Raw genomic sequence first — 59078 nt, 5'->3', positions numbered from 1 at the left:
GAGAAGAGGTTTTAGTTTTAACTCTGGAATTGTGATTGAATTTAAAGATGACCCAGTCAACAGTGCGATTATTTGAAAAAAAAATACACAAAAGGAAATGCAAGTAAGTAGTAAACTTCATGTCTTTTCAAATGCTCTATTCATGCTCAAAGGGAAGGGAAAATAAGGAATTCAGTAGGGAGCTAAACTAAGTTGACATCAACATCCGGAGAATGTCCATTGCTCCACTCGCCCTCCAGGCTGACTCTTCTCAGCTGTTTGTGTAAGTATGCTTGATAAATTTAAAACTACTTTTATGCATGGAACAATGTCCAGACATTGTTCTTCTTTTAAAAACAATCAAGTTTGAAGCATTTGCATTTTAAATGTGCCCAGGCTAAATCTGAACATTTTGTATGGTGGTTCTCTTTTGTTTGTAAGTTTGGTGTATGCTTTTGTGCCATTAACACTAACCACAGAATTTGCTGGGATATGGAAGTCAGTCACCACTACGGAGTCACATGGCTTAACACTGGGGACTTGGGTCAGTCTGAGGACACGTTTGTGTGCATGCTTTTATTATTTTAAAGCCACAGATTGCTTGTTTTGAGGGTTATTTTATTGGATATGACACACATTATACAAAAACAGTAGTCAGTCTGTATATAAGCGGTCCAGAAAACATTCATTGAATGTCAGAATGAGAATGAATGGGCAGACTACAGAATGACTCCTGCACATTATCAATCCAAGGGAGTCATATAATGAAGAAAGGTTATGGTTTATTCTAGGGGTGGGTGACTTGTGATTGTTCACATGTTGTCAGACTGCAATGCCATCAATCCTAGCCAGCGTTGCTAGTAAAAAGGAATGATGGGAGCTGTAGTCCAAGCTAAACCCTACTTTAGACATTGCTGTTTTATTACTCCATCTTACTTTTTCAGAGATCTTGGAGCTGGACTCATTCCTGTCAAGTTCCATCTCAACTGTAAGCTGTTTTATTCAGTGTTATTACTTAGGAGAACATAATGGGTCATGTGTGTGTGTGTGTGTGTGTTAGATCTGGGTGATGATGACACACTGAATCAGCACCATGATGTCACAAGGGTGGCTATTGCCTTTTGAAAATGCCACTGCATCATTCACTGGAATAAAAGCCACATTTTTCATCTTTTCTGATGCTAGTAGAGTGTGAGCTGCACTTTATCCTTGTTATAGTCAAATCATATCAGGAAATGGAATCTATTCCAAATAAAATTCAATGAAGGTAAATGAATAAAAGACTTTAACGTGTGTTTGGGCACAGCAGTACAAATGTGGGACAAATGTGGGTTAAGGCACAGCAGTATTAAGTGTCTGTGTATGGCTCTTGGGCAGTAATGCTTAGGATCATCTGAGATCTGTTGCTATAGCATCTCACACTGGTGCTACAATGCTTTCAGAAACATTCTCGATTTATTAGCAAAGGTCAGTAACACGTGGCCTTACAGACATGTTTGGATTGCAACTCCCACTTGTCTTGTCCAGCATAGCCAATGGTGAGATATAATGGGATTAGCAATCCAACAACATCTAGAGCAGAGATGAAAGGCATAGAACTCTCCTGATTTTCTTGGCCTGCAAGTCCCAGTATTCCTTGGCATTACCTATGCCACATAGGAATGCTGGGACTTGCAATCAAACATATGGAGAGTCACATGGTTCCTTCTCCTCACCTAGAGGATCACAGATTCCCTACTCCTGCTGTAAAGTCATAGTAGCACCAACTGGCCAGCATCCTGTTAGTTGCATATGGAAGCATAGGATAAGCATAAGCATTGGAGGGAGTGACCAGGCAGGCCCAGCTCCATCAGGGCTAGCCTGAAGGAAGAGACTCCTCCCTCCATAACTGCCATCCTCTGGCCTGCGAGGTAGTGAACAGGCAGGCCCAGTTCCATCAGGGCTAGCCTGAAGGAAGAGGCTCCTCCCTCCATAACTGCCCATCCTCTGGCCTGTGATGGAGTGAACAGGCAGGCCCAGCTCCATCAGGGCTAGCCTGAAGGAAGAGACTCCTCCCTCCATAACTGTCATAGGAGTGTACAAGCAGGCCCAGCTCCATCAGGGCTAGCCTGAAGAAGAAGAGCCCTCCCTCCGGTCCATCTGCCTTGGTCCAGGCCTCAGAGAGAGGGAAGAACCACTGGACCTCATCCCCTTTCCCTTCTCCTTTTGTGTCGTGTCTTTTAGATTGTAAGCCTGAGGGCAGGGAACTGTCTGATTAAAAATAATAATTGTAAGCCGCTCTGATAGCCATTAGGGCTGAAGGGCGGGGTATAAATGCCATAATAAATAAATAAATAAATAGGTTTCACTACACACACAGAGTTGCTTTTGAAAGATCAGCACCTGTTATATACAGCTGATGATGGCATAAGCAGTGTTGCACATGTGGGACTGTTGTGTATGCATTAAAGTACACAGAGTAGCATATGACTATGTGTTGCCATTGTACATTGCAACTGCTATGTGCATTGACCACTGTCAACCATGCTCATTGACCGCTGATTCACACACATTGCCCTACATTGGTATGTGGTGTAGAGGTTATGTAAAATAACTCTGATGTAGAATCTTGGCTACATCTGCTTTAAGATCTAGTCCCTAAAAGACCCTATGGACTTTTAATTGCGACTGTCTGATAAATCTGGTATATGTGCATTTTGGAGTGACTTGGCTGCAGAAGGAAAGAAGCTGGCAGTCTCTTGTATGTGCCTACCTGGCCCTCCCCATGGCATCAGTGGAGACTGATGCAGTTAAGTCAAGGTGTGCAGAAATCCTGGCAGTTCATAGAAATGAGTTGGAAGTGATCATATGGGTCATCTAGTTCAATCTCCTGTCAAGCAGGAATACACAACTAAAGCACACTTGTGAGATGGCCATCCAACCTCTGTTTAAAGACTTCCAAGGAAGGAGAGTCGACCACTCTTTAAAGCAGTCTGTTCCCATCAAACAGTTCTTACAGAACAAAATTTCTACCTAATGTTTGGGTGGGAACTCTTTTATTGTAATCAGAACCCATTGGTTCTGATATTAGTCTTTGCAGCAGCAGAAAACAAGCTCGCTCCATCAGAAGCGACATGGCATCCCTTCAGATATTTGAAGATGACTATCATGTCACCTCTCCTCTTCTCCAAGATAAACAGAGCCAACTTCCTCAGCCATTCTTCATAAGATTTGGTTTCCAGGCCTTTCATAATCTTGGTTACTCTTATCTGGCCATGTTCCACCTCATCCATATCCTTGAACTGGAGTGCCAGTTCCACTATTCCAGGTGTGGTCTGACTGAAGCAGAACAGAATGGCAAAACTGCTTTACTTGATCTGGACACTATGTTCCTATTGACACAGCCTAGGCAGTGCCCTTTCTGGTTGCTCTGTAGGAGGGCTGGACAGAAGGAAGATCATCATAATCTGCACAATATACCCTGTCTGGACACAACGTAGGCACAACCTATCTATGAGAACATTGGCTTTATAGCAGTGATTCCCAAACTTTGGTCCTCCAGGTATTTTGGACTTCAACTCCCGGAAGCTCCAGCCGGCTTGGTCAATGGTCAGGAATTCTGGAAGCTGAAGTCCAAAACATCTGGAGAAGGAAAGTTTGGGAACCATTGCATTAGAACCTCTCTAGCAGTAGGCAGAGAGAGGCAACCATCTTAGGTTGTAAATGCTTGAGGGTAAAGTAGCAGTCTCTAGCTGTTCCTTCTGAGCCCCTGGGCCTTTCCTTTCTCTTGGTGGTTGTAGCTATGTGGGCTACATCTCCTAAACTGACCAGTTGCCATCTAGTGTGATGAAGGACCCTATTCTATTCCAAGATCCAGTCCAGTCTGCTTCTTTGCATACAATCGAGTAGTAGTATCTTGCCTTTTATCTCAGGCATAGGTTGACCATATTTACTCAAGATAAAAACAGGACATTGAGATGGCAAAACTGGGACTGGGTTATGGAATATTCTGTATTCAGGAAAAAGTAAGATGGTAAGAAAAATTTTATCACATGAACATATTGAGCTAACAATTATTCCTCAGTGATAGAACGCATACAAAAGCATAGGTAGACATATTTCACCACCATTAATATTTCTTTGATGATGTAATCCTGTACAGTAAATTTCAGTCTTTCAACACTTTATCATAAAATATCTCACACTTCATGACACAGTTTTGTTTTGTTTTTTACAAACACCATTTCAAACAGTGCATTTTTCTTGAAGATACGACAAAATTGACATTTATATTAAAAAGACAGGACAGTTTGGAAATATGGGGGGGGGGAGGGGGCAGTACTGTCCTGTTTAAAACAGCCTACTCAGGAAGCAAAGTCTTATGGACTGGCCCCAACAAATTGTTCCACACAGTTGCAAAACAAGGGTTGGGGTGACTTTAAAGCGGTGGAGGAACAGACAGGAGGAAAGGTGGAAAAAGGAGCAGATCCAGCCCCTGCTGCTAGTGACTGTCCTGGCTGAGGAATCCTAGGTAATACAGAATACTTTTTCCCCTCAGAAGACCACAGATTGGAAGAGTCCTTAAGGTTTTCCCTGATAGGTGGCTACTGCAGAAGCCACTAGTTGTGCTGTCCAGAGAGATCCTAAGAATTGCCATTCTCAGGAGTTCTCTTCCAAGTTCTGCCTGAGACATTTGTCAGTCTTGGAGTGAGATATCACTTTCTCTTTCTGGTTATGGTCTTCCCTCTCTTCCTCCCCACTGCTTCTGCCCTTTCCTCCCCTTTACTGCACACCTCTTCTCTGCCAGAACAGCCATTCATTCTTTCAGCTGGCCTTTCACCTTTCCCAAGAGGGGATCATCAAAAGCTAATCCTGCTTTTTCTTCTCTAGCCCAGTGGAAAAGGTTACATGGAGAGTGTTCCCTTTTCCGTCAGCGCTTTGTCTGCATGGCAGCAAAGGCCTGACTGATGTTGAGTCACCCACCCTTGAGTGACCACAACTATTGCCAAATTTTGCCAGGAAACAAACACTCTGAACTTGTCAGTTGCCAGGAGTTCTGCCCTCTTCCTCCCCCCCCCACCCCCCGAATGCATAGCATACAGCAACTAGAAAACAAATAAAGATCTTCCTTTCTGAGAGGCAGAATGCGAGGTAGTTACTTTTTTGGACGACAAGTCCCCAAGTCCCTCACCCAGTTATCATGCTGGCTGAAGGATTCTGGGCAGAATGACGTGACATTCTCCTTCTCCAAGGCATGTTGTACATTTCAGCCTTCTGTCCAGAAGGAATTCCAAAATGTCCTTCATTTTGACCATGACTAAGAAGCATGAATTTATATTTAAATTAATGTTTCAAGCTGTTATTTTGTAGTGTCCTCCATTGTGTGGTGCCTTGTCCTCCTTTGTGGTTGTTAGGACATCTGGTCATCATGATTCTGGGAGATGTAGTTTTAAAAAATTCAGAAGAACAGGGGATCCTTCCTGATACCACAGCTGCTGTTAAAGCTACTATGGACCACTGATGCTTTCTAACACCAAGCAGGGGTCAGGATAGGAGTCCCCTGGCTGTCCAGGGAGGCCTGATGGGAAGATGACAGTTCTACATTTCCACATGCTAAACTCATCCCCAGAGTGCTGAAAGCTTTTTCTAAAGGAGGCTAGGGAAGGCAAAATTGGATGTAGATAAAAACATGCCTGTTTGGTAGGTATGATAGCCAGAGTGGTATAGTGGTTTGAATGCTGGACTAGGACTTTGAGAAAACAAGGTTTGAATCCCTGCTCGGACAAGGAAACCCACTGGATGATGTTGGGCAAGTCACTCTCTCTCAGCCCCTGAGGAAGGCAATGGCAAACCTTTTCTGAATAAATATGGTTGCTATAAGCTAGACCTGACTTGCACATAACAAACAACTACAGTATGGCAGGTCACTGCAAGGTTTCAAGTCAGTTTCTCATGTTCAAGAGCTGGCAAGAGCTGTTTAACAGCAGAAGGAAATTCTCAAGTCAGTTTCTTATGTTCAAGAGCTGGCAAGTGCTGTTTAAGAACAGAAGGATGTTAAAAGTTTTTTTGTGAACACAGTGAGTGCCACGATGCAACTGAAAGAAATGACGAATGGACACACAGCTCTTCTCTCTCTCTCTCTCTCTCTGTTTGCTCCCCCCTAATCTTTATGCAGATTATATTTGTATAATGGGCAGAAGGCCATGGGTAAAATATAGACATAAGGTGGGGAAATATTACCTTTGCTTCGGATTTTGCAGATTATATGAACCTTCACAGAAACACATAAGATTAATGATTGATTGATTTAGGTGCAGGAGATACTATTCTATGGAGAAGTTGTAAAGAATAAATGTTTTCTTCTCAGTTTATTCAGCCGGTATAGGTGGTTTCAAACAATGGTCCTCTCCTGACTTTTTTTTTTTTTTTTGCATATGTATCCAGTATGGGGAAAATAAAATTTACTTATATTGCAAGCAAAAAGTTGCATTCTTGTAGCATAGCATGCGTTCCAGTGCTCTGAAATAGTAACCTAAAGACACTGTTATTGACAAGTAGCACAGGTCCTCCTTGCCTCTGTTTATATTTTAACTTAGAATCACCACCCCTACTTGGTGGACGGATACCAGATGTTTTAGGTCCAAAACACATGGCAGAAATAATCCAGTTTGAAACCACTTTAACTGCCCTAACTCAGTGCTAGGAATCCTGGGAACTGTAGCATATTGTGGCACCAAAGCTCTCTGACAGAGGTGGCTAATGTCTCACAAAACTACAATTCCCAGAACTCCCTAGCACGGAGCCAGGGCCATTAAAGCAGTTTCAACTGCTTATTAGGGTGGGAATAGGGATGGTTTTCTTCTTGGTTTTATTGTAACTTTGGTGAGGTACAGTTGCCCCTTTGGGGCGGCCTGCACCCGCCCCTTTCCCCGGAGGATTGGGACCAGGGCAGCCATACCAGCAGCCCAGACGCCCCAATTCAGCACTTCTCCAGGCCACAGAGAAGTGGCAAAATGCCGCTTCCCTGTAGCCTGGAAAAGGGGTGTCCTTGGTTTTGGGGTGTCCGTAGCCTGGAAAGGGGATGTCCTTGTGGCTTCATGCCCCTGGACACCCTGGGAGCCAGAGCCATGGGAGAAAGGGGCCGTTTGGCTCCTTTCTTTCTGGTGTTGTCCCCGCAGCCATTTGGTGGTTGCAGGAACGAGGCACACACCAGAAGGAGCTCTGTTTTGGAGCTCCTTCTCGCACCATGCCACCCGCTCTTTGGACACAGCGCTGTGTGACGTCATCATGGCAGCCCACATTCATGGGAGTCCGTGTCCCTAACCCAAGTGAATGGGGAGGGACGAGTGTATAACAAAGGTTATTACATTAACAGTAGTCATTAACAAATAGTAGTCAGGGTAGGGTTGCCATAGTTGGTGAACTGAAAACGGGACAAATGTAGGACAAGGTTTAAAAATGTAGGACCTTTTTTTTTTAATTTCCTAGACAGGAAATTAAAAAAAGGTCCACATTTTAAACCTTGTCCCCTCCTCCTTCCCGGCCTGGGAGGAAGCCTCGGCCGGCTCCCAGGCCGGGAAGGAGGGCGAGGGCCGCCCGCATCGCGGCGTTGCCGCGGTGGCAACGGCCCCCCTCCCTTCCTGGCCTGGGAGGAAGCCTCGGCCGGCTCCCAGCGGGAAGGAGGGCGAGGGCCGCCCCTCATCGCGGCCATCGCCGCGGTGGGAAGCGGCCTCCTCCTCCCTCTCCCTGGCCTTGCTGGGGCCCAGGAGGGAGCGTCTCCGCGGCTGGAGCTCCAACCGCGGAGAGCCCTCCCAGGCCTCAGCAAGGCCTTGGAGCCGCCGCGGCGGCTGAGGTGGCCGCGGTGGGCGGGGCCGTCCCGGTTTGGGCGCCAAACCGGACCGGGACCGGGACGGCACCGCCCAAACCGGGACTGTCCCGCCGGGGGGCGGGATATGGCAACCCTAAGTCAGGGGGTAATATACACATTCTTGCACTGATGAAATGATAAACTCAAACACTGTGCTTAAAGGTCTTTGTAGTCAAGCCACAGGTAGAAACAGTTGAACCACTTATGAATTATTTTAAGTTGGAATCTGCCTTACCATTCTTCACCTTGAGATCAAAGACAGTGTCCTGGCTGGGCAGGGTGATCAGATGTCCTCCTTTGCCAGGACATATCCTACATGTCAACTTTCTATCCAGGAGGAATTCCAAAAAGTCCTCCATTTTGAGCATGACTAAGAAACCCTATTCTCCTTTGAGAAATTTATCTTCTTGACAGTCTGTCCTTGCTGCAAATATGGGGACAGGATGGATTCTTGTACAGTTATTTTTTTCCAAGGAAGAGCAGCAGGCAAGACTTGCCCCCACAACTCAAGGCTCATACTTTTCTCAGAGGGGAAAAGGATAGCAAAAGTGTTAGGCAATGGGCTGCTAGAGGACACAATGCAAATGCTGAAAGTGTTTCTTCCTTAATTTCAGCACAATGGGCAAATGAAATTAATAATTTAAATGTAGATTCAGACAAAGATTTGTTGCTAGTAACATACAATTTTAAGCATTTGTCTTGCTTATTCTATAAGTATATTGTAAGCCAACAAGGCATTTTAACAAAGATAAATTCATCAGAAAAAATATGGTTGAGTACATAATAAAATATGTAATATAGCTAAATAAACCATAAATGAAACTGTAAATTAACCATATGAAACTGATTTATATTTACATTAGTGTTTTTAGCTTGTACTTTCTAATGTCACTACATTTTGCAGTGCCTTGTCCTCCTTTCTGATTATGGCATCTGGTCACCTTGGGCCTGGGAAACTTCTCCACGTTTTAGTAGAGCTTTTTTAGAGGAAGGAATTTTCCCTTTGAGTACTGAAATCTCACTGGTGTTAATTAAAAGAAGTAAAAAGAAGAAAGGGGGCAGGGAGGAGAGGCAAACAGAGTTCATTGCCACTCATAGCATAGTCAAATTGTTGTGCATTTAGGAATGGCTGCTCCCAGCCCTGCCCCTGACCAGTGTGTCATGTATTGCTCCTTGCAGCCATCCTACAAAATTCAAAATGCCCATTTCCTTTTCTCACCAGGATATATGTTCTCAAAACACTGTCTCTGAAGATAATTCAGTAAAGTAGGCAAAGAGATCTTGTGGCACCTTTGAAATTAACAGAAAGAAAGAAAGAAGTTGGTAGCAAGAGGTTAATCTCAAAAAGATCCCTTTACATACTGATTTTCTAGACTAACAAGGCTATGGCTTTGAATTCTTTGTTGTTGTTGTGTATCTTCAGGTCATTTCCAACTTATGGTGAACCTATCATGGTATTTTCTTAGCAGGTTTCTTCAGAGGAGGGTTGCCACTGCCATCATCTGAGGCTGAGACATAGTCCAATGCTCAAACCTCTACACTACACTGGCTTGAATTTTACCATCCTATAAAGGAGTTCAGGTTTAGAGGAAGCAAGAGGCCCAAGAGCACTCAATACTGAAATACCATAATAGCTCAGTGGCAGAACATGCTTTGTGCGCAAAAGCTCCAGCTATCTTCAACTAAGAAAGACTCTGGCCTGAAACTGCAGAGTCCTGCCAGTTAGCTGTGGAATAAATAAATATTATTGATCATTATCTGACTTGATGAAATGCAGCTTCCTCTATTCCATTCCATGTACTTTTCAGTTCATCTCCAGGACTCTCAACACTTCGCAGGGGGTAGTGGTGTTGTTTGCCATCCAGTTGATTTCCAGTCTTGAATGTGAGACATCCTCAGCCCAAGTGATCAATTGTCCTGCTCAGTTCTTGCAAACTCAGTCATTGCTTTCTTGATTGAATCAATCCAGCTGTAATATAGGCTCTTCCACGTTCCCACTGCTTCTCACGTTGTTGTTGTTGTTGTGTGCCTTCAAGTAGTATTTATGGCAGTCCTAAGGCAAGCCTGTGTGTATGTGTATACCTTCAAATTACCTGTTGACTTATGGCAACCCCATGAATCTCATACGGTTTTCTTAGGCAAGGAATACTGAGATGGTTTTGCCAGTTCTTTCCCCTGAAATATAGTCTACAGGGGTGTGTGTGTGTGTGTGTGCGTGCGTGCGTGCATGTGTGCAGGCAAGACTGTATGTGAGCCAGTGTGGCATAATGGTTTGAGTGTTGAACTAGGATGAGGATTCTGAAAGTCGGGGGTTCACATCTTCACTCAGCCATGGAAATTCACTGGGTAAACCTGAGCAAGTCATAGTCTCTCAGCTTAGAGGAAAGCAAGTACAACCAGGGACATAGCCAGGATTTTGGGAAGGGGGGGGTGTTCCAGACTAAGTGCCACCATTATAATGGGGCTTAGGTGCGGCGGCGCAGCAGCACACACCATTCATTTTATCTAACAGAAGGGGGGTCCGGATCCCAAGAAACCCCCCCCCCTTGGCTACATCCCTGGTACAATCCCTGCTTTGAACAAATCTTGCCTAGAAAACTCCATGACAGGAGAGCCACAAAAAAACTATTAACCCTCTAGAACTGAGCCATGGCAGTTAAAATGGCATCAAACTGCATTACTTCTGCAGTGTGGGTGGAACCTCAAACTCATGATATGCCCAGAGTACTACAGCCTCAGTGAAGTCATCTTGGCTTCTAGAAAGAGTTCAGGCCTGATAGTCCTAGAAACTGTTCACATTAAGATTATTGCATGCACAGACATTTTTATTCTATTTTATTTTTATTCCCCTTTTTTCCTACTAAAAGACCTAAGGTGGGTTACTGCAGATTTGAGGAGTAGTTCACATCAAAATCTCAGTGATTTTTCAGCAATAACATCTTTAAAAATGTTTTCAGCTAGGTGAAAATATTAATACAGTACCTGAAACTGCACTCAGTGAAACAGAGCATGAAAGCATTTAAAACTTTAAAGATGAGGGAAAGTACTATTTACAATAGTTATACAGAACAATAATGGGAACAATTTGTATTTGTTTCCCAGTGCAGGAGCCAAAATTAGACTTTAACTGGTGCAACAGCAAAAACAGGTGTGTTTACCCCTTCCCACTTGCAGCTCCCTGTATAACCCAATAACCGACACATGAGGGCAAGGAATCTCTCTGGAGATGTTTTGGGCCACTCAAAGAACTGGAGGGAGAAGGGAAAATCTCTTTGTGTTGCTATTGCAACACCAGGATCAAGGAGGATTCTGTGGTTGTAATGTGTTGTCCAGTCAGGTCCTTTTATGGCAGCTCTATGAATATGAGACATTATGAAACCACCCTTCAAGAGTTCTACTGAGATCTTGCAAACTTGTGGCTATGGCTTCCTTTAGTGCCTTCTGCATTACTGAGCATTATCATATTTTCCAATGAATTGTATCGTCGCATGAAATGTCCAGAGCATAATAAGTTCATTTTAGTGCGTTTGTCTTCTAGGGAAGGTTCAGGATTGGTTTGCTCTTGGACCATTTATTTAACTTTTTGATGGTATTTAACTTTTTGTATAAATCCTTCAGAATCATATTTCAAATTAGCTTCCCCCCCCCCCAACCTTAGGTTGTATCAAACCCAACTTCTCTCATTTTTCAAATTTCATCACCGTCATGATTCTGAAATGTTTGAAGGAACAATTTTGAAGTGATCCTGATATCTAGTGTGGGAACAACTAATTTCAAGCCCATGCAATAGGAGTAGAAAACCTGTGGTCCTCCAGCTTTTGTTCCTCTTCGGCTTCCCTCAGCCCCATCTGGAATGCCAATGATTAGGGATAATGGGAGCTGTAGTCCAATTATATATGGAGAGCTATAGTTAACTTCTACAGATATATAAGTTGCAAATAAAGTTAGGGATTCCATGAGTTTAGGATATTTAGATTATTTATTATTATTATTATTATTATTATTATTATTATTATTATTAACCTTTATTTATAAAGCGCTGTAAATTTACACAGCGCTGTACATAAATTTTTTTTTTTTTTTAGTCAGACGGTTCCCTGCCCTCAGGCTTACAATCTAAAAGACACGACACAAAAGGAGAAGGGAGTGGTGGTGGGGAATAGGATCAGGTCCAGCAGATCTTTTCCACCTCCGAGGCCTGGACCAAGGCAGATGGACTTGAGGAAGGGCTTGGCTTCTTGATGGATGATTAGAAGGAGGCTTCCTGGGTCGGAGAGGGGCTCACCTCTGGGAATGCTTCTCTAAACAATATAGTCTTTAATTCAGTTTTGAAACTGGGCAGAGAAGTGATGAGGTGTGCATGTGGGGGAAGAAGGTTCCAGGAGTAAGGGGCAGCAAGCGAGAAGGGACGAATTCGGGAGGGGGCAGTGGTAGTCCTACACTGTGACAGGAGACCCTGACTACCAGAGCGGAGGGTGCGAGTAGGAATGTAAAGAGAAAGAAGGTCAGATAAGTAAGGAGGGGCCAACCCATGGAGGGCTTTGAAAGTCAGTAACAAAAGCTTGTACCGGATGCGAAAGGGGAAGGGGAGCCAATGAAGGGAGGAGAAAAGAGGAGAAACATGGTCAAAGCGGCGAGCGGATGTGACAATACGGGCAGCTGAATACTGAACAGATATTAAAGGATGGAGGTGTGAAAGAGGAAGCCCTGTTAGAAGGAGGTTACAATAATCTAGTTGCGAAACCACTAGGGCATGGACTAGAGTCTTGGCAGTAGAGATTGAGAGGAATGGACGGATCTTGGCAATGTTGTGGAGAAAGAATCTACAGGTCTTGGCGGTGGCCTGGATCTGGGGAATAAATGACAGAGAAGAGTCAAAAATGAAGCCAAGACTGCGGGCTTGATGAACCGGTTGAATAGAAGTGTCGTCGACAGAAACAGAAAAGGAATAATGAAGGGTGGGTTTAGGTGGAAAGACGAGAAGCTCAGTCTTAGACATGTTGAGCTTCAAGCGCCGAAGCCGCATCCACTGAGAGATGGCAGTCAGACAAGAAGAAACTTGCTGTTCAAGCCCCGTCGAAAGGTCAGGGGTGGAGAGATACAGCTGAGTGTCGTGGGCATACAAATGATAAGAGAAACCAAAAGAACTGATGAGTTTACCTAGAGACAGTGTGTATAGAGAGAACAGAAGGGGACCCAAGACAGAGCCCTGGGGAACTCCAACAGATAGGGGAACAGAGGATGAAGTCTGACCACCTGTGACCACTGCAAAAGATCTATCTGACAAGTAAGATTTAAACCAGTCGAGAGCAGAGTCTGCGAACCCAAGGTCAGAAAGTAAATCAACCAGGAGACATTGATCAACAGTGTCAAAGGCTGCAGACAAATCGAGAAGAATGAGAATAGAGTAGAGGCCGTTTGCCTTGGCCCGCAAGAGATCATTTGAGATCTTGGTGAGGGCTGTCTCTGTAGAGTGCCGTGGGCGGAAGCCAGATTGGAAGGGGTCTAGGATGGAGTTGGCTTCAAGAAACTTAATACAGCGAGAATAAACGACCCGTTCTAGGACCTTAGAAAGAAAAGGAAGAAGAGAAATTGGACGATAGCTAGACAAAGAAGACGGGTCGAGAGAGGGTTTCTTCAGAATTGGGGAAACGAGAGCATGTTTGAAGTCAGAAGGGAAGGAACCCAAAGAGAGAGAGAGAGGTTAAAGATATAGAGGAGCGAGGGCAGAAGAGAAGGGGCTATAGAGATTAGGAGACGGGAGGGAATAGGATCAAGAGAACAGGTAGTAGGTTTGGAAGAATTTAGCAGCTTAGAGAGTTCATCCAGAGAAACAGGGGGAAACACAGAGAGTTTATCAGTAGAAGGTACCAGGAGGTTAGTGGTAGGGGGCAAGTCGGGAGGAACTATTTCAGATCGAATAGTAGTGACTTTTGTGATGAAGTAGTTGGCGAAGTCAGTGGGGGAAAAAGATGAGAAGACAGGGGGAGAGGAAGGTTTGAGTAGTGTATTGAAGCAGGAGAACAAACGCTGCGGACGCCTCTCATTATGTAGTTAATCAATCTGATATAGAACATTTTCACTAACTTGAATAAAATTCCAGGTCAGAAACTGAAGAGAGGAAAAGGACCTTAATAATTCTGCCTCGTTATCTATGAAATGTAATGCCCCTCGAAATTAATACATGGGGCTGTAGTTTTGTGGAGCCATAGCTGAGCTTTGTTCCTGCTAAGAATGTCCACGGTCAATCCTGTATAACTGAAGGGAACGGTACAGCTGTATGTCACATTAACAAACAAATTGCAGTGCACAGTGGCTCTAAAATATTAGTATGTTACCAGATTTGCTTGTTCTAGCTCTATTTTCATAGATCATAGAGTTGGAAGAGACCACAAGCACCATCCAACACCCTGCCATGCAGGAACTTTTAATGTTCCTTCAAGTTATTTCCAGCTTTTGGTGGCCCTGTCATGGAGTTTTCTTGGCAAAATTTTTCAGAGGGGGTTTGAGGGAATGTGACTTGCCCAATGTCACCCAGTGGGTTCGCATGGTGGAGTAGGCATTCGAACACTGGTTCCCAGAGTCCCAATCCAGCCCTCAAAGACTACACCATCTTGGCTCTCTATTAGTTGCATGTGCTTGTAAAAAAATAGCAAACCATTTTAAAAACAGAGTGTCCCTTTCTGGCTAAATTTAGATGGGGTTGGTTCGGGTTGCTGCGCGCTCCCGAACCCTAGTATCAATGGCGCCACGCCACTTTTAGCCCCTCTGTACCGGGCCTTTATGTTCAACAATAGGCCTGCCTTTGTACTTTATTACTTGATCTTTCTTAGTAGTTGTTCCAGGTCTTTGAGAGTTTCTGCTAGTGCTACGGTGTCATCTGCATATCTTAGATTGTTGATATTTTTTCCTCTTATTTTCATTCCTCCTTATTCTGTGTCCAAGCCTGCTTTTCTTACAATATGTTCTGCATACAAGTTGAACAAGTAGGGTGATAAAATGCAGCCTTGTCTGACTCCTTTGCCAATTGGGAACCATTCTGTTTCTCCATGTTCTATTCTGACAGAATATTATACTTACAGGAAATGCAAAAAAATCTTTTCAACCAATGTCTGAGAGCATGCTTGCTGTGGCAAGCAATCAAATGCAAAATAGTGCAATTTTACATTACAAAGGCAGTGAGGTTCTACAAGTCCTTTATGGACAATAAACTTATTTTGGTCCTGCCTGGTGCTTAACAGAACACTTGATTTACAATTGTATTAAAGTCTCTCTCTGTGTTTAATGGGCCTTATCCACTTCATTCAAGAAAGGATTGACGGGATTGCAGATTTCATATAAAAATCATAGACTGCAAATTTTGTTGATGTTGTTGTTATGTGCCTTCAAGTCATTTCTGACTTAGACCCTATCATGGGATTTTCTTGTTAAGATTTGTTCAGAGGAAGTTTGTCATTCCCCTGAGGCTGAGACAGTGTGGCTTGCCCAAGGTCACCCAGTGGGTTTAATAGCTGAACTGGCAATCATAATGGGGTTTAAAACTGTCAGTATAGTAGGACAATTGCATATAACTTCAACAAACGTCAGCTTTCACAGACACACAAATCCTAAAATAAACTACACCTATATATGTGCAGGCATTCAGCCACCATTGTCAGAAGAAATGAGCAGTAAAGTTTTTTTATTGGTATTTGCTGAGTACCTGTGAGAGCAGTTGTCATTACAATGGACAAATAAAAACTAGGCTGGGTAAGAATGAGTGGAAGAAGGAGAATGAAGCAAAAGCATCTAGTTAGTGTCGAAGATGAAATCTAGGGATAGGCTAAGAAATTTTGCTGCTCAGCATCATCCCTAAATTAGAGTGCATAATACCCAAGGCTGGTCATGTTATCTTGGGTACATGAAGCAGAAAATGCAACATGTACCTCTCTCTGGGAGAAAAATACAGTATACCAACAACATAACAACTAATAATTTCCTGCTCCTTCATGATATCCCAAATGAGTTGTCAAGGGCAGCTGTTTTATTCTATCTAATAGGAGGGCTGGCCCTGGAATAATCCATCAAACTGCATCCAAAGTGCTAGAAAAAACACTGTAGAAAGACCCTAACAAAAACCTCTTATAACAGATATGTCATATCATGAGATATAATACCATGAACCCTTTGTCAGATGCGTGATACAGGTTTTCCACAATTTCAGATATATGTACACTACATGTAGTAGTAGGAATAGTCTGTGAAGTTATATTGAACTGAGACCGACTGGTGTGGTGATTTGAACATTGGACTGAGTCTCTAGAAACTTAGCTTGGCAATGTAAACCCATTGGGTGACCTTGAGCAAGTAACACTCTCTCAACTCAACCTCAAAAGACAGCAATGGCAAACCAACTCTGAAGAAACTTGCTAAGAAAACTCCATGATAGGAGCCTTTGGGTCTCCACAAATTGAAATCCACACAACAATAATCTTTGGAGTGCCACAGAACTCCTGTTACTTTTGCTGTAACAGATTAACATGGCTGCCTCTTTGGAAATTATGGAAGGAATTCATTTGAAGGGTTAGCAGTGGATACCGACCAAACCAACCAAGCCCTCAAACCAGAACTAACAAAAGTGTAGTGCACTCAAAATATGGTAAAATTGGGGAGTACAAATCCAAAATTTTGCTCTTTGATAACTGATCATTGTCCTCTGTTTTGACAACCTAATGCTGACCGAAAGAAAGGAAGGAAGGAAGAAAGAAAGAAAGAAAGAAAGAAAGAAAGAATAGTTCCACGGTGAAGGATATCCTACTTCATAGTAAATCCCCTTGCAGACATAGAATGTGCTGAGGCTTGCTGGAATGTTACAGGGCTACCAAGCAGGACATACTAGATATTTTGAAGAGCAGGGGGGCAACCTTTTGCTTTATATCTCCATTAAATAACCAAGTGTTGTTACTGCTGTGTAAGTTAGGTAACAGTGTTCTTCTTATGTCAGTACTTCTGTATTAAAGTTTGAATTAATGGAGAAGGCTGTCCCATGTTGAGCTGTCGCTTTTGCAGCTGGATATTTTTCTATATATTTTATTACAGGCCCTGTAGTTTTCCAGGCTACTTGTATGAGGCAACAATTTGTGTGTCTTACACATTTATGAAGAAATCTACAAACTAGGAGGAAGAGGTTTGAATCTGAAATATGTGTGCCTGCATGGGGGGGGGGGGGGGGGGGGAGATGCAGAAAGAGGGCAGTCCCTGAACAAGGAAAAAGTAATGAAAAAGAGAAATGTAGACATTTCTGTGTTTGAACGTACAGCCTAGCTTCCTACATGTTGCAAAGTATGCATTCACAAGGTCTGGCAGGGAAAGAGTACCAGATCCAGCAACTCCGCTGTTGGGCCTCAATGCAAATTTACTGGAGAGTTGGCTCAAGTGGGGTCTTACTTCTGAAGCTGAGGTCGAAATAAACTTTTAAGAATGAAGAATGGCCTAGCGAAGCCTCCTGTAACTGAACAGTCTTTGGAGAATGTTCTGAACTCGGTTGCGGAAGACTTCGGCATGTTAAATTCATTATTTTTGGATGTTAGGTCCAAAGCACACTGCAGAAATAATCTAGTTTGAGACTGCTTTAACTGCCCTGGCTTAAGGCAAGGGAATCCTGGGAGCTGTAGTTTTGTGAGACATTTAGCCTTCTCTGTCAGAAAGCTCTGGTGCTGCAATAAACTACAGTTCCCAGGATTCCCTAGCACTGAGCCAGGACAGTTAAAGCGGTCTCAAGATAGATTATTTCTGCAGTGTGGCTTGGACTTTACTTTCCAAGTTCAGCAGTAAACCAGCCTGGGGTCACACTAGCACAAGCAATGCAAAATGGAGGACAAGACCAAATATAAAAATGGAGGACATGACCAAATGAAAGCTAAAAAACTCTCATAGAAATGTAAAGCAATGCCTCTGCGCCCTTTTCAGCTGCCCTGTGATCTCAGAGCCTGGTGCTCCCTGAATTGGAGGAGACCTTGCAGAACAGAAATCAAGTGCAAAGAGGGCTGTTGATATTTGTGCCTTCAGGTCACTTCTGCATCATGGTGACCCGGCCTAAGGCGAATCTATCATGGGGTTTTCTTGGCAAGATTTGTTCAGAGGTGGTTTGCCACTGCCTTCCCCTGAGGCTGAGAGAGTGTGACTTACCAAAGGTCTCCCAGTGGGTTTACATGGCCGAGTGGGAATCGAACCCAGATCTCCAGAGTCAGAGTCCAACACTCAAACCACGCTGGCTCTCATATATATCCAGGGATAGTACCTCTTTTTGTCTTGCTCTTGGGACTTAATTGGCCCGGCGTGTATGACTCTGGAGAGCAGGGTTCGAATCCAGCCTTGCCCATGGGAGCCCACTGGGTCACAGGCTCTCAGCCTCAGAGGATGGCAATGGCAAACCACCTCAGAACAAATCTTGCCAAGAAAACGTCATGACAGGTTTGCCTGGGAGTTGCCACAAGTTGGAAATTACTTGAAGGCACACAGCCCACCCACATAAAGGGACTTTAAAAATGTCCCTGGGGTCCCATAGTGGCCAGAAGGAGGAGGGCCCTGCCTGCATGAATTTCCCTCCAACAACACTTGAGCTGAGAACAGGAATATCATCCTGACAAAATGTAGGTTTGGGATTAGCATCGGCATAATTATTTTTCCCCTTCTGTGTTTTAAATATTGCGTATGGTTTTGTATGAAGCAGTGCGGTGTTGTGGTTTGAGTGTTGGACTAGGACTATGGAGACCCGGGTTCAAATCCTGGCTCAGCCATGAAACCCAGCAGGTGTCCTTGGGCGAGTCACACTCTCTCAGCCTCAGAGGATGGCCACCTCAACCCCCCCTCCAAAAAAACCTTGCCAAGAAAACTCCACGAAAGGGTCGCCATAAGTCAGGGACGACTTGGAGGCACACAGCAACAAATGATTTGTTTTATCCCTTTTGCCTGATGAAGAAGCCAGTGCAGCTTCGAAAGCTTGCAGCAGATATATTGTGCATTTGGGTTGGCCCCATAAAGGTATCGCCGTTTTGAGGATCTTGGAGGACCAGAGTTTGGCTGCTTGGCATGTTTTTGCCCCTAGGAAAGGCATTCCTGGCTGGAGAGGGAAATCCCCGCCAATGCTGACAGGAAGTGGAAGCCTCTGAGGTTTACTCCTGATGTGACTCCCTCTCAAGTGACTCTGCTGGGATGGGCATCCTTTATTCCACTCTGGGCAGGCGGATGGTATGATTCACACCCAGGGCTCTCCCTCCCTCCCTCCCTCAGTGTCGCAATCCCTTCTCCTCCTAACCTAACGGCTTTGAGTAGTAGTAGGTCCCACTGAGAAAGAAAGAGAGTTGTAGATCCCTTTGAGAAAGCGAGTATGTAGTACCTGAGAAAGTGAGAGAGTGTAGGAGGTCCCATTGAGAGAGAAGGTGACTAGAGAGTCCCTCTGAGAATGGAGGACATGACCAAATAAAAAAGCCACAACAACAACAACACTGGTATAGAAAGGTAAGCGTCCATGCTTCTTGGCCATGCTACAAAGTGGAGGAATGTCAGGGGACAAAGAAGAGGACACGGCCACAGACACAAAACAACTACCCAACACTGACTCAATGTCTATGAATGTAAAACCCATGCTCAGAAAGAGGGCGGGGAAGGGGAAGGGGAAGGGGAGAGGGGCGTGGCCCGGAGGGGGCGGAGTCACCCAGGGCCCCTTTGTTCGGACGGCGGGAGAGCAGCAGAGTCTGCTTCTTTGTGGTCTCCGCTGGACGGTCGCAGCAGGGTAAGCAGGCAGAGGGAGGGCTCCCTCTGGGGCGCTTTCAGGGTTGGGGGGCTGCCCTCAGGGAGGGAGACCCAAGGGGCTTTTGCACAGGGGAGGGCCACCACCATTGCCTTTAGCCTTTTTGGTTGGGTCACGTCCTCCATTTCCCCCTCCACTGTCCTCCATTTTGTGTGCCTGCCAAAGAAGCATGGCTTTGCATTTCTGTCCAGTGCCTTTAGCCTTTTCCTTGGGTCTCATCCTCCAGTTTTTTCCTTGCCTGCCTTCCATTTTGAGCAGGACTAAAAAAAAGCATGGGTTTTTAATTTGGGCATGTCCTCCATTTTTGTTCCGGGGAGGTCCTCCATGTTGAGCCTGACTAAGAAGCATGGGTTTGTATTTCTTTGAGTGCCTCTTGTTTTGCACTTGGTCATGTCCTCCATTTTTTTCTTGATTGCCCTCCATTTTGAGCCTGACTAAGAAGCATGGATTTGTGTCTCTATTGAGTGCCTTTAGCTCTTTGTTGGGTCGTGTCCCCCATTTTCCTTGAATGCCCTCCATTTTGAACATGGCAGAGAAGCATGGATTTGTATCTCAATCAGTATCTGTAGCTTTATATTTGTTCATGTCCTCCCATTTTTCCTTGATTGCCTTCCATTTTGAGCATGGCAAAGAAGCATGGGTTTGTATTTCTCTTGAGTGCCTTTAGCTTTTTATTGGGTTGTGTCCTCTCAATTTTTCTCTACTGTCCTCCATTTCAAGTACAGCACAGCAGCAGAGATCTGTACCTCTATGAGTGCCTTTAGCTTTTTATTGGGTCGTTTTCCTCCCATTTTCCTGGATGGTCCTCCATTGTGAGCAGTACTAAAAAGCATGAATCTACATCCATATGAGTGGCTTTAGTCTTTAATTTGGTCATGCCCTCTATTTTTTTCTGGAAGGTCCTCCATTTTGAACATGGCCAAAGGTGTTGGAAGGGGCCTTTGGAGGGGGGCAATTTAGGGGTCCTGGTTGTGGGGTGAGTGGGGGGGGGTCTCTTCCACAGGGTCGCCATGAGTTTGGTTTGGACCCAAGGGCAGGTAACAGAGACTTGGATTCAAGAGGATCCTCACATTATGCATTTTGGGGACCTGGCTTTCTTTGTGTGAAGCTTCACCGCATCGCCTCCTGGACCAAGCAGCAAGATTGCACCTCACTCTGCTGTTAAATGGCATCCTTGCACCTACAAAGAAAGATGTTTCATTGAGGCTGTGTCTGTACTGCAGAAATAACCCAGTTTGACACCGCTTTAACCCTTGTGGTTCAGTGCTACCAATTTCTGGGAGCTGTAGCTCATTGTGGCGCCAGAGCTCCCTGACAGAGAACGTAAGTGCCCCACAAAACTACAGTTGCCAGCATTCCTTAGCACTGAGCCAGGGCAGTTAAAGCGGTCTCAGACTGGATTATTTCCGCAATGTGTTTTGAACCTCAGAGATTCTGGGAGTTGCAGTTCCCAAAAGTTAACTTTTCCAAACTCCAGGAGGTAGATAAGGACCTGAAGAGCAAACCAATGCATGGGTTTTAGTGTGTCTGGTTGAATTGCGTTGACTGGGAAGGTCTTCTTTTACCCTTTGGCAGAATTTGACCCACTATTTGTGCCAAAAACAAAAGGTGTTTCTCATGGATTCCAGGTTTTTTGAAGGGAGATGATGCTTAGAATTCAATTATTAATATCATTATTATTTGTATCCCACTTTTCTCCCAAAATTGGGACCCAAAGCAGTTTACAGTCTAAAAACATACAATTAAAAACATGCAAAAATACAATATAAAACATACAAAAATACAATGGCTCTGAGGAAATGCTTCCAACTTTATTTCAGTTGGTCTCAAAGGTGCTGCAAGATCTCTCTGCAATTAAAATATTACTATATGCAGTCAACCCTCCACTTTTGTGGCTTTGCCTTTTGTGGATTTGATTATTTGAGGATTTGATTAATATGTTCTCTCTAGAAATCTCTAGGTCCTCCAGCACAACACTACCAGAAGCTGACAATAGAGTTGTTCTGGAAAACCTAGAAGTTCTTAGAAAAAACCACCTCTCTAGACACTTGTAGGTCCTCCAGCATGATTCTATGATCAAATTTTGTCAGATATTGACCATGGAGGACCTAGAGAGGTGTTAGGTAAAAAGAATAGTGTTTTTTTATTTGCTGTTTTTCTACATTCACAGGGTCCTTCACCCTTAACTCCAGCAGATGTGGAGGTGCCGCTGTATTAGTATAATTAGTAAAATTAAAATTAGTATAATGGAATTTAACAATTGTCTTACCAGAACTATAGAAATGAAAGATGAAAATTGGGTGGCTGTATAGACTCCCATCATCCATAGCCAATGGTGAGGGATAATGAGCATTCCAGTTCAATACCTGGATGGCTACAAGTTTTCTATCTTTAATCTAAATGATTAAGATAGCAAAAGTTTGGTTCTAGAGAGATAGAACAGAGCAAATGAGCTGAGAGATTTTGGTCAAGTTGAATGGCTGCACCTTACGGTCAAGCAGTGGATTTAAGTTGAGCCAACTCTTCTGATTCTTGGTTGAGGTTTGGGGAGAGAAGGCAGGGGGGATTCTTTTCTTCTGTGTCTTATAAAAAAGGTGGATCTACCACCTTTTTTCAGTCTACATCTCTCTCATTGTGGATCTGAATGTTTCAGAACCTGGGTGTGTCTATGGGGGATTGTAAAAGTGTGTTTAGACTTTTGGCGACTCCATAAATATCTATGATTTTCTTAGGCAAGGAATACTTAGAAATGGTTTTGCCAGTTCCTTCCTCTGAAATATAGCATATAGCACATGGTATCTTTTCTTGCGCTTCCATCCAAGTATTAAACAGGGCTGACATGCTTAGCTTCAAAGATCAGACAGGATCTGTTTCCTTTGGGGTGTGATTTTTGTCCCCCAAATAAGAATTTGGCCTTCTAAATGAATTATCCTTCAGTCTCAAATTGGTTGCACTCCTCAGAGCAAAACACTGATAATTGTTCGCACCTAGAACTCTTAACATTTGTTGTGTTCACACTTTCTTGGTAACTTTGCCTCTTTGGATGCCTAAACTGTCTTTCTAAATGCTCAACTGCTTCCTTGCAGGCTTCCCTTGTAAGATCTAGGGTGCATCTATACTGTAGAAACAATGCCATTTGACACAACTTGAACTGTCACGCCTCCTTCCTACAGAATCCTGAGATTTATAGTTTTGTGAGGCACCAACACGCTTTGGCAGAGAAGGCTAAAGACCTTGTAAAACTACAAATCCCAGGATTCCATAGGAGTGGTATCAAAGTACATTATTTCTACATTGCAGATACACCTCCTATTCTCACAAGATTGGACGTGGGGAGCTGGAGGATGTTAAAACGGCTTACTAACTAGTGGACTGAGTGTCTAAGATTGTTTTGAATTGGTAGATCCACCTTAGTTATTTACAATAAACTAGTTTAGTCTTCCCAAAACAGGTGCCCTCCAGACATGTTCTGGCAACTTTGCCCCCAGCTGACATGGCTCTGTGCAATTTTAATATTTTCCCTTTGTTTTGCTGCACTAAACACCTGTCCTGTGCCACTCCTACCACTAGTCAGAATGAGGAGGCTGCCTCAGGCAGCAAATCCTGAAAGTCATGAACTAACTTAAATTAGCCATTTAATTTGTTATGATTGTAATGCTGTTGCCAGAGAAGGCAGAGGCACTCCAAAAATATCTTGGCTGGCCGGATTCAGTGGAGAGGGTGGTAATGCCATTTTATGTTCTGCCTCGCAGTAAAAAGATTGGGTTGGTCCTTTCTGTCAACAGGGATAAAGCTGTAGTTTGAGGTGGCAGAAAAATCTTGTTTAGGGTGTCTGCAACTTTGCTATAGCTATACAGGGGACCTGCTTGGATGGGAAATTGTAGACCTTGCATAGTATTCATTCCTTTGAACCACAGAAAATTTGACTGAGTATAAAACTGCCTGAGCCCAGGTCTCCTGGAAGGTTGGGTAAGTTAAGAATGTGTCTCTGAGTAAGACAGTGTTCACAAAGTTCACTTGTTCAGCTGCAGCAAAAACCTCTGAACACTTAAACTGCGCCCTGCATCTCATTGTTACATTCTCTCAGAGGTTTTTTTTTTTTTTCTCTTTTGGGGAGCAGTGGAGTAGGTATTACTGGTGTGTGGAAATCACAGTGTCCCCTTTAAAATGGGCAGGCAGAGTTGTAAAATCTGCTTTAAAAAAGAACACCACCACCCTAGAACTGTCAAGATCCACTTGCCAGAACTTGGTATGTTAGAGATAGAGACTTAAGAATAAAGAACTTTCTGCCCACATATTTGTCCTGGAAACGAGAACTAAGTAGAGCTTCAGTCCTTCTTGCACTCCCATACTGATGCATAGTGACAAGGTGGTTTCAGTGTTGGACTACGACTCTGGAGACCAGGGTTTGAATCCCTGCTCGGCCATGAAACCCATTAGGTGACCTGGGGCAAGTCACGTGCTCTCAGCTTCTGGGGAAGGCAACTGCAAACCTCTGAACAAATCTTGCCAAGAAAACTCCATGATAGGTTCACCTTAGGGTGGCTATAAGTTGGAAATGACTTGAAGGGAAACAGCACCAACAACTGATGAAGGCTTTCTTCATTTTGTCAGTCTAATTTAGGGCAAGAGCACAGTAGAGTAATTTTGCAGCTGCTATTAAAACAGTTGAGAGTCAGAAATCCTTACCAATCTTCTGTAATTCACATTGAGTTCTCTACTGCACAGAGTAGGACTGAGTTCATGCTTACGTGTATTTTATGGTACTTGTAGCCAGTTCTACATACACTTGGCACTGATAACTGGGAAATTATGAGTATATTTTTGTTTGCTCTCTGTGGAGTATAGAGTGAAGCATAAAGAATTGAAATGGGGAACACACTCCTGTGCAGAGATATGAGACACCGAACAGGTTAGAAATTGGACAGACTGTTGTGGAGTTTAGATTGGGGGGCTGATAGAAAATAGTCTTCTGTACTAACCTTCTGGATCATGAGCAACATCTGCCTATTTAACTGTACAACTTGTCCCAATTAACCCAAGTACACAAGCATTTGAGTGTGCCTCACTGTTCCAGTAGAATTCAGATTCTTGTGCCCCAAGTTGCATTATCTCATGGTTATACAAGCCAGGAGGGATAGAGAGCCAAAGACCAGAAATGTACTTGGTCCTATATTGTGTTCTGTTCACTGACCCACAGGTCTGGCCATATTTACTTGTGGTCTTGATAAACTCACAAGTTGATGCTCTTGTTAATAGATTCTCTGATAGAGGTCTGGATTTCTGGTCATCTTCTTAGAATCATAGAATTGGAAGAAACCTCAAGGGTGATCCAGTCTAATACCGTTCTGCCATGCAGGAACTCAACAATCAAAGAACCCTGACAAATGGCCATCCAGTCTCTGTTTAAAAACCTCCAAAGAAGGAGACGCCACCACTCTCCCAGGGAGTGTGTTCCATGGCTGAACAGCTCTTAATGTCAGGAAGTTCCTCCTGATGTTTAGGCAGAATCTCTTTTCCTGTAGCTTGCATTCATTGTTTGGGGTCCTGTTCTCTGGAGCAGCAGAAATCAAGCTTGCTCCCTCCTCAGTATGACATCCCTTCAAATATTTAAACACGGCCATCATATCACCTCTTAACCTTCTCTTCTCCAGGCTAAACATACCCAGCTCCTTAAGTCTCTCCTCATAGGGCATGGTTTCCAGACCCTTCACCATTTTAGTCACCCTCCTCTGGACACATTCCAGCTTGCCAACATCCTTTTTGAATTGTGGTGCCCAGAACTGGACGCAGTATACCAGTATTCTTGTTGGTTACTGATGAACAGGTTAAGATATTCTTATATCTTGATTTGGTAGAGTGCCCAAAATGCTAAACTGCAGTTTTATAGCTACTGTCTGTGCCTTCAACTGAAAGAAATATAGGCAAAAGAGAACTTGTGGTTGACTTAAGTGCTGATTCATTTGGTATTACTCACTTTACTAACAAAATGAACCAACATTTTGGGGGAGATGTCAATAACCTGTGCTAAATGTGCTTTTGAATTTTTTCTATGTTCAGAGAAAATCTTCTGGACAACCATTTGTTTAGTGTGTTTGTTCCCACTGAACATGTTTTAGGCCCATTTTGTTTTGTTTTAAAAAAGTTTATGTGATATTGTTTCAGCAGTCATAAGCAACAGCTCAGTGATCCTAACCTCCATTTTAAAAAGACAATTACTGTACAATTTATTTAGAAGCAAGTTCCATTGTTCTCATTAGGGCTTACACTTGAGTAAGTGTGTGTAGAATTGGAGTCTGAGTAGAAGTAGAGTTGGAAGAGACCACAAGGGCCATCTAGTCCAACCCCCTGCTATGCGGAAATACTTAATAAAAGCACTCTTGACAGATGGTCATCTCGCCTCTATTTTAAAACTTCCAGAGAAGAGACTCCACCACATATTCCACTGTTGAACAGCTCTTACCATGAGGAAGTTCTTCCTCATATTTGGGTGGAATCTCTTTTTCTGTAGTTTGAATCTTGAAACAGATTAAAGAGCTGGACCTGAACTAACAAAATGCATTTCAACAGGGAGAAATGCAAGGTATTACACTTGGGTAGAAAAAAAAATGAAATGCACAGATATAGGATGGGTGACACATGGTTTGACAACAGTACATGAGAAAGGGATCTAGAAGTCTTAGTAGACCACAAGCTAAACATGAGTCAACAGTGTGGTGTGGCAGCTGAAAAAACAATATGATCGTAGGCTGCCTTAATAAGAGTGTAGTGTCTAGATCAAGGGAAGTAGTAGTGTCACTGTGTTTTGCTTTGTCTGACCTCATTTGGAATACTGTGTCCAGTTCTGGGCACCTAATTTTAAGAAGGCTATTGACAAGTTGGAACATGTCCAGTGGAGAGCACCCAAAATGGTAAAAGATTTGAAAATCATGCCCTATGAGAAACGGCTTAGGGAAAAGGTTAGGAGGTGACATGATAGCTATGTTTATATATTTGAAAGGATAATAAAATAAATAATAAATAATTTTTTTATTTCTATCCCGCTTTTTGCCAGGCAATAAAAGCGGCGTACAACAGGTTAAAATACATCCATATATACACAATACCCCCCCCCCCCCTTTTAAAACAAGATTAAACAATGTAAGATTAAAAACTACATATTAAAACCAACTAAGCTAAATAAAAATCATCACGGGCAGAGTTCACTGGATGGGAAGTCTTATTTGTGGCCGAGCATTTTATTCCGGGAAGGCCTGCCGGAAGAGATCTGTCTTAATGGCCTTTTAAAAGGTCTCTAGATTGGTAATTTGACGGATTTCGTCCGGCAGGCCATTCCATTAGTTGGGAGCGGCTGCAGAGAATGTCCTCTGGGAGGTCGCCGTCAACCTGGTCTTTAAGGTCTGTAATAGATTCCTCCCAGAGGACCTGAGTGTACGGGGCGGATTATATGGAAGCAGGCGATCCCTTAGATAGGTTGGGCCCAAGCCATGTAGGGCTTTAAAGGTGATAACCAACACCTTGTACTGTGCCCGGAAACTGATAGGCAGACAGTGGAGTGACTTTGGTATTGGTGTTATGTGGTCACTCCTTGCTGTTCCTGTGACCAACCTGGCTGCCATATTCTGTACCAACTGGAGTTTCCGGACTAGGCACAAGGGTAGCCCCATGTAGAGCACATTGCAAAAATCAAGTCTTGAGGTTACCAGCGCATATACTACAGTTCCAAGGTCACCCTGTTCCAGGAAAGGGCGCAGCTGGCGTATCAGCCGAAGCTGATAGCAGGCGCTCTTGATCGTCGCATTCACCTGATTCCTCATCTCATATTGAGGATGGAACAAGCTTGTTTGCTGCTGCTCCAGAGACTAGGACATGGAGCAATGGATTCATAGAATCATAGATTTGGAAAAGAACATAAGGACCATCCAATCCAGAGGTAGGCAACCTTTTTGACCTGGGGGCCGGGTTGCTATCCCTCAGACAATTGGGGGGCCGAAGCCAAAAAATAAATAATTATATATATATATATATATATATACCGGGACAAATGTAGGATAAATTTTTCAAATGGAGGATACCTTTTTTTAAAAATGGAGGACACGTGAAAAATTTTGCTGATTTTTTCAAAAATATTAATATAAATCCATGTTTCTGAGGCTTTTATAGACGCTTGCCCGCCGTTTGCCCGCCTCCCCCTGATAGGCCAAAGGCCCCGCGCCCTCGCATGAGAGGCCAAAGGCTCCGGCAGCAATCGGCGGCAGGACCAGGCTGGGGCCAGTTCCAAGGCCTCGACGGGCCAGATCCGGCCCGCGGGCCGTAGGTTGCCTACCCCTGATCCAATCCAACCCCCTTCTGTGCAGGAACATACAATCAAAGCACTCCTGATAGACCATGATATCACACCCAGTATTTCCCTAAGTTCACTGAAACCATCTTTCTTAAAGTATAGAATGTGTGTTTGACCTCATTTGGCTTCTCCTTTCATGTGTAACAAATTTTATGAGAACATAATCACTCTCACCTAAGGATCCTGCCACTTCCATCTCATTAACCAGTTCATCCCTGTTGGTTATGATCAGATCCAAAATAGCTGATCTTTTGCCTCTTCCACCTTCTGGACAATGAAATTGTCAGCAAAGCAAGTGAGGATTTGATTCCCCAACAGATATCACAATAGTTGAAATCTCCCATTACTACTACATCTCTCCTTTCTGAATTGTTGATAACCTGTTCCAGGAAGGTATCATCCAAGTCCTCAGTCTGGTTGAAGGGTGTATAATAAACCCCCACAGTGACATCACTGTTGTGCCTCTCCTGCTTAATTTTATGGTTGTTTCCTAGATATCAATATGATTGCAATGCTTGTTTATGTCAAGGTGGGAAATAGACATCCTTCCAAGTGTTGTTGGACTGCAGGTCATCCCCTTGCAACTTAGTGAATGGTAAGAATTGATGGAAGTATCTATCCAGCATTTGGAAAGCCACAAATTGCCCATCTTTAGTTTATTCATTTGACGACTTTACTGAAAAAGATCTTTGGAGGAAGTGTGTTTTATATGTTCCTGTGATTAAAATGTGTGAATAGTGCAAAAATAAATGCCTTCTCTCTGCTTTGAGGTAGCCTGTTGACTTATGGCAACCCCATAAATTTTGCAGGGCTTAGTCAAGGAAGGCTCAGTGATGTTTTCACCAGCTCCTTCCTCTAAAATATGCATATAGGGCTCAAATAGTTAAGAGAGGGGTGACCTATTCCCTCACATTTGTTGATGGGAATAGTAAATAAAAAAGTGTGTGTGGAGAGGGGATCCCATGTTTCATCCATAGGAACAGAGCATAAACAAAACACAAACATTTGTCTGAGGGCTGCTGCCACTGCCATGTGCTTCCACTCCATGGGTGCCTCCTTTGCTTCAGGATATTCATTGTATGCACGCACTGGAGCGTCACACCCTTCCCAGCACACCAGGATGTGGCATCCATCCAAAGACTGAGACAAGCCTCTTGAGTTAACTCCTGGAGGCAGCTGCTCTGCCCAACTTTCACTGATGTGACAGTGAAGGAATATTCTAAAGGGGGGGGGAACACTGCCAATAAGTGCCACTCCCATTTCCTTAGTTCTTTACAGGTGTCCTTGCTGCTTCCTCTAGTTCCACGTAATATTCATACGTATGTTACAGTTGTGCTATGTCTACAAGGTGGGTCAGATGGTGGACTTTCACGGAGAGGGGCCTTCACAAAGAGCCAAGCTGGATGTCACACCAGTAGTGTGTAAAGGAATCTGGTTGCCTGAAGGGGAGAGCAGAGACAGTTCACATTGGGCCTGTATCTTTTCCCAGTGCAATAAATAGATGCTCTGGGATGGGGAGTTAGATCAGGATATGGTATGTGAGTGGGATTCAATGCTCTCTCCCTGTGCCATAGCTCCAGTCTGAATTGGACCCTCTCAAACTACCTGTACACATCCCCCACACCAAAGTGTTGGGAGATGCATACATGATTCTCTGATTTTGGGTTCAAGTTACTTCTTAAGCTGGGCCTTTGGATTGTGAGGAGAGAAGTGGAAGGAGAGAATCAGAAGTCTTCAAAAACTCGTGAGACTCTTTGTAGGATATGTAAAGACTGGGCTGTGAGCCAGTGGCACCTTTTTTTGAACGTGTGGCAGTAAATGTATTTCAGAGTGGCAGATGTTTATGCATAGTCTTGTGTGTTGTTTATTTACAGGTCTCATCCTTATCTTGAACATGCACTTTAGAATTGTTGATATGTCTATGTCTTTAAAATTATAATTTTGGAAGTGGCCTTCAGTTGTTTCTCTCTGTGATGGCTATGTAGTGATCAGGTTGAGGGCCATGGAGATTACTACATAGAAAGGTCATGTTCTATGGACAAAAGTGGGGAACAACTATGATTCATTCTTGACTTAGGTATTTTATGACATTCTTTTTCATGGTTAAATATGTGAACGCTGGAGGTGGGGAGAATCTCGATAAAATGGGGTACTTTCCATTCCAACACTCATAGCTTTGGCCAATTAAGAAGAAAAATCGGGGCAACCCTACATCTTCATTATAAGGTTGAGATGAATAAAATATGGCAACCCTATCATGGGTTTTCCTTGGCAAGATTGGTTTGCCATTGCCTTCCCCTGAGTGTGACTTAGTTAAGGCCACCAAGTGGGTTTCCATGGCTGAGTGGGTATTCGAATCCTGGTCTCCAGAATCATAGTCCAATAGTCCAACCACACCACATCATGCTGGCTCACTATTGTACATGTATGCTATAGATATGGCCAATTTTCTGGGCTTCACATGTTGTGTTGTATGCAAAGTACTGATTTTTCTTTACACACACACACACACACACACACACACACACACACACCAAATGAGTCTGTTCAAACTTGTAAAGACCTGAAGTCCATATGTATAAAAATGAAAATTCAGAACTAGGATTGGATTGTTTCAAGAGGAAACTTCATAAAGTGGTGTTTTCAAGAACATATTGTTTACAAGGCAAGAGAGAGATTTCATGTCATGAATGCTTCGTAAAAATCAGAAACAGAACATTTGAATGTAATGAATTACATATAGGTAGCTCTCCCAGTTGGAGTTCTTCTTTCTCAGAAGAGAAGGAGGCTCAGAAGAGAAGGAGGTTATGCCCAGTGTATCAGCATAACGTTCCATCATGGGGTTTGAAAAGCTGGTAGTTTTTTGGCTGGGAAACTATTGAAAGACCCTTTGGATCTGAAGTCTCCTTTATCTCCTGGCAACCCTCCCAAACAACTCCAGCCTCAGAACCAATGGAAATTTCCTCCCTCCCAACCCAGTTGCAATAAACAGATGCAATCGTTGCTGTGCCAGGGACTCTTACTATAAGATTACTCTTTCTGTATACATTTACATATGTAAAGTAGTAAACAAAGTTGAGATCTAATAAGAAAATAACCAATATTTCAATTTTCCCACCCTGGATTTGCTAATCCCCTGTCCCAGAGATTGGTTCAGAAAGAAAAATGCTGTTTTTTCCATGATTTCAAAGCTTTGGGAATCATACAGTCAATTTACTGTAGTTTAACCTTCTGCCTACTTGTGTTTATTGGCTACAGGCTGCTGCTGAGCCAAGATGAGTTGGAGTTTCCTGACGCGCCTCCTTGAGGAGATCAACCAGCACTCAACTTTTGTGGGAAAGGTGTGGCTGTCTGTGCTGATTGTCTTTCGCATTGTGTTGACTGCCGTGGGTGGCGAGTCCATCTACTATGATGAACAGAGCAAGTTTGTCTGCAACACACAGCAGCCTGGCTGTGAGAATGTCTGCTATGATGCCTTTGCGCCCCTCTCGCATGTCCGTTTTTGGATCTTCCAGATCATCATGATAGCCACCCCTTCTGTGATGTATCTGGGCTTTGCGCTACACCGGCTCTCTCGCCAGCCCCCTCGGAAAAGCCGGGCCCCTGTGGTACGGCGTGGGGCTGTCCGTGACTATGAAGAGGCTGAGGACAATGGTGAGGAGGACCCTATGATCTATGAGGAGGTGGAGCCAGAGAGAGAGGTGAAAGAGCCACAGAATCAGAAACATGATGGCCGCCGGCGCATCAAGAAGGATGGGCTGATGACAGCATATGTTTTGCAGCTGCTATGCCGTTTGGTGTTTGAAGTGGGCTTCCTCCTGGGGCAGTACCTCCTGTACCGCTTCGAAGTCAACCCTTCATATGTGTGCTCCCGTAGCCCTTGCCCTCACACTGTCGACTGCTTTGTCTCCCGCCCCACTGAGAAAACCATTTTTCTCTACATCATGTATGCTGTGAGTGGGCTTTGCTTGCTGCTTAATATCTGTGAGCTATTGCACCTGGGCTTTGGAGGAATCCGGGATGCCCTTCGTGGCCTTGACAAGGATGGTGGTGTCCCTCCCAAGCCCCAGTATGCTCGGAAGGACCCCTCTGCACCCCCTAACTATAATTCCCTCAAGAAGGATCCTTCCAAGAGCCACCTCACTAAGGACAAAATGGCTTATGGTGGAGGGAATTTAGCCGGCATTGGTTCTGATCGGTATGCTGTTGCATCAGGCCTCCCAAGCCATGAGCTGGAGCGACTCCGCAAGCATCTCAGGATGGCACAGGAGCACCTGGAAATGGCTTTCCACCTTCAGCCAGAGGACACAACCAGCCCTTCACGTAGTAGCAGTCCTGAATCTAATGGGCTGGCGGCAGAGCAGAATCGCCTCAATCTGGCACATGAGAAAGAGGGTGCAGCCTGTGAGCGAACTACTGGTATGTTAGGCCAACAGTAATCTTTCCTTTGGAGCAAGATTGGGGAATCTTTGGCCCCCTAGAAGTTTTGGCATCCAGTTCCTATAATCTTTTACCCATAGGCACACTGGCTGGGGCTTCTTGGAGCTGAAGTCCAAAACACCCTTGCAGTCTAGTACTATTATTATTATTATTAATTTATTTATTTCATTTTTATGCTGTTTTTATGGGTTCCTTTTCTCCCAAAAAGGCACCCAAAATGACACAAATAAAAACATGTCAAAAACAATTTCCCCCAAAACAATTAAAATAACCCAGTTAAAACAGTACAAAATTAAGATTAAAAACATACAAAAGTTAAAACACATAATCTAAAACACCTACTCCATATAAAAGCCACCCTGTCATGATTTTAAAATGCCTGTCTAAATAAAAACATTTTTACCTAGTGGTGAAAGGCCAGCAGGGCAGGGGCCAGTCTAGCCTCCCATGGAAAGGAGTTCCCAGAGGATGGGAGCAGCTACCAAGAAGGCTCTCTTTCTCTTGTCCTCACCAAGCAAGTCTGTGATGTTGGTGGGACCGAGAGAAAGCCTTCTCCTGAAGATCTTAGGGCTCTAACAGGTTCGTATGGCAAGATACTAGTATCCTAGGATAGGGCATCCATTCCAATCTGGAAAGGCAAGAATCAGCACCCTGCCAGTTCTCTTCTTGCTGATGCTAATTGTAGTTAAGTTAAAAGAGCTGTTCATGTAGAACGGAAGCGTTGTTCTCCTTTGGGCTCAGAGATGTTGGCTCTGCTCATGAACCCTGGGAAGCTGGATTATCTCCAAGTGTCATTTGGTCAGACATGCTGCCCTTGGCAGTGTAGGAGATAATGCCAGAAAGTGGGTTGACTGGTAAAGCCAGTCAGATGGCAGTGCTAAAGAGGATGGCTGGCAGCCAGATATATAATGAGCATCTGACAGAATTTATCACCCAGAGAAGGATGGGATGATGATGTTGCTCTGACTACTATGTACACCCCTTGCATGGTGCGAAATGCTCGAGATGTCCAGAGCGCTGGTGATTGACACGAAACAAAGATGCATGGAATGCTGATGCCTACTGGGGTTGGGCAGCAGAGTGCCACATTTTGGGGGGGGGGTCTGCATATGTCTTTTCAAGGATTTTTTCATATGTTGGTCTTCAGCCCCTTTGCGCTCCCGATTCTGCCTTCTTTCTGCCCCCAATGATTGTCCCTCTTGGTTACACGTGCTGGGATGCTGGTACTAGACTCCAGTGCAGGGGGTGATCCTTGGCCCTCCAGATGTTTTGAACTTCACCTCCCAGCCAGTATGGCCAATGGAAGAGGATTGTGAGAGCTGGGTTCCAAAACAGAGGCAGTTCATCTGTTAATAGGCTAGAGGGCCTTTCTGCACTATTTAATAGTAAACCCACCTCCCACAGTTTTGCAAAACAAGAAGCCAACTTCTGGCTTCTGGTGGGGGGAGGGGTCTCCTCTTTTTTGGCAGTTTCTGTGGGTCCCACAGAAAGGACATTGCCATAGTTGCCCAGTTCTGATTGCAGTGTGTGAAGCTCACAGATTACTGGGTTGGGGGAAGAGAAAAAGAGATCTTCAAGATTGTGGTTAGTAAACCAAGATGGATTGCTTGTGTGAGGGGATGAGAGTTGATCCTGAAGGATTCAAATGAGAAATGTAATAAGTTTTTTTCTCTCTGTTGTCCAGGTCTTTGAAGATCTTGCTGGGCCTCACTAGGCAGCTGCATAAATGACAACAGGAAACGTCTGTGGAGAATTGGCGTCTGTGGAGAATTGGCAGCGTGTGAATGTGTGCTCCTAGCCTGAAGATTGGAAATGCCCTGACAGGGTGGGTGGGTGGGGATGACAATGTGCTCTGATCCTTGGTGATTGAGAGCAAGAAAAGGAGATGGATGTGAATGTCCACATCCCTTCCTTTGTGGGTGGGGGTTGTAGTGAGGCACCCTCAGAAGTCTCACTCTGTGTATGTATGTGAGTGCGTGTCTTTTTTAGGGGTCCAAAAGGGAAGCCTTATTTTTTTACTTTTATACATGTTGTAGAGGTACTATTTTGTCTTTTTTAGAGGATTGTTTTGTCTTGTTTTTCTCTAGCAGGACTGGATAGGTAACTATACGACAGCCTCCCCCACCTCCACTTTATTTCCTTTTGAAGTTTACTGTATATTGGGGAGGGAGAGGCAAGAGAAGACTAAGATATGCACAACATTCCAGGAATCTGTACACATCCATGTACAAATGGACCTCATTTTTTTTGCTTTCCTTGACACCAGAGTAATGGAAACAAATGGTGACTGGGCCAAAGATAATAATTCTACTACGTTCCAAGATGCTGCTTTTTAAGCAGTGTCTGTCTTCCTGCCCTCTGTGGGGTGCTGTGCTGGATTCCCACCTGAATTGCAATGGGACCTGACGTTTAGATCATCTCAAAGATTGACATGGAATGCATATGTATCTTGTTGAGTTTTTTTGGGGGGGTATTTTTGTATGTGTAATTTACTGGAATAGTTATGTATTTGGTCCTTTTTTATATGAAAATATATATTTGGTTAAAGTCAACAGATTTTTAAAAAATAAGAATCCTGAGATCATGAGTTCTTTTTGCATCAGAAAGGAGGAGGGACGCAGATAGAAGACTGCAGAAGTGTGTGTCATTCTAGTGCCTTGGTTGGTTGAAGATTTTGCTAAATCACAAGCATGCGGAGGGATAGGGGTGGAGCCGTTTGTCCCCCACCTCCACCCCACCCAGTAGTATAGGGAGGTGCCATAATACCATCTATTGGTGGGCAGGTAGCCTTAGCCAACCCAACAAAGACAACAGTCCAGAATCATTTGCTTTCTTGCCTAGATTTCAGTCTGTATTTGATTCCACTTATCACAGGACATGATCTTACAAGGGCACTAGTTATATTACCATGGTAATCACAAAGAATTTGGGAAGGAAACAGGGACTGGGTGTTGTTTGGAAGGGAGCATTTTAAAGGCTAGAGATGATCAGGTCAATGTAAGGTCTCTTGGAAGAGAATGGAAAGTGGGATGCTGCTTAATTTCTTCAATCAGCTGTTTTGAGCAAGAGGTCCAGGCTAAGAACCCTGCGCTTCCTGCCAAGTTCTCAATATTTCACTGAGAGCAACTCCTCATAGTATCACATGGGGTTTTCAGACCTTCCTCCTAGCCTGTTGCCTGGGCTTTACCAACTTAGGCTTCATGTAGGAGAAAGAGTGTCCTAGAACTTTCTCACTGATTTACTCAGTTCTTTGAGGGCAGTTCAAACATGTTCTGTCACCAGCAATCTGAAACGTATCACAGAGTGTAAAAAAGTTATTTTTGTGGACCATAGTTCCCAGAATTTCCAGCCAGCATGGCCAAGTTTTGGTTGAGTTTTTGAGGTCTCTGAAGTGGAGATACCAAGGACTGAACCACAGACCTTTATGGAGGGAAGGTGTTTATGCTTCTTCTTCATGCTATGTAGTGCAATCTAACACGGCCCTATCTCTCCCCTCTGATTCTGTATACTTGGAAGTTCAGCTAGACCTTGAGTGTTGTTCAATTCCCCCAATGCTTCATGTTTCTTGCTCCCCATCCCCTCCACAGAGATTTGATGGACTGGTGACCATGTCCTCTGTACAAAGAAGAGAAGAGAGGGACCCAGAGTTTTATGAAGCTTCCATGAGGGTTGAAGATTTAGTGTATCATTAAAGGTGAGGTGGTCCATGTTTAGGGAACAGTGCTTTTCCTCAGCTTCATCACACTGGGTAGCAGTAATGCTGAATTAGGCTATTGAAAGGAAAGCAGTTGTGGATGGAGAGAAACTCATTTTGCACATATGTAGCAAAGAAACAATTGCCAGCATGACCATTCTTTAAAGGCTGACTTATCAGAGGAGGTAGTGGTTTCAGACAGCCTTCTTAAACCTCTTATCCTCACCCCTGGGACAGTGGACTGATAAAAAGAATATAACACTCTTTGCTTCTCACACTCCCTATTAAAATAGATATAGAAGCCTCCAATCTCTGTGTGTATATACATACATTTATGTATATTTGCCTTGCCTGTAAAAACCCAAAGGAGGAAAATACTGACTTTCTTCTCCCATACCCAACCTTGTTTGTACTGAAACGTGCAGAAATCAGCCTTGCCTCTTTTCTCTCACTGCTGCAGCACTGGACAATGTGGCCTTCAGATGCTTTTGGATTGAAACTCCTCACCATTGCATATACTGGCTAGGTTAAGGCTGATAGAAATTGCAGTCTAACATTTGGAGGGCCACAAGCTGTTGTCTTAGGTGATATTTTTTCCAGGGAGAAATGGGATGGTTTAGAAATAGCAGTGTACAAATCTGAGAGTTAATACAGTGGGCCACTGGTGTTTTGTTCCAGATTATGGATACCAAAATCTGGATGCTCAAGTCCCATTAAATACAGTGGCATAGTAAAATGGTGTCCCTTGTATAAAATAGCAAAATGATGGCTTGCTTTTTGGAATTTATATATTTTTAAATACTTTCAAGCCATTGATGGTTGAATCAGTGGATAAAGAATCCATGGATATTGGGGGAGGACTGTATTTCTAACCAATGTGTTGTTCTTCTAGGCTTGCTTTGGGTAATTTGGTGCCCTCTGCTGACCAAGGCTTTGTATGGCAGCCAAAGCACAACCCAAAGCCAGGAATAAATTACGTGGTTTATTTGGAGTACGGTAATAGCTCAGCTCATAGCTCTCACTTTGTATTTGATCCCAGAATTATCCTGGGTTCAGACAAAAAAAGGCCTCTACTTTAGGTTTCATCTGCCATAAAATATTTCTTTTAATTTAATGTGTACAAAAACTTAACATATTCACATGCATGGAACCAAGAATGAATCCACTTTGATCCCCTCATACAATGTTAGTAAAAGTTACTGGGTCAGTTAAGTACAGAATGTCCCAGGAAGGGCATATTTGAGTTTTCAACTTGATGATGATGATGATGATTATTATTATTTTAAAAAAAACCACAATGTTGAATTTAACATACAGTGTTTTGAAAACACTTTCTGAATAGGCTTTTACAGCTAAACTGCTGATTACAGTACAATATTAAGAAAGCAAAGGAACTCCCACACTCTGGCCATCACACAATGTTCTGATTATTGGCATTCAGTAGCTGCAGGCAGCAGTACTAGGAGATTCTAATATATCTCCTTGCCTTTAGCCCATCCTGAATGCTTCAATCTGCAAGATGACTTTGGTCACACACACACACACACACACACACACACACACACACACACACAGCAGTTTCAACAGTTCTAGTATTAAGTTGAAATTTTCTCTCATAGCTGAATTACCTGATAATCTTAGTTGGTTACCCCTCCCAGACTGAACTGAGTCCCTGGTCTCAGACTGGGCTATGCTTATTGGGGCCACAGGGATCAAGTGCTGGATAGAAGTCCCAGTGATTCCATTGTAAGCTTTTTGCTGCCACCTCCCCCAGTGTTTCCAGTTATATCTGAATAATAAAAAGAAAATTCCTTGCACTGGGATTCTTGATGAACCCAGTGCAAAGACTGCTGAATATTTCCTCTTGCTGTGTGCAGAAGGCCAAGGAAATAGATCCTAAGGATACAACAGAACCTTGGATTGTCTAGATGATGATAAAGGTTCCTGACCTTGTTTAAGGGACAATATAGGGCCTGTAGGGTTCTGTGATCCCTACATTGAGAGCCAGCATGGTGTAGTGGTTTGAATGTCGAACTAGGGCCCTGGAAATCAGGGTCTGATTCCCCAATCAGCCATGGAAACCCACTGGGTGGCTTTGAGTGAGTCATACTCTCTCAGCCCCAGAACACTCCCTGATAGGTTTGCCTTAGGGTCGCTATAAGTTGCAAGCAACTTGAAGGCACACAACAGCAACAGGGTTCTGTATTCAATAATAAAAACCATATTAGGATATCTTTTATTGCCCTGTTGCCTCTCAATTCAAAATGGTTTTTTCAGACCAAAAAATGGATGTGATTATATAGTACAGCCTTCTTCAGCCTTTCACGATATGTTGTATGCCACCACAAACAGCATAGACACTGGCTGTTGGGAGCTGTAGTCTAAAATATTTGAAGACTTCCAGGTTGGGGAATGCTGCTTTTCTGTGTGAAAGTAGCTTGGGGGAAAATGAGTGCATAAAAACTAAGAGAAGTTATTAAGCAGTCTTTCCCCCACCCTGGCATATCTACACTAAATTGTAGTATCAAAGGCTGTTGCAACATGTGACAAGTCTAGCTGGGAAGACCACAAACTTAGCAGACAACTACATTTATTTTAGATGAAGCAATCTTTATACCAGGCAGGTGAATCCCAGATTAGGCAACACTTAGAAAAGAACTGGTGTGACTTTACATTTTTCTAGTGAAAATCAAGGTTGAGTGTGCACATCTTTGACAGATGGAATTGATCATGGGCCTATTAGCCAGTGAGAATATTTACTTGCAGAGTTGTTAAGGTGAACTGAAGTGGGCAAACAAGGCTAGTTTATTTTCAGGAATGCATTGGTCCTTGGGAGCCAGGTCTTTGCTATATACAGGCACAATCCTGGGTGAGGATGTTGGGCACTGTCTCATACTTGAAGGAGTAGCCACCATCTGAGGTGGTGCGGACCCGCAGGGAATGCATGGTGCTGGGCAAGGCTGCACAGCAAAGTTGGAAATTGGGCTTGTCTGTGAGAGTGGGGGTGTCAGAGCAGCTCCCGTGGCAGTAGTGAAATATGAAACTGGTAGGGTGCACAATCCACTTATCCCAACCTAGTTCTTCAAAGGAGATGTTGAGAGAGGCCCGGTGGCAGTTGGCATGGACTGCAGCATCATCTGAAGGCCGCTGGAGCAAGTTGAGAAAAGCTGGTGACCAAGGCACCGAGGAACGCCGAGCCCGGTCACGGCCCTTAAGTTTGGTAGATGCCACAAGGAAAGGTATCTTTTCAGCATCGGCTACACAAGGGCAGCCAGGGCAACGAACAAACAACACAAATATCTTCTGGGCAATGTAAGGCAAGAAGGAAGTTTCAAAATGAAAGACTGTCCAGCCCTCTGCAGCTGGCACTGCCATGGTAGCCACAGGGACCTGGCCTTGTTCGGAGAGCTTCAGTATCTCTGCCTCAGGCATGGAGCTGTTGGATGATGCTTCTGAAGGGCTGCTGCTCTGCACTGTCACAGGGCCTGTGTAAAACCACAGCTGGGCCGAAGTCACCACACGACTCAGGGTGTGTGTGGAGGGCTGGAAGATGTAGGTGAAAAGGCCTGCCTCATCTGGCAACTCATCAGGCTGAGGTGGCCCACAGGGCACATCTGCAAAAAATGAGAGGGGTTAGTGGTGGCTTTGCTCTTGGCTCAATACATGGTCTCATGCTTGTCAGCCTAGTCCTCTAGAAATTTGGACTTCATTTCCCAGAGGCCCCAGCTTCTGGAAAATGGATTATGGATCCAGGGATTCTGACAGCTGAAGTCCAAAACATTTTGCGGGCCAAAGTTTGAGAAAAACTGGCATGAGCCACTGTTTCTCCAAAGACAGAAGGGCAGAAAACTGATGCAAGCAAAAGATGGAAGCAGAAAGAACAAATGGGATTTTCAAATCTGGATTTTAAAGATGCCATAGCTGATAATACTATCTGTTTTGTGAAGTCGAAGGCTTTCATGGCCGGCATCCATAATTTTTTTGTGGGTTTTTCGGGCTATGTGGCCATGTCCTAGAAGAGTTTATTCCTACTCTTCCTAGAAATAAACTATTCTAGAACATGGCCACATAGTCCAAAAACCCACAAAAAACTAAGTATCTGTTTTGTTTGTTTGTTCCTATCAGCTATTTTGTACTCTTCCAGAAAAAGCATGACATCTGTGTCCCTGAACACTCTGGGGCCCCCAAGTTCTCAAGTGTGTGTCCTTGTGTTAACTTGTAATCCTGAAGAAAAGATTTTAAAATAGGAAATTGATTTCCAAGATGCTGAAGTGTTGAAATCAATATCCTTTGTCAACAATGTATTTTGTGTCTGCGTTCTGGTTCAGGATCAGGCACAGTCCAGCCTTCCAGATGTTGAACTGCAACTCCCAACTTCCCTGCCATTGCCTATGCTAGCTAGGGTTGATAGGAATTGCAGTCCACAACATCTGGTGGGCCACATTTTGCCACTCCTGTTCTTGAACATTTAAGCCTGATGTATTGAAGTAAGCATTTATTTACCCGGAACACACTTCAGTTTTTTAAGATTAACAACATGTGCTGTAACTTGGGGCCGGGTGGATGGATATCATCAACAGCACCACTGTAATAGTTTGTGAATGGCAAAACCAAGTCAAGCTGATACTAATTTTTCACAAAAAAAGTTAAAATGAACTATGACTATAATATATGGAAACTATACACCATCATTTGTTGGTTGAATCTGTAACAGGCCTGCAAGTAGTTAAACTGGATTTTCCTTACTATATTTTCTTACTGAATGGCAGGAATATATTTCCCTCCAGTTAACTGCTTCTGGAAACCCATTGACTGCAACACCTGCCCTAGGTACGCTTGGAATCTTGTTTCTGCAGGCCTAGCCACATCTATCAAAATGTCATAGGTGCATAATGTGGACAAATATACTTGGGCAAGTGATACAAAATTTGATCATGTGTTCTCTTTTATTAGATCAATTAATTTTGGTCAGTGTCAAGAGAAGCCAACCCTTCAGGGTCATGTCACATGAGAACCTGGATGTTCTCATGCCAGCGGAAGTTGGATCCAATAAAAGATACTGCCCAATTTATTTTTATTTCCCTTAACATGTTGCTGTCTGTATGTTAATGCCATATTGTGGTGGAAGAGCTACTCAAGTCATTAAAAATAGAGAAAAATAACTAGTTTTAAAAGACCCATACCTCTTAATTAGTAATTTCCCTCTTTTGTAAGGTTTAAATTTACCACCCCTGTTTTCTTCTATTCGTTATTCCTGATGCCATTTCCTACATAGTTAGAAATTCTATTATTAACACTGATTGGGGAAAAACCATATCTATTCCAAGATCCTTGCTAAGGCAGCAATCCTATACAGAATTACCTGAATGTAATTCACAATGATAACTGGGGTTTAGAGTTGGAAGAGGCCACAAGGGCCATCCAGTCCAACCCCCTGCCATGCAGGAAATCTCAATCAAAGCATCCCCGACAGTAAGTACGTAATGAGTAAGTATACACCGTTTGGACTGTAAGTCTCCAATAACTCATTAGAAAGTCAGACTGCAGTCTTCTGAATGGCTCTTTGGACACACTTCCTTTCAGTTCGGTGGGATAAATGTATATAAACTCGTTAGCTGACAATTCCACTGTACTCAATGTGCCTTACTTCTGATTGTCAATCTAACTAAACTCAATAGAACCTCTGAATAAGCACAGACAGAACAGGCTGTATCTCTACAAGAAGGGATAGCTGTATAAGAAAGTACTGTGAAGGAGATCCCAGGTGAAGTGTGAAGGACAGTGCCAAAGCTCTAAGATTTAGAGGCATCAGCAGTATTGTGGATCTCTGGAGTGTCAGGAAGAGGGGTAATCTGCTGGTCAGCTGTGAAGGCCATTGGTAAAACTACACTTTGGAAACCTTATTTTTAGAGACTGCATCTCTCAAAATTCCCCAACCAGCATAGCTACTGTATGGGTTCTGGGAGTGGTTGTCTGAATTATTTTTTCCAAGTTCTGTTCCTGATAAAATGACCCCTAGGTGGTTAAAACTTCTGCTACATCATGTTCGTAAGGTGCCTTAACTCTCCTAGCAGCCTTCCTAGAATTGGTTTGCTTACCTCTGGATGGGAAGGCGATCACTTGGGATGTGTCCTCTTCTTCCCACTTCGGAGCAACTGATGTGCCTGAGGCATGCCGTCTGTGGAGCCCCCTTCGTCGTCCCACGTGGGGCTTTTCACTTTGTGGAATAGGACCAAGGGACTCCAAGAAATGCCCCTTCACTTTGGCCAGGATGAGCTGCCTGTCAACTTCCCCTTTGCTGCAGCCAGCGACAGTGGCAGGAGCCAGCAGGACAAACAACAAGATCAGCATGGAGTTGATGAAGGGAAAGATGTGCCAAGAACTCTGATCCAGCATGTGCAAAGGAATGATGTACAAGGGGAGAAAAATACCTGCAGGGCTGGGTTTGCTTTTAGCCTTTTGTTTTTTGAATGTGTGTAAGAGTGCAGGCTGAGTCTTTGTGCCCAAGAGCTGGTTTCTAGCTTTAGGCTATGTGCATGCATGCAGAAGTCCTGTATATTCTTGTGTGAGGTGGTCTGGCTCTTCACTTTTCTCCTTTGAGTCCAACCCACCCAGCAGCTTCTGCCTCCTGCCTTCCTTGCTGAGCCAGGCTGAGGGCACGATGGCATTGAGACTCTATCTGACACTGACGCAAATGTCTGCCAGCCATGAATATTATCTCCTGGGCAGCAAAACACAGGAGACGTCTGGAATGCAAGGACAGTGCTGCCCAGGGGACAGGGCCCAGGGCAGGGTGCTCAAAGGGGGAGAGAGGAAGGCTGCATGGGGTGGCAATGCTGGACATTGTTGACAGTGGGGGCAACGTCTTCCATATTTCTAACCCCCCCCCCCCCCCGCAATTTGTCTGGAGATCAGTGTAGTCAAGTTGCTAAGGACTGAAGCCTGATCAATCTCACCAACCCCAAGCAAGAACTGTCAGTCTAGATCCAAATCAGAGCTTTTGCTTTTTTGAAATTAAAGCCCAGATTTCTGCACACTATACAATTGTCAGTGAGTGCATTGTGATTAGTTAAGAGTAGAGTAGAATGATTAGAAGGTGCTAAAGGGAATCTGATCAACATCTCAAGGCTGCTCCTTCTGGTGGTCAATCAGATCAGAGCTTTTTAGAGCTCAGAAAAGTTAGGTTTTGAATTACAACTCAGAATCCCTCAACCTCTTTATTCAAGGCCATTCAAAAGTGTTTAGACATAGTTACACCTGCTCAGGAAAATCCTTTCTCCCAGTCTCTTCACTGTTAGGAACTATTATTGGATTAACTTATTTTTAATCCTAGAAACAAGCAGAGAAACTCATCCTTGCATTCTTACAGAGGATCCTGATGTTCAACAGTATTTTGTTTTGCAGACCACACCCACCCACAGAACTGCTTTATGTATGATTTTTTTCTGCATAGGGAACTCTTCTTTATAGGGAAAGGAATGAAAGTTATGCAGAGATGTCTAGTCCTGTATATGTCATGATCAAGCACATACTGTACATGAGTCCCTGCATTGTATTTATATAGTACAGTACTTCGTTTTCAGACAGCATACTTCAAGTAGCCAAAGTGCTCAGCTAGGCTGAAATTAACACCCTCTTGTTGCAAATAATGTAGTTTTGGGTAAATTAGAGTTCATACAGCTGAAGTGAGCTTAGAAATGACAACTTCCTAGTTCAGACCTTCAACAAGTTAATTACATAGGGAAGTATGCTAAACAGCGGAATATTTTGCTTAACTTGAAAATTTAAATGGCAAATTATTCTTTTGACTGCAAGTCTCAGAATTCCCCAGACTAGGGGATTCTGAGTTATAGTCCAAAAGAGTAGCTTTTCCAAGCTCTGCCTGTTAACAGCTCTGGCTGTGATTGTTACAACCCTCCCACTTTTCCCCTACTGTTGTACAGTAATTGGTGGTGTGGTGACTAGGATCCAAACACAAACAAAGTGGGCATAGTTTTCTGAGTGCCTGGCAAACTATGGTGCTGCTTGCCTTCCAACCACAGGCTTTGGAGGGCTGTCCAAGAACTGAGGGGGAGATGCCAAAGAGTGTAATTTTTCAAGCATGTATCGAAGAATTCAGGACATACTGCTGCTTGGCATCTGTCAGCTGAGGTTAGATTTCAGTGTTCTCTGAAACTATGGAGTAATCAAAGCAAGATCTGTCAGTTGGTTCCCACAGGCAGGGGTGTATCATGTGGGCCAGGAGGAGACTCTCATGTGGATGATCTCTGGACCCTAAAGGTACAGAAGCAGGCATAGGATGGATATAGTCAGGGATGGGTTAGAACTACCCCAGGCCCCTAACAACATTTTCTCAAATTGGGTACCCATCCACATCTATAAGGGAAAAGGTTGCTAAGGGCTGTAGGGAAACAATTTCTATAATTCACTGTAGAAGAGGTAGTATCTAGAGAGATCTTGTAGCATCTTTGAGACTAATTGAAAGAAAGAAGGCAATTGCTGATACATTGATCAGCAACAGTCATATGCAAGCTGCCTGTGAGTTATTTTAGATTTGTATCATGGAGCCTTTCCACTTCGTCTAGAAATTCAGTGAAAGGTCTGATACAGACCTCAGAATCTGCCTGATACTTATCCATACACAGCTGGAGCTTTTGTATCCAGCAATATCAGCAGTGCAATAATACAAGAGTATTAGAATAACAAAACCACAGAATGGGAGGGAATCTCAAAGGTTATCTAGTCCAGCTCCTTGAAAATATGATCAAGCACTGCTACACCATCCCAACTATGTGGGCCATTCATCTCCGTTTAAACACTTCTCATGAAGGAGAGTCCATCATCTCTTATGGTAGTTTGTTGCAAGTTCAGATTGTCCAATAACTCCTTACATGGAAAAAAAGAGAATGATAGAGAAATGGGGTTGTCTTAGCAGTATGCTTGAATATCTATTTTGTTTTGTTTTTAAATGTGGGAATCATTTCCACCTATTTCAAACATGTAACCTCTCATCTCTAGCCTAAAATAATACAGTGGTGTTGGATAGCATGGAGGAATTAATTCTGCTGGGTATATGAGTTAGCTCCTTACTTGTTCCTCATGAGTAAGATCATTGTACTTTCCTCTGAGCCTGCCTCATAGTCCACTCATTGCCTCTCAGCCATGTGTAACCAGAAAACTTGAAGGCAGTAATCTTGTCATACAAAAGAATAGAAAACAATCTCAGAAGGCATGGCAAAGGAACAAAAAAAGTTGCAAATAGTCCTGATTTTTAAAAAAATTGTGCCGGTATATTTTTGTTGATAACGTTATTCTTTGCAACATGGAAAACAAATGAAGATTGTCAGTTATTCTTGTGTTGGAGAGAAAATAACAACTCTTAAATGTTCAGTACTTGCTGAAGTGGTGGTGGCAGTGAGAGAACATTAAGTTTTCTTCTGACCTTTCACTTCTCATTTGGGTTGGCAGGGCCATATACTTTATCACATCCCCATTCCAATCTGCTATGATATCATGCTTTCTAACATTAAGGCTGCTGCCTGGTTTCTGATTCCTAAGGATCTAGTAACAGGACTGGCTAAAAGAGCCAGCATAGCAGAATGGTTTGAATGTTGAATTAGGATTCTGGTTTAATTCCCTGTTCGGCCATGAAAGCCACTGGGTAACCTTGGGTAAGTCACAAGCTTTCAACCTCAAGGGAAGACAATGGCAAACCACCTCTCTGAACAAATCCTGCCAAGAAAATCCCATGATAGGTTCACCTTAGGCTCTCCATAAATCAGAAATGACTTGAAGGAAAGCAATAACAAAAACAACAGGGCTGGCTGTGGTCTGAAGCCCTTGCCCACAACAAAGCACCCTTTTGTGGGTCCTTCCCTAGGCTGATAGGCCCACTAAAAATGTACCTGGCACCAGCCCTTCTAAGACTGGCTGGTAGCTGCCATTTTAATTTCCCACAATTCTGATTTAGCATGATGGGAAAGTAAAAATGGAGGTTCACAGATCCTCCTTCCTGGTGCTGAGAATCCAGGGCAGATTGTCAGCAGTGGTAAGCCCTGTGGGTGCTATTGGTGTATTTTAATGCTCCCCCCAGGACTATTTGCAAGTCTGAACAATGGGTGCTAGTGGTGGGGCTCAACAGCTGCCCTAGGATGCCAGCTGGTGATGTCAGGGCTATCCAGCAATTTACAAACAAACAAAACAAATAAGCTTCATTTATATAGCGCTTCATACCACCTAAGCAGTGTCTAAACAATCTGGGTACTCATTTTAGCGACCTCCTTGGAAAGATGCAAGCCTGAGACAAGCTTGAGCCCTTTTGCTGGTCTTGAACTCACAACTTAGTGGCTGCAGTACAGGCATTTAACCACTGCACCACCAGTGACATGGACCAGAGTTTCAGGCAAGTTGGTGGTATCCTGGAGGGATGCTCTTAGCTTCTTTGAGGCCACAGGGGCCCTTTCCTTCCCCTTCCTCACTTGAGGTGGGATGTGCCTGCCTCAGCTCTAGGGCTAAGGGATGCCTTTGTGCTCCTCCCTGCTGGGCTCTATACTTAGCCAAGCCCCAGCCCCCGCTTATCAGCCCAGCCATGTCATCAGAGGGTATTTTTGGGGACAGCAGCTGCAAGCATTTGTAACTCTTAGTTCCTCACTCTCAGACGCCTGGTGAGCGGGGCAGAGGCAGGCCAGGGACCCACGGCATGTGAGGGGCAGGACACATGTGTGTATGCTGGGGAGTCAGTCAGGAGTGGCAGCCGAGAAGCAAGGATGCCCAGTCTGGGGCATGGTCCAGAAAGGGGTCAAACTATGGAAAAGAGCAACTGGGATCTGCACAGATGGATAAATAGACAGATGGAGGTTGCTTGATGAGGAAGAGGAGAAGCAGGAACTGATTGACCGAGCAATCCAAAGGTTGATGCAGATGGTGGTTTGAGGTTAGTGAATGCTGAGAAGAAGGTAGGCCCATCTGGCCCCCTCACAACCTGCTTCTCATATCCCTCACTAGGTAAGTGTTGCTGTGGGAATAAAGGAAAGAGAGGAAGGGGGGCTAGTGTGACCCATGAATCATGATGGTACTTGGGGAGGAGATTTTTGTAAGAGTAGTGGTGATTCTATGCAAGTCACTGGATTTTTCCTGTGTCCTTTCCTGTGTGTAGTGATGAGTCTAGCATTAACAACCCATCCTAGTCATTGAGGCTGCATTCATCCAGTAGAAACTCCAGCTTTGCACAACTTTTAACAGCTGTGGCTCTGTTCTGGAAATTATCGTTTTGTGAGACCCTGTCAGAGAGCTCCGGTGCCGCAGCAAATTACATTCCCCAGACTTCTATAACATTGAGGCATGACAGTTAAAGTGATGTGAAACTGGATTCTTACTGTGTGGATGCAGCCTGAGTGATAAATCAGTGGGAACACTTGAGGATGGGCTTTGGATACCAGCGGGATCAGCAGAACTAAGGAACTGACTGAGCTAAAGCTTAGCAGGCTGAGAACGGGGAAGCTATATCTGTAACCATAAGTTCCATACCAGAACTTTGATTGCCCGAGAGCAACCCTTTTGTGTTTGGGAGGTTTGTGCCGCTGAGTCAAGAATACTACGTGGGTCCTTTGTCCCCCTCCATCACTTCTGTCCCTAACGGTCAAGCATTTTCCTTTGGCAAACAGGAGCTGGATGGGACCCATTGTGGAATGTTCTCCCTTTCTTATCTGCTTTCGAGTCTGCATGGCAGTGACAGCCTCTTATCTGTGGAGCAATACCCAGAGCACGATAGGGCAGGAATGCATGATAGGACAGGCATGTGGAGAGCACCATAATGAACTGGGATCCTCTGAGGGCTGGTCTGGCATTCAGGCAAGAAATACAAGCTGGTACCCAATTCAAGTCTTACCTCAGTTGTGCACTCGTTAAGTGGTCCTTATGAAATCATTCTTTTTTCTCAGCTTCAACTTTCTTTGCCCCCATCTTACCTACACTGTGTAGGCATAACTGTACTGATCTACTTTACAGTTCATGTATTAGGAGCACTTTAAACCCCTGAAATATTGAAATGCTGAATAAAGTAATAACCTGCATTACTGTTGATTTGTGAGCACCATTGTGGACTGGTGGTTGCTTGCATGTCAAGCCCCATTATGGCTATCCTAGTTCAGAGTTGGAGAGAAGAGACACTGTGATGTCCTCTACTATTTGTGGCTTAGGAAAATAGCATTGATGCTTGTACCTGGCCTTCCATAGGTATGCTAGAAACTAGGGAATTTAGTTTACTTTCTGCATCACTCCTTTCCACTTTGGTTTGATATGCACATGTTATGTATAAAGAGTCCTGGGATGTATAGGGAGATAGAAGGAGATGATTAGGTGCAAGAGTGGGCAAAGTATGACTACCAAGATTATTTTCTAGTCTTGATCCCCAACTCCCATATAACCATACTTTTTCTAGCTAAAAAGACAAAACAAAGCAAAAGGCTGAGTTGTCTCTTCTGGAAGTCTCCAGACTCCAGGAGTGGCAATTCTCCTTTTAAACTGGTCAGGGCTCCCCTATATTTTTAAACCTAAAAATACTCTTAAAAAAAACAGAAATAGAATTCCAGCCACTTCTTTTTTCATTTTTAGACCTTTTTTAGGTTTTACATTAGCTGAAGTGTCTCATTGCAAAGTATTGGGCCCAAACATGCCAGAGTTGCTAACCTCTGGTTTATGCTATAATACATTGTTCAATCTTAAGATGCTGTAGCCAAGGGTCCGTAGGGGAATTTTATTATTGTTGTTAGCTCAAATATTGCAAGAGGGGCTGGCTACAAGAGCCCACCGAAATCGCCCTCTCGATATGTATACAGAGTAGACCAGGGGATCCCACTAAATAGAGCTGAGACAGACTTCTAGAATTAATAACCAATTTATTTATAAGGGGAAAAACACATACGATTCACTAGCATACACACACACATACAAGGCTCAGGAAAAGCATAGGTTAGCATGGAATAGGATTTTAGGCATCACTGGGGTGATACTTACCAGAATGTAGACTCCCTCCAGGAATCCAAATGGAATATGATGAGGATGGCATGAGGCTCAGCCATGGAATGACTGGCCAGGAGCCAGGAGTCAGGTCAGGGTTCAAGGGGACAGAGCTTCCCCCTGAAATCCAGACTGGCCCAGTGAACAGGTAAATCTGATGATATTTATAGGCAAAATCTTGCCTCTGGCAAAGGTGCTTGATGGTGAGAACAAAGGTGTTTAATTACTTTCTTTCACCTGGATGTCTGGCTCTGATAATATCTAGGACTTAAGTTGTTCGGACAACAGACTTGAGGAGGGGGTGATAGCTCCAGGGAAGGCAAACATTTTACTCTTCCTGGCTTAAGATAATCCCTTCATGCGACTTCCCAGACCTTCTAAGATGTTAATGTGGGTGCTCCCTTAGGGGAGGTGTACATGTCCTATCGCCTTGCCAATAATGGCGGACAGGCTAAGAGTCTGGCCAGGGGTCATCCAAGGGTTATCATTGATTCCAAAATTTATATAAAGCAGCATGGGTAACAATGCCACCATACTGTTGCTTATGTTTTTGTGTCATACAACCCACTATTATGGAAGGAACAATAAAGGTGTTAGCAAACAAGGCCTCATGGTGGGTGAGATTACATGCATATGTGCATGGACACATTCACATTACTGCTTTACGTCAGGATCAGAAAGCCTAGAATTGCACACCAAAGCCATGTTTCTGCTCATGAGTTTGGCCTGATGCCACCAGAGAGCATCTGCAAAGCATTTGTTGGTATCTTAATTTCACCACAAGACTGGTGAAACTGGTCCAGTTCCATGTCCTGCAGTAGGATTGTCTGTTCATGAATACGCCTATCATATCAAATAGTGCAACACACAAATAACCAGCTTGAATAAAACAAAGTTGTGCAGAATGGGAATATCTAGAGGGGTTATCATGAGGACCGACATCCTATTCACATAGCCCAGTGTGGGAAAATAGTCAGAACAATGTGTGTTGAATGCTCACAACAATTTGCCACATAGTGTAACAATCATATGTAGAGACTGGAACAATTATGCTTTTGGAGTACAATTGCCATAATTCCCCAACCAGCATGATCAGTGACAATGTTGACTGGGGTATTCTGGAAGCTATAGTCCAAAAAGAATAACTATTTCAAGCTCTGGATAACATCATGAAGTGCCTACCTTTCAACCTATGTCTTTCACAGAACAACTGCAAAATTGCTGAAAGGGAGCTGAACAGCCATGCAAGATGGGATAATTGTAAAGTAATTCTCTAACCACTTCCCTGCATGCCAAATTGAGTAGCAATCCATGTATTCCACTTCAGGTTTATTCTTCTGTGAAAGTCTCTTTCCTTCCTCATCCTTCAACCTTGCCCTTTGCAACAGCAGCTTCAATTGTAACTCTTTATTGAATTCTCTTTAGGTCCCTGGCCTCTGCTGTATCCTGACTGAGTCAGCAATGGATGCCTTTGGGGGAGCTCCCCGATTTCTTGCCTACCCTCGCACATTCACAGTGCAGAGTGGGGCTAGTGCTGTACTGAAATGGCAAGTGGCAGGCAAACCACGTCCTAACATTGTCTGGGAGAAGGATGGCTCTGAGCTGGAATTATCATCGGGCCGAATATTTGTGAAGGCTGATGGGGATGCATACAGCTTACTGGTGTCTCAAGCCAGTCCGACAGACAGTGGACGATATGTGTGCAAAGCTAAGAATTGTGTGGGTGAAACTTATGCAGCTGCTACTCTCAAAGTGGAGGCCACAGAACTGAAACCCAAGGGAGATCTTGATGCCCAGCCTCCAATCTTCCTCAGTAGACCAGTGTCAGCCCAAGTGGCCCGGGGAGAGGATGTGAGTTTTGCCTGCAGGGTTGCAGGGCAGCTTTCGTGGGAAAAGGATGGACGCAAACTATCAGACATCTTTGAGAGCAGCCATTACAAGGTGGCCACAGAACCTGATGACTGGCACTCTCTGCACATCTACAACACCCGTCTCCCAGATGCAGGTGTCTATGTGTGCCGGGCACAGAACTGTTTTGGAGAGACCATGACTGCAGCTGTGCTTCTGGTGGATTCTGTGACATGCCATCCCCATGATGAATCATTTCAGGATGCTCTCCCAAACTGCCATTTCAAGAAGCAGCCAGAGGCACAATATGCTAAGAGACAAAGATGTCACCCTGAGCAAAATATGGTATTAGAAACCAGACAGAATGGACAGATCATTCCTGGTTTACCTACTACTAAAGCGTTTACCGTGAATGAAGGGAAGCATGCTAAGTTCCGCTGCTATGTCACTGGCAAGCCCAAGCCAGAGATTGTCTGGCAAAAGGATGGGAAAGTGCTGTCCCCTGGAAGGAGACACCTGCTCTATGAGGATAGGGAAGGTTACTTCATCCTCAAGGTGCTTTACTGCACAGCACGAGATTGTGGGCTCTACGTGTGCTCAGCCTGCAACACAGCTGGCCAGACACTCAGTTCTGTGAGACTCCATGTCAAAGGTACTCACTACAGTGGAGAGGACAGTGTTGGGTGAAGGGGCTGGAATCTGGGAATTAGAAAGGGGACATATGGTGTGTTGGGAGTATAAAGCCTGGAGAACTAGGGGATTTCCCAAGGGACAGAATGAAGGTGGGAAAACTGAGGGCAGAGCTGCCAACCATAGGGATCAAGGTACAAGTGAACATCCTGCAGCCCTTGGCCACTTTCATTGTCCCCTGCAAGGCCTCAGGAGGGCAACCCATCCATAGGCCAAAGACTATTAGCAGTGCTGGATCAGCAGTATTGATCAGGATCATGGGGAGAGGAGCAGGTTTAGAGGGTTTAACCTTTCTCACTCCCACATGATCCTGAAGCAGATAATGCACACAAAGATATACACTGTTTTTTTTATTTTTGTTGCCACACTGATAATAATTAAATTATGACAAGGAGGACAACTGCAGAGGCTACAGAAAAGCAGAACCCCTAAGTGGAGGGGAACCCCATGAAGCCCATGCTTAAAACCCATGAGGTTGTGAGTTGGAACTGAATCTGAACTCTTCCTCTTAATTTATAGACCAGGTTCAGCTTTTCCCAATCTGGCACCCTTTGAATATGTTTGTATGTATATGTGTGTGTGTGTGTGCCATTATTCCCCAGCCAGCATGACTGAAATTGTAGTCTAGCACATTTGGAGGTTCCCAAGTTGGTAAAGTCTGGACCAGGCTAAACCCATGTCACCTTGGGCTAGCATTGCTCTGCTGGAGATGATGAATTAAGGAACCAGTTGCTCCCAGGCTGAGATGTGTGCATTCAGCTTTGTTCCTTAAATGAGAACTCTGATATAATGAAGTGCAAGGTGTAATCCAGTAAATGTGTTTACTTGTGACAATGGAAACAAATCTAGAGCCAAGAAGCTTTCACAAAGAACCTACAAGAGACACTGAAGGCAGGAAGCAGCCTGTATAAGATGGTTCGGCTGCCAAGGAGAACCTTGCTCACTGCCTGTTGTCTGCTTCCATAGGAGTCTGAGTGACTCTCCTGGAACATTCCAGAGGGCCTTGCCAAGAATGGCCAGTGTTTGCCATTCACCAGTGACAGTGCCTATGAGGTGTAGAGTGGTTGGGCACTAGCCAGAGGACAGCTTAGGTGCCAAGTATGGGGCTGAACAGGAAACCTTTCCCATCTCAAAGGAGGGGATATGGCATGTAAGATAGGGGCTGCTGAAGATAACTTGGCAGGACACTCTTCCATCTTGGACCAGGAAGAATCATTTCCTTTTCCACACAACAAACATGGGCAGATCATGTCTTCAGCATATAGTGGAATGGAGCAAGATTATGTCTACAGATCCTGCCCCTGACAACTGCATATTGGCCTGAGCCTGAGCATGCAAGCTGTGCTCTGTAGGCTCTGTGCAGAACTGGTGATCAACACATGGATGCTGGGGGTATGGCAAGTGGGCATGATTCCTTTCCACTATTGGTTTTATTTTGTTGTGTGAAAGAGCAGAACAATGCCAAATAATTTCGCTGCCTGAGATGATAAAGCCAATGCGACCCCTTCCCCAAAGTTAATTGCATAGTAACTATAACCAGCCAAGTTATCTTCACACATGAGACAGAAGATTTCACAAACACCTTTCTCCATTTCTGGCAACAAATCTGACAAGTGAAACCAATCCAACCATTAATAACTTTCATGGCACTCCAAATCTGTGTGAACTGGATGGCTTACTCTTCCACAGTCAGCTCTGGAAAAGAAATTGATGTTGCAATGTGGAGGTAACAAAGATCATAGGTGGGAATTGTATGTCTGACTATTTCTCTGTGTAACATAATCTTACAGTACAATATTAAATGCTAGCGAGAGAATTTCTCACCCAGCTTTCTACCCAGTTTTACTGTTGTTGTAGGTACACAAGATTGTGTGTGTGTGTGTGTGTGTGTGTGTGTGTGTGTTTAAACACCTATTTAAATGGTCTGCCCCATGAGGTTTATGGATGCGGATGGATTCTTAATGGCTGTTAGGGACTTTCCTGCTGCCTTGACAGAAATTCTGTCAAAGTCCTGGCTGATCTCTGGAATGGAGAAATGATCAGGGCAATGAACATGATCTCTCCCAAGTGTCTGCTCTCACAGAGTAGAGCCAAGCCAGCTTCCTTGTTTTCCAGGGAGCTGGTCACAATAAAATAAGTGAGAAGGCAACTAGAGTGACATTGGCAGAAAACCTGGAGTAGGTCTGATTAATCACAGGCTAAAGTTTATCTAAGGACCTACTCTGTGGCAATACAGGCAGCAAAGGCAAATTTCTTCTCTGGATGAGATGGATTATCTAGATCCATTTCAATCCGGTTTCAGGACTGGTTATGGAACAAAAGTGGCCTGGTTGCCTTGGTGGATGCCTGCGGCAATAACTAGGCAGGGAGAGTGTGTCCCTGTTGGTTTTTCTGGACCTCTCAGCACCTTTCAATACCATCGACCATGATATCCTTCTGAGTTGCCTGGCTGGGATGGGATTTGGGGCACTGTTCTATAGGGGTTTTGCACCTTCCTAGAGGGGCAAACTTAGAAAGTGGTGCTGGATGTGGGGTCCCTCAGAGTTCAGTTCTGAAACCCATACTATTTAACATATACATGAAACCACAGGGAGAGGTTGTCCAGAGTTTTGGAGTTCATTGCCATTGGTATGTTTTGACACCCAAATCAAGTACTCCTTTGCATCCCAAGCCAAGGAAGCTGTTTTGGTCCTAAATTGGTGCATGTCATCAGTAATGGAATGGATGAGGGTGAATAAATTGAAACTTAATCCAGACGAGAGGGAGGTGCTCTTAGTCAGTTGGAAAGCAGATCAGGGAAGATGGATTCAGCCAGTGCTGGATGGGGTTACACTCTCCCAGAAGATGCAGATCCACAGCTTAGGTGTGCTCCTGTATTCAGTTCTGGACCTGAAAGCTCAGATTTCAGCTGTGGTTAGGAGTGCATTTGCACAGTTAAAGCTTGTGTGCCAGCTGCACCCATTCCTTGAGATGTCAGATATGGCCTTGTTGACATGTGCTTTAGTTATATACCTGTTGGATTTCTGTAACACACTCCTCATGGGGCTGCCTTTGAAGAGTGTTCAGAAACTTCAACTGATACAAAGAGCTGCAGCCAGATTGTTAACGACAAGGAACACACAACTCCCTTGTTGGAACAGCTTCACTGGCTGATAGTCTGTTTCCAGACACAATTCAAAGTGCTGGCTTTGATTTAAATGACTCATGTCAGGTTATTTGAAGGACTGTATTCTCCCTTACAAACCAGTGTGTGCTTTGAGATTTGCTGCGGAGAGCCTTCTCTCTATCCCACCACCCTCATAGGTACATCTGGTGGGAACACAAGAGAGGACCTTCTCAGTGGCTGCCCCCAGGCTCTGGAACCACCTTCCCAGAGAAGTTAGACTGGCACCCTACCTACTTTCTTTTCGCTGACAAGTAAAGATTTCTGTTTTGAGAGACATTTTATGAGGGACCGTATAAGGTCCATCCTACCTAAACAATGTGCTCATTTTCCTGGACATGTCCTACATTTCAGCCTTCTGTCCAGGAGGAATTAAAAATATCTTCCATTTTGAGCATGGCTAAGAAGCATGAATTTATATTGCTATGAGTATTTTTAGCTTTTATTTTGTAATGTGCTGCATTTTTCTTGAATGCCCTACATTTTAGCGTGCCTTGTCCACCTTTGTGGTTGAGACATCTGGTCACCCTGAATGTGCTGGATCCTGCTAATAATAGTTGAGCCGGTGTGTTTGCTTGTGTTTGTATGTCTAATGATATATATTTTAATCTGTTTTTTTAAAAATGTTTAATCTTGTTTTAACTTTTGCATCCTGTGAATTTTTAACGATATGTTTTTAAATAGTTGTAAGCTGCATTGAGTTCTGAACTAGGGAAACGTCAGGGTGGAAATGAATAATAATAATAATAATAATAATAATGTTCAGTCATGTGATCTCTCCCATTTTCAGTCACAACTGGCAGTGTCTACAGATAATTTTACTGCTTCATCTACGGCTTCTTTGTGTGAAATGAAACCACTGTCTGTGAGAGGAGAGTGTGTTGTTTGAGGAAAGCTTTTGGAAGGGTTTACAGCTATTTCTTTATCAAAACTGGAGGCTGGGCTTGCTTGCTCTTGAGGCAACCCATTGCCCTTGGCTCAGTAAAAGCAGCCGTTTTGTGTTTTTTTGATATGGAACTGGGCCCCTTTGCACAGGCATCTGTCTGTTCAGAATGGCATATATCACTCAGAAGATAAGGCAGAGAGTAATGGAAGAAAGATAGGGGTATTGGTTAAAATGGGGACAAAACTGGGGAGAGAAAGGGTATTCAAACAGTGACATATTATATGGATGACCTTTCCTACTTCAGTGGGTGCTTGGCTGGGACCTGAAATCATTAATTTTGAAGAGGATTGAGAGGAAAGTGGTGGAACTGATAAAGGGTCTGGAATGCTGCTGAGCTGAGCAGGAGCAGATGAAAGCTTGTTTAGCCTGGAGAGGAAAATCTGGAGAGTGGCATGAATGATAACAGGCTTCAGTTATATGTCAAAGGCTGCTCTTAGTGAGAAAGGAACCAAACTGTTATCTGAACCTACTGAGGATCAGGAAAGAGGAGGAAGGGGCTTTATCCAAAAAAAGAGATTAAATACCGGGAAGAGTTTTCTGTCCATAAGAATAGCCATGCAATGGAATGTGACATGCCTGCATTCATTGAGAGTTTTTAAAAATAGGCAAAACATTTGTCATGGCAGGAGGGAGCCTGAGTGGATAAAGGATGGAAAGAAAGAGAAAAAAAACCCTTGGAGGAGACAGAGAAAGAGATTTCTGACTGTAATGATGGGACTGCAGAGAAAACAACTGATCCTGAGAAAATAGCTTATAAAAATAGTAAATAAGGCAAAATATTGAATAAATACCTGACAGAATATGGAGTGTTTAAAGTTTGCATTATGAAAACAGGATATAAAGTGGCAAAAACTTGGACTGTGCCACTTTAGATTGGAGTGAATGTACCCTTATGTCCCACATAAATATTTGCTTATACAAAGAAAGACACCAAGGGGAAGGACTTTCTGCCTAGACTTTTCTTGGAAATGTGAGGTTTTTTTAAATGGGGTATGTATGGATGTGTGTTCAAAATGTTACTTGCTGCTGCCGCCGTCACCACTGAACGGTCTAGCCAGGACTACTTCTACCATTTCATCTGCTGTCTGTGTGGAACAGGCCCAAAATGTTATTACAATGATGATGTTACCACTTTAAAACATGGTTAGCTTCTTGAAAAATCCCAGTTTTAAACCCCTTAATGGTTTGGAGAGAGGGTCATCCAGGCCTTAATCTGTGCCAGGTCTCTGACCTCTGCTCTCATTGCCAACCTTCTTGCCCTGGAACAAGAAAAGATGGAACTGCTTACTGCACCACTGAGTAATTTTAGAGGGACCACATGCATTGTGGATTAAGAGGAAGGGCATTCAGATCAGGGCTATTTTTTTTTTCTAGAATGGCTTGAGCCTGGCGTCTCTTTTGCTGGAAATTTAAGCACAGGACTCAGCTGTGCCATCTCAGTAAACTCCACCTGTTCTTTCCAGAGTCATTTGCCTTTGCTGTTTCCCACAATTCCATCTCTGTTCTGTGTGGGTGGCAGGTGTCCATCTCCCCGGGCCCCAAAGAGCTGACAGCAAGGGGGTTGAGTGCTATAGATACCACATGCCACCCACTTAGCACTCTGCCACCTCTCAGAATAACGCTTGAGAGGAGAATCAGACTGCTGTCCCCCAACTGCTGACTCCCCTAGAGCAGATAAAGGTGGGGCAGGACCTGAAAACAATTAAGAAGCCCTTAATATAAATACTCTTAATGTATATATTCAGTTTGTTGATTGGAAAGAAACTATCTGGAAAGAAAAGTGTTTTCTTGTGTGGGAGAGAGCTATAAAGCAGTGGTGTTAAATCCTTACATTCGTATTCCCTGTCACAGTCTGATGGCTAAATATTGTAGAAAGAATGTTAGATGGGAAGATTGCTGCACTAGTTGTTAAACATTGCCAGTAAATTAGTAAATAATGACACCCAGTATTCATTAATTCCTGTGTGTCACTACTTTAGCAAAGAGGTCTTTGCTTGTTGTCAGGATGGGCGAAGTCATAAGGAGTGCCACGTAGTCTTGCCACGTAGTCTTGCTTGGATGTGCAGCTCATAGTATTCTAGGGAGTTATAGAAGGAAGAAACCCTTGGGAGCTTTGGGCCTTGGGGATGTGCTTGAGGGCTAAAGTGAGCTTGTCTGAATTGACAGGAGGGGGTGACAGTGGGTTGTGATTATGAAGCAACGTAGGAAAAATCCTGAGTGCTGAGGCTACAAGTAAGAAATTTAAGTTTCTACATGGCATAGTGGTTTGAGTGTTGGACTAAAACTCTGGAAACCAGGGTTCGATTCCCCACTTGGCCATAAAACCCACTGGATGACCTTGGGCAAGTCAAACTCTCTCAGCCTCAGGAGAAGACAATGGCAAACCTCCTCTGAACAAATCTTGCCAAGAAAAACCCATGATAAGTTCACTTTGGCATTGCCATAAATTGGAAATCACTTGAAAGCACACAACAATAGTGAAAAGTGACATTTTGATTTATTCTTGTATCCTCCATCTCCTTCTCAGTCCCATGACTTTGAGGATTTATGGTCAGCCTCTGGGGGTGTTTTTTGTCCTTTGGTGAGGGTTGAAGCCCTTCTCTGACTCTTACTTACAGAACCGCGGGTGCAGTTCCAGGCACCTTTGGTGGATGTGGAAGTAATGGAGGGCCAGGATGCAATATTAGAGTGCCAAGTGCCTCTAGAGACCATCCCTACAGTGTGGTATCTTGAAGACAAACGTTTGCATCCCAGTCCCAAGTACCTGATAGAGGAGCAAGGCTTGTTGCGGCGACTGACTGTGAGGGATGCACGGGCTGACGATGACGGCATCTACCTATGTGAGATGGAGGGCAAGGGCCGCAGCATTGGAGAGCTCTCAGTTCAAGGTGAGAAGAATTTGGAGAAATGTTAGATGCAAGGTGACAATGCATACTGTTTTACAGAAGACAATAATCTGTATGAAGTCATTGAGTCTGTATGAAGGGCTAAAGTATCCTAAGAAGCTGCAAAGTCACAATCTTTCCTACTATGGCAATATGTTTTGCGTTTCTATTTCAATTATAATTATTTTTAATTGAAATCTATACATATTAGTGAATCTATGTAAGTTCATACTTCTTTTAGGAAGTCCTCCTCTTTGATAATGTGTTTCCTTTGGGAGGGGGGTGATGCATAAGTAGCTGCCTTAATTAAGCATTGGCCCTGAGCTTTGACAGGGTTATTTTAATGATTTAATGATTGACCTCAAAGGGGCGGGATATAAATATATTATTATTATTATTATTATTATTATTATTATTATTATTATTATTATTATT

The 59078-nt window shown here is 43.8% G+C and overlaps 3 protein-coding genes across 10 annotated transcripts in view; 2 read left to right on the top strand and 1 right to left on the bottom strand.

Moving 5' to 3' along the window:
• Nucleotides 1-18335: 18335 nt before the first annotated feature.
• On the top strand, nt 18336-34220 carry LOC121937476 (gap junction gamma-1 protein-like). 3 transcript variants are annotated; one of them, XM_042480697.1, is made up of 3 exons: nt 18336-18456; nt 31219-32379; nt 34085-34220. In XM_042480697.1, the coding sequence occupies exons 2-3, from the start codon at nt 31236-31238 to the stop codon at nt 34090-34092; spliced, it is 1152 nt and encodes a 383-aa protein (XP_042336631.1). In that variant the 5' UTR covers nt 18336-18456; nt 31219-31235; the 3' UTR covers nt 34093-34220. The 3 variants fall into 3 exon arrangements, with proteins under 3 accessions (XP_042336631.1, XP_042336624.1, XP_042336615.1); XM_042480690.1 differs by lacking the exon at nt 18336-18456 and adding an exon at nt 18977-19054; XM_042480681.1 differs by lacking the exon at nt 18336-18456 and adding an exon at nt 19520-19598.
• A 4447-nt stretch (nt 34221-38667) lies between these two features.
• Nucleotides 38668-42714, bottom strand: INHA (inhibin subunit alpha). The gene is made up of 2 exons (XM_042444962.1): nt 42193-42714; nt 38668-39708 (listed from the first exon to the last, which is right to left on the bottom strand). The coding sequence occupies exons 1-2, from the start codon at nt 42488-42490 to the stop codon at nt 38942-38944; spliced, it is 1065 nt and encodes a 354-aa protein (XP_042300896.1). The 5' UTR covers nt 42491-42714; the 3' UTR covers nt 38668-38941.
• A 4064-nt stretch (nt 42715-46778) lies between these two features.
• The window catches only part of OBSL1 (obscurin like cytoskeletal adaptor 1), a 74927-nt gene continuing 62627 nt past the window's right edge, over nt 46779-59078 (top strand). For 5 of the 6 annotated variants that reach the window (XM_042447026.1, XM_042447025.1, XM_042447023.1 and 2 more), the window contains exons 1-3: nt 46779-47098; nt 50537-51611; nt 58377-58646. In XM_042447026.1, the coding sequence (XP_042302960.1) occupies nt 50573-51611; nt 58377-58646 (1309 nt within the window). In that variant the 5' untranslated portion in view covers nt 46779-47098; nt 50537-50572. The remainder of the gene's footprint in view (nt 47099-50536; nt 51612-58376; nt 58647-59078) is intronic. The other variant, XM_042447027.1, reaches the window with a different exon arrangement.

This window comes from Sceloporus undulatus, chromosome 1 (assembly GCF_019175285.1).
Source record: "Sceloporus undulatus isolate JIND9_A2432 ecotype Alabama chromosome 1, SceUnd_v1.1, whole genome shotgun sequence".
In the NCBI taxonomy this organism is placed as follows: domain Eukaryota; kingdom Metazoa; phylum Chordata; class Lepidosauria; order Squamata; family Phrynosomatidae; genus Sceloporus; species Sceloporus undulatus.
The sequence above is the reverse complement of the archived record's forward strand: the minus strand, read 5'-3'. Positions and strand labels throughout refer to the sequence as shown.

What these genes read in the sequence shown, in the direction of transcription:
- INHA (XM_042444962.1), bottom strand. Translation starts at nt 42,490, where the DNA reads ATGCTGGATCAGAGTTCTTGGCACATCTTTCCCTTCATCAACTCCATG. An exon ending in GATCGCCTTCCCATCCAGAG is followed by an intron (nt 39,709 to 42,192) that starts GTAAGCAAACCA and finishes CATTTTTTGCAG; the next exon opens with ATGTGCCCTGTGGGCCACCT.
- LOC121937476 (XM_042480697.1), top strand. Translation starts at nt 31,236, where the DNA reads ATGAGTTGGAGTTTCCTGACGCGCCTCCTTGAGGAGATCAACCAGCAC.